This window comes from Prionailurus bengalensis, chromosome D4 (assembly GCF_016509475.1).
Source record: "Prionailurus bengalensis isolate Pbe53 chromosome D4, Fcat_Pben_1.1_paternal_pri, whole genome shotgun sequence".
NCBI lineage: Eukaryota > Metazoa > Chordata > Mammalia > Carnivora > Felidae > Prionailurus > Prionailurus bengalensis.
This window is the reverse complement of record NC_057359.1, coordinates 8,549,789-8,621,877: the sequence shown is the minus strand read 5'-3', so window position 1 is coordinate 8,621,877 and position 72,089 is coordinate 8,549,789. Positions and strand designations below refer to the sequence as shown.

At 44.5% G+C, this 72,089-nt stretch overlaps 1 protein-coding gene across 1 annotated transcript; it reads left to right on the top strand.

Annotated features, from left to right (window-relative positions):
* The first annotated feature begins 40,688 nt into the window (after positions 1–40,688).
* On the top strand, positions 40,689–53,905 carry KCNV2 (potassium voltage-gated channel modifier subfamily V member 2). Its single transcript, XM_043565410.1, has 2 exons — positions 40,689–42,285; positions 53,025–53,905. Exons 1-2 carry the CDS (start codon positions 40,885–40,887, stop codon positions 53,304–53,306), a joined length of 1,683 nt encoding a protein of 560 aa, XP_043421345.1. The 5' UTR covers positions 40,689–40,884; the 3' UTR covers positions 53,307–53,905.
* Positions 53,906–72,089: the final 18,184 nt, after the last annotated feature.

Below are 72,089 nucleotides of genomic sequence, written 5' to 3'. Positions count from 1 at the left end.
ATTTATTGTCAAATTGGTTTCCATACAACACCCAGTGCTCATCCCAAAAGGTGCCCTCCTCAATACCCATCACCCACCCTCCCACCCCCCATCAACCCTCAGTTTGTTCTCAGTTTATAAAAGTCTCTTATGCTTTGGCTCTCTCCCACTCTAACCTTTTTTTTTTCCTTCCCCTCCCCCATGGGTTTCTGTTAAGTTTCTCAGGATCCACATAAGAATGAAAACATATGGTATCTGTCTTTCTCTGTATGGCTTATTTCACTTAGCATCACACTCTCCAGTTCCATCCACGTTGCTACAAAAGGCCATATTTCATTCTTTCTCATTGCCACGTAGTATTCCATTGTGTATATAAACCACAATTTCTTTATCCATTCATCAGCTGATGGACATTTAGGCTCTTTCCATAATTTGGCTATTGTTGAGAGTGCTGCTATAAACATTGGGGTACAAGTGCCCCTATGCATCAGTACTCCTGTATCCCTTGGGTAAATTCCTAGCAGTGCTACTGCTGGGTCATAGGGTAGGTCTATTTTTAATTTTCTGAGGAACCTCCATGCTGTTTTCCAGAGTGGCTGCACCAGTTTGCATTCCCACCAATAGTGCAAGAGGGTTCCCGTTTCTCCACATCCTCGCCAGCATCTATAGTCTCCTGATTTGTTCATTTTGGCCACTCTGACTGGTGTGAGGTGATATTTGAGTGTGGTTTTGATTTGTATTTCCCTGATAAGGAGCGACGTTGAGCATCTTTTCATGTGCCTGTTGGCCATCCGGATGTCTTCTTTAGAGAAGTGTCTATTCGTGTGTTCTGCCCATTTCTTCACTGGATTATTTGTTTTTTGGGTGTGGAGTTTGGTGAGCTCTTTATAGATTTTGGATAGTAGCCCTTTGTCCCATATGTCATTAGAAAATACCTTTTCCCATTCCATTGGTTGCCTTTTAGTTTTGTTGGTTGTTTCCTTTGCCGTGCAGAAGCTTTTTATCTTCATAAGGTCCAATAGTTCGTTTTTGCTTTTAATTCCCTTGCCTTTAGGGATGTGTCAAGTAAGAGATTGCTACGGCTGAGGTCAGAGAGGTCTTTTCCTGCTTTCTCCTCTAGGGTTTTGATGGTTTCCTGTCTCACATTCAGGTCCTTTATCCATTTTGAGTTTATTTTGGGGAATGGTGTAAGAAAGTGGTCTAGTTTCAACCTTCTGCATGTTGCTGTCCAGTTCTCCCAGCATCATTTGTTAAAGAGACTGTCTTTTTTCCATTGGATGTTCTTTCCTGCTTTGTCAAAGATTAGTTGACCATACGTTTGTGGGTCTAGTTCTGGGGTTTATATTCTATTCCATTGGTTTATGTGTCTGTTTTTGTGCCAATACCATGCTGTCTGGATGATGACAGCTTTGTAGTAGAGGCTAACGTCTGGGATTGTGATGCCTCCTGCTTTGGTCTTCTTCAAAATTGCTTTGGCTATTCGGGGCCTTATGTGGTTCCATACAAATTTTAGGATTGCTTGTTCTAGCTTCGAGAAGAATGCTGGTGCAATTTTGATTGGGATTGCATTGAATGTGTAGAGAGCTTTGGGTAGTATTGACATTTTGACAATATTTATTCTTCCAACCCATGAGCGCGGAATGTTTTTCCATTTCTTTATATCTTCTTCAATTTCCTTCATAAGCTTTCTATAGTTTTGAGCATACAGTTCTTTTACATCTTTGGTTAGATTTATTCCCAGGTATTTTATGCTTCTTGGTGCAATTGTGAATGGGATCAGTTTCTTTATTTGTTTTTCTGTTGCTTCCTTATTAGTGTATAAGAATGCAACTGATTTCTGTACATTGATTTTGTATCCTGCGACTTTGCTAAATTCATGTATCAGTTCTAGCAGACTTCTGGTGGAGTCTATCGGATTTTCCATGTATAATATCATGTCATCTGCAAAAAGTGAAAGTTTGACTTCATCTTTGCCAATTTTGATGCCTTTGATTTCCTTTTGTTGTCTGATTGCTGATGCTAGAACTTCCAACACTATGTTAAACAACAGCGGTGAGAGTGGGCATCCCTGCGTGTTCCTGATCTCAGGGAAAAAGCTCTCAGTTTTTCCCCATTGAGGATGATATTAGCTGTGAGCTTTTCATAAATGGCTTTTATGATGTTTAAGTATGTTCCTTCTATCCCGGAACTCTTTCACTTTTAAAACTATGCCTACATAATTGCTTAATAAAAATAACTATGAAATGGAGAGTGAAGCAAGTGCCTTAATGCCATCCACGCATAGGGTCGAGGAAGGTCCTTTACGCTTTGGTGTAAGGAATAGAAGATGTTGTTCTAATAAACAGGTTGGACCCCGAATTCCATGATGCAGTGCGCCATTTGTAGGCTGGGCTGGCAACGCCAAGGCACAAGGAAAGGAATGTGTGCTCCAGTTGAAGTGGTGGTTCATAAAGTTTTCAGAACACACACACACACACACACACACACACACACACACACACACACACACCTGGATTAAGAAGTGCTTTCTCTCTAGGAATGCTTCCCTGAGCCCAGCCCAGGGAGAATACCATCTGATAGAAATCTAGGCCCCAGGTCAGGGAACCCGATTTTGCAAAATGGAAGAAATCAAAGTGATGGAGAATGATGCCGGGCAGGCTGGTAAGGATATAGAAATAGGGGAGAGAGTGGAAGAGAGATGAATTGACCATTTGTTGCCTGCCTACCTTGTGTCAGCTACTGTGCTAAAGCATTTTATACATATGATGTTTATTCTCACATCATAATTCCGTATTTCTATGATCTCCACTTTACCAATGAGAAGGCTGGAATTCTGTGAGGTCAACTAGTTTGACCAAAGCCCCCCATCCTTAAATGGTGGGGTTTAGATTTGAGCTGATTCTGTCTGATGTCAAAGTCATTGGTACCAGAAAGAGGAACAGAGAAAAAAAAAAGGAGTTTCATTTGTTTCCTGGGCATATCAAAATATCAGTTTTTGTGACTGATTGATTTTTAAATGTTTATTTACTTTTGAGTAAGAGGGAGAGGGAGAGGGAGACAATCCCAAGCAGGCTCCACAATTTCAACCAGAGCCAACTGGCGACTCAAACCCATGAACCATGAGATTTTGACCTGAGCCAAAATCAAGAGTCAGTCACTCAACGGACTGAGCCACCCAGGTGCCCCTGTGATTTATTTTTTTTAATCAAGCCAAAATATACATAAAACTTACTTTGTTAACCATCTCTAAGTATACAACTTAGTGGCATTAAGCATCTTCACACTAATACCTATTTCCAGAACTTTTTCATCATCCCCAACACAAACTGTGTACTCATTCAACACCACTACCCTCTTTCCCCTTCCCTAGCAACCTCTAGTTTTGTTGTGTCTATGAATTTGTCTGCTTTACCTCATCAAAGTGAAATCATACAATACATTCCTTTGTTTATAGCTTATTTCATTCAGCATAATGCTTTCAAGGTTCATACATGTTTGGAATATATCAGAAATTCATTTTTTAAAGGCTCAATAATTGTTCACTGTATGCATAGGACATATTTTGTTTATCCATCACCTGTTGGTCAACAATTTGAGTTGCATCCATCATTTGGCTATTGTAAAAATGCTATTATGAACACTGATGTACTAATTTCTGCTCACGTCTGTATTTTCAATTCTTCAGGGTATAACTCTTTGCTCATTTTTAAGCCTTTTCTTCTCCTTTGACTTTTTTCTCTAAAAGTTACAAATTTTCTTGAGCTTCCCCTAAAATCATTCTCCACTCCTACCCCATGCTTCAAACCTCTTCAGCCCATGAAGAAAGAATAAAGGAATGTCGGCTTTTCCAATAGCTCCTAGAACTCTCTGGACCTGCTGAATTAATGACCAACATACCTGCATCCTTATTCATTCGTTCTTTTACTATTCAACAAATATTTTGAGCACTTATTCCATGCTTGACACTGTTCTAAGTGCTTGGGATATTTCAATTAACAAAACAAAGCTCTCTGCCCACTGTGAAACTTTCATTCTACCTGTTGGTTTTCTGACCCAAGTTTATCAGACCATTTCCAAATCACAGGAATGGATTTCATAGGACAGGAGAAGATAGGGAGTATTGGTCATTCAAGAACGCAACTCTCAAATATGAGTGAATTGATGCAAGACATGGTCCTTCTGAAAAGCTTCGGACCTGTTCAGGAGGAATATGATTATTTCACCAACACCACCCCCATCCCCTTTCACCATCCTAAGGCATTGACGAAAGCAGAAAAGAGGGAGAAGGAAAAAGAAGATGATGAATCAAGAGTCTTTATTCTATATCTTACTTTGATAAGTCACATTTCCAAGAGCAAGCTATGAGTGTGTTTGTATCCATTAACCATGACATTTGGAAGGTTAAAGTTTATTTGTTTATATGTGTGTGTATGTATGTATGTATGTAATCTCTACACCCAATGTGGAGCTGAAACTCCTGACACCGAGATCAAGAGTCACATCCTTTTCCAAATGAGCCAGCCAGGCACCCCAGCCCTTGAAAGTTTAGAGACCCCAGTGGTTTTACTGGATCATCTAGTAGATGACAGGCAGTATTTTTAATTCAGGACTCCAAGCCCATGAGGATTCTAAAAGAAGTTTCCAGTCTCCAACAAGTTAGAAAAGATAACTTTTGCAACTCTGTTCCATATAAAGGCATAGCCTTGTACATTTATTTTAGATTTTTAAAGAATTTCTGGTGCCCTTGTCTGTAGTCCACTGCTGAATTCATAAACTGTTTTAGAAAGAGCTGTGTCTCTTCCTAGCTCTCAACTAACTTCAAAAGCATCAGCACCATTGCCAACTGGAGCATTAGGTTTTTCTCGAGAGGGCATGGGTTTAAGGTTCAGTAACTGTCATCAACCCAAAAGCAAGTCTTGGATGAATGCAGCCCTATTTGCTCTGTGGGCAATGCAGTGCAGTGGTTCCTTGATCATTTTAGGGCACCAGCGAGAATTCAGTGTGCATTAGCATCTACAGGTTGAAACGAAGACGTACTGTCACTGAAAAAGGACATTGAAGAAATAAGCTTCTCTAGGTTGGGCAAGGGGAGCCGGACGAATAACGAACTGTTCAGTGACACATACGAACACTAATCCCTCTACTAAAAGCAAGCCAAGGTTATCAAAGTCTGAGCACTCTAATACCCAGACAACTTGACTGGAAATTAATCCTAGAGCACAGCACAAAGAAACAGGTTTAGCAGTATGACCTGCTTGAAAAACATGCAACGGATTTGCTTTTGAGCCCAGGAAGGACCTGGAGTGGGGTTTTCACAGGTCATTCTATCTCCTTCCTTCCGCCATCTTTCTTGTCTCTAAATGCAAATTCTGTCTGGCCTGATTTTTCTGGGACAATGATGTTCCTTAAGATACCACAGTGGTACGATGTTCTCAGGGACGTTTCAACAAACGAGTATTTAAATTGATTTTAAAGACTGAGTTATCCTCGAGTGAATGTTTAGCAGGTAAATATTCAGTGGCACCCTCCCTGTGGAGGGCCTAAGGACATTATAACAAAAAACACATGCTAAGATACCAAGAGAAGGAGGTAGGAAGCACCCTCACTGGGGCATTAAAATTATGTACTGTAAATGTGATCTCAGTTACAATGGATGGGCTCAATTACAACGCACTCTGTGCCAATTCTGTGCATTTCACAAGAGTGACTAGCTCCTCCACACTCTCTGGAGCCAGAGGTTTAAAAAACCTAACATACAACAAAGGGCTGTGAGCCTCCCAGCTCAAAATGAAGAGAGAGTCCTGAAGCCTCTTCCCTCCTTGCAATCTTTACCCCTATTCTCCTACTCTGTACCTATGTTCACCTGTTGCTTGACCCATGGGGATCATCCTCAATTCCCAGCCCTTATTTTGGATGAGCTTCACACCTTCTATTGTTCTTGTCTGGCAACTAACCTTAGACTCCCTCTGCTTTAGAAGCCATAGACTACCTACCTTGTCTAAGCCTGCCATTGACCCTTCAGCCAACACCCTCAGTGGATCTGCCTATGCCTCGCCAACCCAAGGAAGGACTTGGGCTATTATACCTTCCACCTTCTCAAATCCAGACTATTCCATTATGGATGACCCCTGCAGGCACTGAGGTTAAGGTCATGTGTTGAGGTCACGCACTGAAGGAGAGAACAAGCCACAATGGAGAACATCCTAGCCCTGGGTTTAGGTAATCTGGCTTCCACCCTACATCTACCCAACACTCAAGGGTATGTGACCAAGTGACTTGAGTAAGCCCAAACTTTACATCTTAGCACACAAAGCCCTTTTCCACGGGATTCCTGACAAATTCCCTGGCCTCATCTCCTATGACTACCACCATCACTCACTTCCATCCAGCCCCAGTGGTAATTCCTCACACCTTCTATCTGTGGAAAGCTGAGAGACTACTTTTGTGCTCTCGGAAGGTGAAATTTTCGCCCTATCAACAATACAAGAAAGAATAAGTGTGGGTAACTGAGTGGGGTTAGAAGACATGGTGAGGGGGCAGGGGGCAGAAAGCAAAACAAAGCAAGTAATAGTGGGTATAAGGTCATGAAAGTTAGGACAGCTCATGACTAAGAATCTCATGATCACGTAACTTAATGGAAAGGCTCCTTTGCTGGAACTGGTAAAACCTGTCAATCAAGGTTTCAAGGTTTCTTTTAGCACAATCATCCAGTTGCTGATTTTCTGTAACAACTTCATTTGTGTGGCTTTGGAAGTCTATGCTTAGAGCTCTATGGTACCTTCTGTAAGTAAAGTGATCTCCAGAATAAGAGCATAAGAACAGGGTTTTGGACACTTATCACCAGAATCTTAGAAAAATGCATTTTAACCAAAAGTTAAACGGTCTTTAAGGGCAGCGTACAATCAACTGTTGTGGTTCAAAGTATACGTGTGGGGGGTGGGGTGTATGCTCAAAAGAGGGAGAGATTCTGTGTTGAGGAAGAGAGGAGATGTATATATCATCCAGCAATTAACAAATATTGACAGGTCTAATAATAGTTTATCCTCAGCTAATCCTATGATTTGCTCCCATAATACTATAGCTAATCACGTAGAGGCTTGAACTTCTACCAAGCTTGCCTCAGCACCCAATTCCCTGCTAGGCTGGGACCCCAAGTAAACACTGAACTGACATTTCTCTGTTTTAAAGATACTGACACAGCTGTGGGTGCTTTGCCTGTGTTTTATCAATTGGGTTATTAATGCCAGCATCTTGTTCTTGCCATGAATTTCACATAAAATATGGAACAGATTGCTTTTGCGTACAACCTTAAAAAAAAATCAAAGCCCTCCCCCCCCCAAAAAAATCTGTGTAAATGTTAAACCATTTTAAATTGGAAATATTCTACTACATCTTTCCCAACAAATAATTGTGAAAACTGCTCATTTCTGTAACATGTTTACAAGGTTTATAAAATTTGCAACGGGTATTTTTTTTTAATTTTTTTTTTCAACGTTTATTTATTTTTGGGACAGAGAGAGACAGAGCATAAACGGGGGAGGGGCAGAGAGAGAGGGAGACACAGAATCAGAAACAGGCTCCAGGCTCTGAGCCATCAGCCCAGAGCCTGACACGGGGCTCGAACTCACGGACCGCAAGATCGTGACCTGGCTGAAGTCGGACGCTTAACCGACTGCGCCACCCAGGAGCCCCTGCAATGGGTATTTTTTTTAAAAAGACTAGACTTTTCTCTATTTTAACAGTTTTTGCTTCCTCCAATTTTCTATAGCAGAAGAAACAATGAGAAAAACCTACCTTTATGTTCTTCCTATTAAACTTTAATTTATGAGCAATGAAGACTCTAATTTTCACCCAAGTTATCTGCATAATAACTAGCAAAGTGACATGATTTGGATGATTTTGGCCTCGAGTGATAAAAATACTTGACGGTCCAAATTACCAAGACTTCATCATTCCACTTAATAAAAAATCCAGAAACAGGGATCCTCCACAGTTGGTCTCTTCAAGGTTTCAACACCATCATCACGAACTCAAAACCTTTCCATATTCCTGCGCTGTCACTCTGGGCTTCTCACCCATCCTCAGCGGGCCCACCCCTGATTATAAGCTGACTGCAATAGTTCCAGGAGTCAAGTAGGCATGGCAATAACTAGGAGGGTGTCTTATCCAAGGAATCTCTTCTCATCATTAAGGAAACTGTCCTAGAGTCCTGCACTGATTTTCCCCTGACTTACCATTGGCCACAATACTTAATCACATGACCATGCTTAACCCAATCACAGGCAAAATAAATGAAATCACTATTTTCCTGAAACTTATGGCAATGTGGAGGAGGGTAGATATTTAAACCACAGCAGATGTCTAGAGGTACCTGGGTGGCTCAGTGGATTGGGCGTCTGACTTTGGCTCAGGCCATGATCTCATGCATTGGACTCTGTGAGTTGATGGTGTAGAGCTTGCTTGGGATTCTCTCTCCTTCTCTCTGCCCCTCCCCCACTCACTCCTACTCTCTCTCTCTCAAAATAAATAAACTTTAAAAAAAAAAGAAAGGAAGAAAAAGAATAGGGACACCTAGGTGGCTCAGTCAGTTAAGCATCTGACCTTGGCTCAGGTCATCTCACGGTTTATAGGTTTGAGCCCCATGTTGGACTCTGTGCTGACAGCTCAGAGCATGAAGCCTGCTTCAGATTCTGTGTCTCCCTCTCTCTCTGCCCCTCCCCTGCTCATACTTTCTTTCTCAAAATTAAACATTAAAAACAAATTTAAAAATAAAATTAAAAAAAGAAAAAAAAATAAACAACAAAAGATTTCTATCACAGAGCTGGAAAGAGGAATGGCAGTTGGGGAAGACAATAAGAATCATCTACAAATGCAAAAGCACAAGTTTCTGCAATACGGGCATTTAGTATATTCATTTTTCATTCATTTAACAAATGTTTCCAGGGGCTCACTATATACCATGCCCTATCCTAAGTAGCAGGAGGGCACCATAGTAAGAAAAAAAATACACACAAGTCCCTGCTTTCCTGGACCAAATGATCTACTGGGCATTTCTTGATTGTCCCCATTTTGTATAGTCATGAAGCTAGAAGGAACCACAGAGAACAAATACCCCAACCTTCTGGTTTTAGAGGTGAAAGAAGAGAAGCCCAGAGTGACTAAGTCATTTGCTGGACCAAGGATGCATCTGACTTTGGATTACAGGCTACTTGTATTTTCTAAGGTACCAATTATCTTGGGTGCAAAAGCTTTTTGTATGTGTAAATACCACTTGCCATGTTAATCCAAAATAGGATTTATGATAAATTAAATCACTTCAGAGGAAACAGTTTCCTTTGTGAAATGATTCCCACGGGATTCATTTAGAGGATGTCTATGTGCCATTAAAATAAAATTTAACTTATAAAATTAGTTCATAATCTTTTCTGGAGATGACCTCTTTGCAAAATTCAAATTTCTTCCTCTTGTATCCTACCCCAAACCCCATCATACCATCCTCTCCAGCTCTGGGAAGTGCTAGTCAGCCCCTGTGGGTGGTAAAGGACCCTCTAACCTATACCCCTCAAAGGTCATTTGGAGCCTTCCAGGTACTCTGAGGGGCGGGTCCTCTGTGTACCACTTCCTCCTCTATTCTGCACAGTGGCAGTTAAGACACACCTACACCTACAAACTCAGGCCACGTTCTCTGGGACCCATATTTAAAAAGGTCTCCTGAAAAGATTCAGAACCACCCAGGGTCTTGGCCTGGTCTGGACATGACCTGTAATGAACTCTAATGAAAGTGGCCAAGACTCTGCTCAGAAACGTTGCTTCTGTTCTTTATGTTGAATCGTTAGCTCTGATTCCCCCTTCGTGTATTTATTGAGACAGAATCCCACAGGGACACAAGTGTGCAAGGATATTCACTGCCACATTACTTGTCGAAGGCAAAGATCAGAAAGAATCTTAATGCCCCTCAAACCACCATAGCATAGGCCTGAACATCCTTGATTGATAAAAGGAGGTTTTGACTGATAAAATGGAGGTATCTCTATGAATGGATATGGAATGGCCACCAGGAAACTTTAACAGGAAACGGTGAGTGCAGGAAATTAGGTATAGCATGGAGCCTGTTTTTAAGTAAATATTCAAAGAAACAGGAGTATGTTATTGAATATGCTTGGAATGCCTCTAGAACAAGGATGATTTTGGACTGTGGCCCAAAGGCCAAATCCAGCCCACCATCTGTTTCGGTATGTCGTGCATTGGTTTATATACCTTTTAGTAGTGAAAAAAACCAAAACAAAACAAGAGAATATCATTTCATGAAAATGACATGAATTTCAAATAAGCCTTATGGGAACACAGACACGCCCTCTGTATTGTCTGTGGCTGATTGTAGACTACAACAATACGGCTGAATGGTTGTGGTAGAAAAGCAATTGCCCACAAAGAGTACAGTATTCATGGATTAGCCCTTAACTCCTGCTTCGAAGAATAATTATAGTTTCCTCTTGGGAAAGGTACTGGGATGTAAAGGCAAGGACAGGAAGAAATGGTTTTACTCTCTACAATTCCGTACATTTCTTAATTTTATGTAATGAACAAGCATGACCTAATTCAAGAAAATAAATGATTTTATTAATAATTTTCCTAAGCTATTTAACCAATAACCCAGTAAGTTTTTGAAATTGTCTGTTCTTGATCATCATCATGTCTTCCTTGAGGCATTCTGTCACTGGCCCAATGACTCCCCAGGATGGTCCATGTGAGTGTCAGGGAGACTAGGGAACTGGAGATATACAGTTTTATTACTGGATATGTGCGAGATGTGTCCTGTACTATTTTACCACTCTATTTAAAATAACCACTTCGGGGGGCGCCTGGGTGGTGCAGTCGGTTAAGCGTCCGACTTCAGCCAGGTCACGATCTCACGGTCCGTGAGTTCGAGCCCCGCGTCGGGCTCTGGGCTGATGGCTCAGAGCCTGGAGCCTGTTTCTGATTCTGTGTCTCCCTCTCTCTCTGCCCCTCCCCCGTTCATGCTATGTCTCTCTCTGTCCCAAAAATAAAAATAAACGTTGAAAGAAAAAAAAAATTTTTTTTAAATAAAAAAAATAAAAATAAAATAAAATAAAATAAAATAACCACTTCGGGGTGCCTGGGTGACTCAGTTGGTTAAGCACCTGACTTCAACTCAGGTCATGATCTCACGGTGAGTTCAAGCCCCTTATCAGGCTCTGTGCTGACAGTTCGGAGCCTGGAGCCTGCTTCAGATTCTGTGTCTGCCTCTCTCTCTGCCCCTCCCCTGCTCATGCTCTCTCTGCCTCTCTTTCTCTCTCAAAAATAAACAAACATTAAAAAAAAAATTTAAAAATCAAACTCTGCTATGAGGGGAAAAGAAAGGAAGAAATGTTCAATTTCCTCTTTTCTCATGGAGTATACAGAAAGCAGTTTTCTGTTTCATGCAATGTCACAGTACTTCATGATCCCTTTCTCTGGAGCTACACTGAAAAAAGTACATTAAAATCTTGCTAGTGATTGGCCAGACCAGGCTACACAGGCACAGAGGTAACTCCCATCTCCACTGACAGAGGAAGAGAAGGCATTCAAGAACCCAGAAATGACCATCTGGGCATCTCTGAACCTTAAGTGGGTCTGGAAATTCAGAAGAAACCCCAGGAAGGTCCCCTGTAGAGTGTCAATAGAAGAAATAGTGAGGGCTGTTAACATGCCCTATATTGTTTCTCAGGTGAGCTTTTGTTTTTTTAAAGAATATTCCAGGGGTGCTGGGTGGCTTAGTCCGGTAAGCAACCAACTCTTGATCTCAGCTCAGGTCATGATGTCATTGTTCATGAGACAGCCCTGCATAGGGCTCTGCCCTGACAGCACAGAGCCTGCTTGGGATTCTCTCTCTCTGTCTCTGTCCCTTCCCGCTCAAGCTGTCTCTGTTTCTCAAAATAAGTAAATTTAAAGGAAAAATAATATTCTAAAATAAAGGTTTGAACTTGACTATGAATGCTGGGGATAGCGCTCCTCAAATGAGTCTAGGCTCCATCCAGGGTTAGGAACTCTTACTGTGAAAGCGCATCTTGAAAATTAATGTTAGTATAATTCCAAAAAAATTACAATGAGAAAATTATCATAATCAAGTATCTGAAAGCAACTTTCATGAGAAAAGTATGTGACCTCATACCAAGAAAATAATGAAGCTTAAGGAAGGCTTGAATGAGTATAGAGCCCTAGCTTCCATGACTCAGTATTTAAAAGATGCCAGTTTGTTTCTTCAAACAAAAACCCACAGAATGTTTTCAACTTGACTAAGTGATTCTATATTAATAGGAAAGAATAACTGGGCTGAAATACCAAAAATAATTGTGGAACATATGACATCAGAAGATTCTGGAAAGACAGCCCATGAACACAACCTGCCTTCCCTACATACACTACCGCACACCCAGCTTCACCTCACTTTTCCAGGCAGCAGATAGGTAAACTGACTCTAGTGGTGTGCTTTAAACCTCCGAGCCAGGTGGGAGCCTGGGGGGCAAGGAGCAGTGGAATGTAATCCTAGGGCAAGGATCCAAAGGAGTCAGCTTTTGGGGAGAGCTTGACCCACAGAGATCCCTGGACCCCATGGGGGAAACTGACACTGGCCAACCTGAGTGTTCCAGACACTGGCAGGTCTCCAAAGGCTACAGAGACCTGAGGAGGAGCTCAATAGGTAGGCCAACGGTTCCCTGCACCTGTCCCTGAGACAGCCAGCGGAGAGACTCTCCTCCACCCCTCCCCCCCACCCCCCCCACCCCCGTGCCTTGATAGGGAGCTGATAGCTTCCTGCTGCAGCCTTGCCAGCTTTCGGGGTGAGATTGGCACACCCTCCATCGCCCCCACCACCCCATCCATCTCCAGTCAGGCGTCCCAGCAGCTGAACCCCACTAAGCAGCACAGACAAAAAAAAAACAACACTAAAAAAGCACAGCAGCCTGAAAGACAAAAAATAAACAAGGCCCTGGTGGAATAAAGCTGATTGGAGAAAGAGGGCAACCTTTTAAAAAACCTTCAAAGAGTAAGGACAACGCTAACCAGACCACTTAAAGAGATTCGTGTTCAGCACGTGATAGAAGACTTCCCAGGAACACACGCTTTCATTTCTTAAAATATCAGCAGATGAGTTTAAGGAGATCATCAACTGTGGATACTCACCTCCAGGGGCCAGGAAGATCAAAAGGATAAAGTGAGTAGAACCAGAAGCAAAAATACGAAGATCTAGTAATCCTGTGGGAAAAGGAAAGAGGCTTGTACGAGAGATCCAGCAAACTCACTTGTGGATAGTAGAGTTCTGGAAGAAAAAGAAGGAAAAAGAAACAGGAAACAAAAAAGCTTCCCTGAAAACAAAAAGTTTCACATTGAGAGAATCTAATGAATTGAGGCAAAATCACTGGAAGAAGAGAAGCATGTATCCATAGTCTGGGAAAACTCCCAAATTCCCAGGGCAAAGAGAAAATCTTAGAAACATCCAGGTAGAAAGCACAGTTTTCTTGAAAGTACAGAAAATACCTATGTGCTTGAAAAATCTTTATTCCGGCACTGTTTAAAATGGAAAATGCAAAGAAAAAGCAAAAAAGGAAGAAAAAATTACACATTTCCATGCAGAGAGGTAGAACTAAGAAAGTGATGTTATGTAAAATTTTATACAGCCATTAACAACAATCATTAAAGTGGCTGAAGGAGGTCACAGGCCTCCAATTATATACTAAGTCAGTCCCGGGGATGTAATAGACAGCATGCTGACTACAGTGAATGATACTCTATTACAGATTTCAAAGTTGCTAAGGGAGTAGATCTTAAAATTTCTCATCACAAGAAAAAAAACTTTGTGACTGTATGTGGTAATGGACAATGAATAGACGTACCACGACAATCTCACAATCTATACAAAGATCGAGTTAATTCTCTTCCAGTTGGGAAAAAAAAATGTCAAACAGATACTATAGTCACATGGCAAAGAACAGATAAAGCGCAAGGTGGCCCATTATAAAATAGACGATTATGATAGTCTGTGTGTGATATGATTAAAAACTTCTTAAATGCACAGGAAGAGATCAAAGGAACTGAAAGAGGATGGTCGGTGGGTTGAAGTAATTAACAGGAGGACGGGTTCTTTCTCTGTTTCATAAACTTTTTACAACAGCTTCTGAAGTGATAGTCCTGTGAAACTTTTTTTTTTTTCAAGGAGTTACATTTTTAGTAAGTAACATGAAAAAAATCATGGTCATCACCCATAGATGCTGAAGCAAATTTCACAAACAGCACAAGCCTGGCAGCCAGACCAGATGATTTAGGGCTCCAGGATCGATATGCTGGTATTAATCTTTAAGACTGTTAGTTCCAGGGGCAAGAGTTTTCCCTACAACTTGTGGGGGGTTAAAATAATTTTCGTGTTATATGGAATAGAAGAGGCCTTGATGCCCTGATTTGCCTTGATTGGAGCAGAGGTACACCCAAGTCTGAAGGAAACCTCCCGTCCCTCTTTGAAGGCATTCCCTCTGCCCGCTTGTCCAGTGGGCACTGATTCCGATCAGGTTTCTCCAACTATCTGGGGTGACAAAGACAAAGGCAGCCTGACAGCTGGGAGCTGGCCGGGAAGTAGGGACTTTATCGTTGCCAGAAGGCAATGTCAGACAAAGTCATTCCATTACTGTGATAAAGTGAGACAAAAATAAACCGACTCTGTAACCATGTCTGAGCACAAAAACAAGGTGTGAACACCACCAAAATAACAAATTATCTCTCCCTCTAGGCTGGGAAGGGGGACTGTCCCTGCTTGCCAAGGCTGGTTTTAGCCATGTTCCGTTTCCCCTGCATTCCACATAAAAACGAAGACACCCCTAGACTGGCTCCCAAACTCCCGATGAGCACACGACCCAGAGCGAAACCCCTGCTTCCTTGGCCACTCCCCAAAATCACCTCACATAAGCTCCTGTCCTGAAACGTCAACCTTCTGGTATCTTCCAGACGAGACGCTCAACAGTTGTCGTGAAGAAGACTGTGGCGTCCCTCGATCAAACAAATCAAAAACTCCAACTCAGTTCCACTCCAGGTACGTTCCTGGTACTGTTTGGCTTTAGGGCACTGACAAATGGGGTAGCATCTTTTTCCAGGGTTGGGTCAACTTTAGGGCAAGCGATCAAAATTGAGCGGGCAACCCAGAAGGTGCACAAAAAGTGAATTCCACGCTCATTGTTACCCGCCATTTGGCAAAGGTCGCTCGAAAGGAACAATACCGTTGTGTGCTTGAGGCATACCTAACTCCCCTCTTTCTCAAAAGCCTGGGACAGGACACCTTTCTCTCAGCTCCAGGAACCTGGCAAAGAGCTCTGTGCCTGAATCCCACTGCTCGGCATCCCTAGAACCGACTGAACTTCAGCTTTGATGGAACACCGTGGGGGCATGCATGAAGCTTCACTCAGTCACCATCTGGATGTCGAAGACACCAGCCACCACATAAGACAATTGGATAATTCTCTGGAGAAACGCAGTGCTTTTGGTAAGAGCAGGAACAGCTTTACATGTCCCAAGCGATCTGTTTCCTCTGTGTGAGTGGTAAAATTGCACCTTTCCATTTGCACGTTGGTTTCTCGATAAGCGAGCCAAGCCTGTAGCAAGTCTGCTTTCTGATGGTGGCCCCATTCCTGGCTCCTTCATTGGAGGCTAGAGGTCCAAGACCACAGTGTTGGCAAGATTGATTTCTTTTTTTTCTTTTTTAGTAATATTCATTTATTTTTGAAAGAGAGGGGAGGGGCAGAGAGAGAGAGAGAGAGGAACAGAATCGGAAGCAGGATCCAGGCTCTGAGCTGTCAGCACAGAGCCTGACGTGGGTCTTGAACCCATGAACCATGAGATCATGACCTGAGCCAAAGTCGGATGCTTAACCGACTGAGCCACCCAACCACACCAAGACTGGCCATTTTCTGGTCCTGCTGACACTGTGTTCCACAGACACCACACTGCCTGAGAGGGCTAACTCTCTCTTCTCCGTTCTCATCCCTGAGCAGAGGAAGTTTGAGGTTGTGCTAACACACCCTCTCGAGGTCTGTTATTGTGAATGCATTGATTGAGTTCTGAGAGCTTAAGGCTTTGGTTAGTCTATTCCTGTAAGAAAACCAACAAGCTTTCTGCTTGATCCCAACAACCCCGGGCTGGCCTGTGTGACGTGGGGTCTCCCTGCTGCTCTAGTCTGAGCTGGAGGTTGTGTCTAGCACCTGAATGGATGTCACAGAAAACAGCAGGCTCTCTGTGGAAACACCATCATTTCTGGCAACATCGCCAAACCCCCGCCCACTATGTGAATGGGGAGGAAATGTCACATCCTTTTAAAAAGGTTGAATTACTTCCAGTGTGGTCTCGTTCAAACACCAAATCCTCCATTAGGAAAAAAAAAAAAAAAAAAAACATAGAGCCCATGACATTTTCTCTGCTACCTACTGAACATCCTCTTTCCAATAACAACTCCTGACATTATAATTTAATCACTTCAATAACAGGTCTGTTAGATGAGCAAGAAAATTCTCTTCTTGCCTCGATTATAATCCCTTCGGGTTGGTTTCTACCTTCTGTGCAACCCCAGCGACACGAGGCTGCACAAACGGGCAGACGGCCATCCCTGAAGATTATACCCATTCTCTGCGTGGTTGACTGAGGTCGCCCTCAATTTTCATTCCGTAGATCTTTTTCTTGAGATATAATCATTAAATGGGTAGGGGCGCCTGGGTGGCGCAGTCGGTTAAGCGTCCGACTTCAGCCAGGTCACGATCTCGCGGCCCGTGAGTTCGAGCCCCGCGTCAGGCTCTGGGCTGATGGCTCAGAGCCTGGAGCCTGTTTCCGATTCTGTGTCTCCCTCTCTCTCTGCCCCTCCCCCGTTCATGCTCTGTCTCTCTCTGTCCCAAAAATAAATAAACGTTGAAAAAAAAAATTTATAAATGGGTAAAGATGGGCCTCAGATCCAACTTGAAAAGCCTTAAGCTGGAAAAATGGAGACTAATTAGAAGTTTTTGAATAAGAGGCGGACAATAAGAAAATTCTGAAGGTTAGAATTCACGGTTAGAATTCTGCAGCATTCAAGGCAGAAAAGACTAGAGAAGGGCCAAAGAGGAGGAGTCCGGGCTATGTGGCACTTACAGCACCCCAAACCTGAGGTGAGACTTCAAGTTCTTGACCTCCCCAAAGCTGTGTGAAAACAGTGGACCACAGGAACAAGGAGGAATCTTCAGAAATACCCAGAGTTAAGGCCAAAAAAAAAAAAAAAAAAAAAAAAAAAAGCCAGCCTAGGAGGGTAGTATGACAAGGATGTTAGGACAAGGGATCGGATGAACACCAGGGCTTTGAAGGTGGACTCTGTTGTCCCAACGTCGTGCCAGACCCTGTCCACACGTCCTTCTAGAAGAAACAGCAGCACACACGACAGGGGAATGTACAAACAACTCGTGGGCGAGAAGACACCTCCAAGAGAAGCCCGGGGCCTCCCAGCCCCTCTGTGATCTACTCTCTGCCCGACTAGCCTGCCAGCCTGTCCTCGTTTGGATACTGATGGGGTGAACAACCGTGATTGATGCTGGGGTTCAGACTACTCAGCATCATCAGCTGGCTCCCTCCCCCGATGGGGTGGTGCTGATTTAGTGAGATTATCCCTGTTGGTGGGAACAAACTGCCCAAGTCTGAAGAAGTCAAAGTCAAAGGCCTCGCCCGTCCAGAGAAGAATGGATGAAGTCAGGACATACAAGTCCCTTGGCCTACGTTCTCCTCCACCCCTAACAAATCACTATCTTGCCTTTGGGAGGATGGTGTTTTTTAAGGTCCACAGCGTGAGGCCAGAACTGGCATCGGAGGAGGGAAAGGCAAAGGGAGGTGGGTGGGTGGGCACAGGAAGGGTGTGCTCAAATTCTAGTCCTGTCGTTTACCGGCTGTGACCGTGGCCGTCCCTGAACTTCTGAGATTCAGTTTCCTCCTCCGTGATAAATCAGGGTCATGGTGCTTCCTTTGCACATTGTAGAGAAGAAAACGTCTGACAATTATCTCAACATGGGGAAGGCTTAAAAAAGGAAGGGGGCGCCTGGGTGGCTCAGTTGGTTAAGCGTCAGACTCTTGATTCAGCTCAGGTCAAGATCTCGCAGTTCGTGGGTTCAAGTCCTGCAATGGACTCTGCTGACAGTGTGGAGCCTGCTTGGGATTCTCTCTCTCCCTCTCTCTCTACCCCTCCCCTGCTCTCTTTCTCGCTCTCAAAAAAGAAACTAAAAATTTTTTTTAATTGTAGCTTAAAAACAAAAAAAGACAGCTATTTCTGTCATTCAGAGAGTGACATTTCCTGACTGTATTCTTTGCACCAAGCAGTGGCCCCGTATTGTTGACATAAATTACCTCACTTAATCCACATATTTGTCTTATGCAGGAGTTACTGCCATCCTGGTTCTGAGACGTATGATTATTAGCCCAAGGTCACTTGGCTGGTAAGGAGTGGCCCCAGCTGTCACCCCCAGATCAACTTCTCTCCGGGGGTGCTTCCAGTGGACCACAGGTTTAGCCAGGTTTCAATGGGCTGGGCCAGGACATTTGGCAGGAATGTTGCTATTTCCCTGGACTCTCACAGCCTCCTGTTAACTAGCTGGTCCTGGAGCTGTCACTCTGGAGACGCCTGGGCCACCGTACCCCTTCAGTGGCACCTTGAAGAGGCTTGGATACACGTGCGCATGAGGTTCTGTTCTCCTTACCTCCTGTCCACCAAAATTCTACTTTTAAGTCATTCCACGGACCACAGCTCCTTCCCCTTGGACTGGTGCACGATCAGTCCTGATACCTCAAGCTATGCCTTTGTCCTGCACAGACACACACACCCACACACACGTGCGCGCACAGGGAAGGAGCGGATCGAGTTCTGTGTGCGTATGTGAATGTCCGCAGCTTAACTTGATCCCTTTAGACACCAGATTCGTGACCTACATTTCGGGATCCTTTCCCAGAGTGAGGAGACCCCCTCACCCCTCATGATGCCTGTGCGTAACTGATGTGCATCTTTGTAACTTGCTACCAGAATGGTCCTCCTGTGTTCTTCTCAGTAGCAGACAACTATTCATTTTCTACATAGTAATTTATCTAGTTTTTCTGACTTTCAAAATCCACTGAAACCACGCACCTTTATATATATATATATATATATATATATATATATATATATATAGCATATATATTGCATAATATATAATATATATATTTATGTACTTATATTTGTACTTATTTATATGTCTATATATTTATGTTTGTGTGTATATATATATATATGTGCATGTATTTTAAAACTTAGATACTCAATTTACAATGAGTATCCAACTCTTGATTTCAGCTCAGGTGGTGACCTCACAGTTCGTGAGACTGAGCCCCACACTGGGCTCTGCACTGACGGTGTGGAGCCTACTTGGGATTCTCTCTCTGCCCCTCCACCACTCGCACACTCCCAACGCTCTCTCCCTCAAAATAAACTTAAAAGAAAATAGCACTTAAGACAGTTTTATGTCCTATATATCTTTCCATAATGAAAAAAAAAAAAAGTCAAACAAAACAAAACAAAACAAATGGTGAGGATGAGTTTTATCGCAACTCAACTATTCCAAGCCTCGGTTTCCCCCACAGTTTCATGGGGACAGTAACACCTTCCTCAGAATATTGCTGTGATAATGAAGTTCTGTCACCGAGAATGCACCCAGCCCCATGTGTGGCACACGGTGAAATTCAGCCCATGTCATTCCCTTCCCTTTGTCCACCACCGATATCTTTCTTCATTTACTCCTCAGGCCCAGCTCAAGGGGTCAGAGAACGTGGACCCTAAATGCGAAGCGTGCCTGCTATTTACAAGTGGTAGGACACTGCAAATCTCCGGCACTGCATACGTACCAATCAATATTTATCCAACTAAATTAGATTGAATAGGTAAACCACAAGGGAACGGTAGAAGACAGCTGGTGTCCTATTCTGAGGTGGTTCCATGGGTCATGGACTCAATCCACAGGAGACAGGAACAATATTTGTTGTTGGTGAGGCAACTCTGTGGTTCCCTTGATCTCATTCCCGATTTAGACTATTTTTTTAAAAGCTGCCTTTTTATGTGCAGTTTTACTATCTCGAACAACTGGAACCCATGGAAATGAGCGTTTGGGGAACCATCTATAATAAAGGAAATGACAGTAATAGGTGCAAGAAGCAAATTCACAGGGCATCAGCTACTTAATCCCCAGTTGGGGATGTACACCGAAATCTGACAAACGAAAATAGGCATTAATTGCATCCACCTTTCATTTTTAAGGTTGCAAAGCGTCTATATGGGAATGATCATCATAATTAGGTCATTTTGGTTATACCGCTTTTAAATTCAGAGCAAGGAGCATAAAATGTTATGCCACAAGTTTACAACTTCTCACTGTATACAGGCATTGCATTTCCCACACTGTTCGGTTAAGGGAAGAGCAGAGTGAGTGGAAACAGGAGAGGAAGGAATAGAGCCGAGGAGGGGAGAGGAAGCACAGAGGATTCCCAGGCTTTGAGCTTAGGACTCGTGGCCCCATCCATCTCACCTAGTTCCCAGCTTGGGGATTTAAAGGAAAAGCCTGATCAACCACCAGTAAATAAAAAGCTACTTTTTCTTGGTCATTGTTCTTTGTCGCAAGGGCCACGCACCTACCCCATCCGGAGGGTAGAAGTCAGTACTCTGGATCTCCTGGCCTCCATCCCATCACCATATTAGCCAAATCTAACCCCCATTCCTTACAGGGCACATCTCAGAGCCTGGTGGAAAAGCTGGGGCCCAGAGTCCAGTAGTCAAGGGTCTCCTCCTGGCCCAGTCTTCTAATGGCTCTGTGCCTTCTTTTTTCCATGGGGACTTCAAGCACGCCTCACGGGGTGCTTGAGAGGCTCAAGTGAGAAAAACTTTCCAAGTGTTTTGACAAGTATGAGACCTCAGTCACCTGTGCTAAGAGTCCCTTCTTTTCAAGAAGCACCGAGTCTAAGCGCTTACCACAAAGCACACAGTCCGGGGGCTCCTTCTGGGTCAAGCATCTATCCTGATCCTGACGTCCTTCTTCCAAGGGTAGAATGTCATATCTGGAACCCAGTGATTTCAGTCTGTGTTCAGATTATTTGGCTCACAGCAAAACATTAGCTGTTTGTTTTATCTTCAACCACAAACGTAAAACAGGACTGGTCTGTGCCTGCTTAGTCCAAAATGTATGAATCAAGGATCCCTGCCTTCTGGACTCTTACGTGGCAAGGATTCACCCATGATGGTATCATGTTCCCAACTATGTGGCGAGACCTCCAACAGCTGACTCGTCAGCATTAACTATACCCTGGGGTGGACCAGTAGTCATACCACTGAAACATTTTCTTGGATTCACAGCTATTTCAACAACCTATGTTGCCTCGTCTTTTCTGGTAATGCCTAAACTGCTACTTTCTGTGTTGTTGCACAGTACTTTATGGGGTTACATGCACAGACACACATCCTACTTTTCTACAAAGGGACATTGATACACATCAGTTCAGCTGAACAGAGTTTCCTAACAGGATGGACCCAGCTTGCAGCAGCCTCCACAAAGAACTCCTGTACGAGGTGAAAAGGCGGAACAACAGTGGGCTCCGAACTGGACAGAAACTAGCTTTTGTTCTATACTGGACACTGACGGGCCGTGTCTTATCTCTATTTCCAAACCACCATCCAATTTGGGCAATGCTGGCTCTTTTTATCAGATGAGGAAATACAAGACATCGAGGTTAGGCAACTTCAAGCCAATTGGTCACAGGGTCGGAAAGTGGAAGTCAAATAGAAAGATTTGATCGATCGCAAAGCCATTTGTCAAGATAGGAGTACAGAGGCATCCTTTGTTGTGTGTTTAACCACAACAGCAAAAACAGCCAACACACCTACCTGCATCCCTAAGTCACAGGTTTGCCTGTCCGCCCCGTCTGTCTGTCAGCTTCCACAGAAACACTGTGAATTCTAAGCCTTCACACCTTCCCTTATGTCCTACCACCTCCAAAGTTCTTGAAAATAGAACATATTGAACATCTCGTCGTCTACTCTTTCTTTCTTGGAAACGGGCAGGGACTCCTCCTTGGGCACAATGACCCAGCAGTATGTGCCATTCACAGCATTCAAAAAGTGGAGGAGTAGAGAAGTGAGCATTGAGATTTTATCATGAAACGGTGTTACTGAACATCAATTAAGGAGCCGTGGCTGGGAGATGGAGGTGGGGGGCGGGGGGGGGGGGGGCATGAGTTGAAAGGATAATGCATATAAGCTTTTAAAAACGATTCATCCATATTGTCATGAAATAGCTTTAAAACAGCGTGGATGGGGGGATGGGGTAAATGCGTGATGGGCATTAAGGAGGACACTTGTGATGAGCACTGGGTGTTCTATGCAAGTGATGAACTCTATTCCTGAAACTAACACTACACTCCATGTGTTTTTTATAAAGGCATAAACAAAATAAATATTTATTTTGAGAGGGAGGGGAGGGACAGAAAGAGGGGAAAGAGAATCCCAAGCAGCTTCCATGCTGTGTGTGCTTTTTTTTTAATCAAGGCATAAACAAAATAAGTGTTTATTTATTTATTTTGAGAGAGAGTTGGGGAAGGGCACAGGGTGAGGGAAAGGGACAATCTCAAGCAGGCTCCACACTGTCAGCACAGAGCCTGATGTGGGGCTTGATCTCATCAACTGCAAAATCATGACCTGAGCCAAAATCAAGAGTTGGACGCTTAACCGACTGAGCCACCCAGGTGCCATGCTATACTATATGTTAACTTACTTGAATTTAGGTAAAATCTTGAAATAATGTAAAATGACTTAAAACTGGGAGGCTGCCAGTGTCCAGAAAACTATTCGAAAAACGTGAAAAGAAAAAGGTCATGGATGATGGGAGTGAACAGAGCATTCCCAACATCAGCTTAGTCCCGGAAACTCCTCCGTCCCACTGCTGGGCACACCCTCATCTTCCAGCCATGCTTCCCCTATCTAGTTATGAATGGGCATCTACCCCAGAGCTCTTAGAAACACAGATTCTCAGGTCTGGGTTCAGATCTAAAGAATCCTTGCAAAGCAGGGGTAGAAAGTGGTATTTATTGGACTTTCACATATGTATTATTAGTTGAGTGTAATTCAGATAGTCACTCCAGGAACCAGCTGTTTGGACAGACACCGGCAAACAAAACAACTTTCTGGAAGAAGAAAGAAGTCCTCTGCAACTGACATCAGGCTTCCTTGCTGTTTGAAATGGTTCTGGGAGATCTGAAGACGTGTTCTGCGGTGACAGCATGAGCTCCTTGGTACAGTTCACCTCTGCTACCAAGTCCCATGAGCCACTTGCTTATTTTTTTAACAGCTTTTCTGTGTAAGGAAATGCTAATAGTTTTGTAGCGTAATATTTCAATTTGTATTCTGGATCGCAAAGGATGCCACGCTCTGCTGACAAACCTATCACATTCCCATGGAGATACTTATATGAAGGCAAAGTGGGATCCCTGCGCCAGCTTTCCTCAAAGCTTCTCTCGTCACATACAGGTGCCACAGCTAAAGCTTAAACCCTGGCTAAGATCAGCAATCAAAGGACAGTGAGCAATTTAATGCACTTCCTATTCCCAAAGCCAGGTTTTTGCTTAAGTAAGCAAAGGCTTCTGGCTGGCTCCTCTTTGTGGGATAGTTCTATCAAATAATATTTGCATAGCGCTTTAGTTTCCAAATCACTTTCCCTTTCAACACGAACTTAGCTAATGAAAGGAATAACCCAGAGAAGTGGGTATTATTGCCTCCATTTAAGCTAAAGGGGCGGAGGCCCAGATGAGCCTACTCAAGGTCACAGAGCTCAGAAATCGACAAACAGGATGTGGAACTAGTCTTGTGCTTTCAAGGGTGATCATGCATTTGTCCCGCCCTCCAGGCCTAAGAAATATTGTTGAATGAGGAAATGAAATGATGGGATGGGCCGATGGATGGAAGATCCTCTGTGAGACAAACAAAATAGCAGAGATCCAACTTAACCTTAGCAAACGTTGTTAAGGTTGCACCAAAGCAGTCATCAGCACTTAAATAATAACTGCACCAGAAATGCATTGCCAAGAAGAAACCTAAGGTGTGAATGTGTGAGTAGGTCTTCTCTCCCTAAGAGATTTGTCAGGAATTTCTCTTCAGAGCTGTCACAGAGGTAGAACAATATGGTGATTAAGACTGCAACCAGGAGCACCTGGGTGGCTCAGTTGGTTAAGTGTCCAACTCTGGATGTTCTTAATGTTGGCTCGGGTCACCATCTCACAGCTCATGGGTTCGAGCCCCACATTGGACTCCACGCCGACAGTGCAGAGCCTTCTTAGGATTCTCTCCCCACCCCCCTGCTCCTTCCCCACCTGTGCTTTTTCTCACTTTCAAAATAAACAAACTTCAAAAAAAAAAAAAAAAAAAAAAAAAGACTGCAACCAGATAGCCTGAGTGCGAATCCCAGCTCTGCTATTTGCTAGCTGTGTGACCAAGGGCAAGTGCCTTCTTCGTAACTCAGTTTCTTTATCCACAAAATGGGAATCATCATCATACATACCCTATGGGGTTTGTGGAGGATTTTAAAAATTAGATCTATATAATATATTGTGAATTATACCTGGCTCACGGGAAGTTTTCATGCACTTCTTCTACATTAGTAAAACTATCTGCTCACACGTTATCAACTCTCAGCTGTCTGGGTGTGGATGGATTACTCCCTAAATTTTAGGTCTCGGTTTGGGGCTAGTTTTATACTCTCGCACGTCGAGATGTGTGACCCTGACACACAGCTGCCCTCGGGGAGGAAGAAAGGACTTTGCACTTATAGAACAAGTACTGCATACCAGGCACCAACCACACACTCTACACACGTCATCTTACTTAATTCTCTTACCACCACCACAAAGCAACTACCCTTGTCCCTGTTTCACAGATGAGAAAATCCAAGGCTCTGAGATTTCAATAAACCTAACCTGGTAAGCGGAACAGAAAAGGAGACCCCAGTCCTTCTCATTCCCGAGCCCTTACTTTTTCAGACCGTCTCTTGCTCAATACAGATATGAGTGCTCAAACCACAACCACATGCCTTCTCCCAAATCATGCAATAAATCTCAGTTTAGCTCTAGTCCTGGGGCAGCTCTCCATGGCCTGGAGGAGCCACCAGCTAGGAGATTAAATTGCATAGGGACATCAACCATCCAGCCAAGACACCATCGAATCAATACTTTCAGTCAACAGCAAAGGGGTGTCATGTGTTATGACAGGCAACCTACTGAGGATGATAACAGTTCTTGCTGAGATGGTGACGACTGAGTTACCACAGCTCTGACCACAGGGCCAACACTCACTAGCTGCCAGCTGTAAAAGGCTGTGTCGCATAACGTTTAAGAGCATGAACTCGAGGGCTGGTTGTTTGGGTTCAAATCTTGGCCGTGTCACTCACTAGCGGTGGGACTTTGGGCAAGTTATCGAAACTCTCTGTGCCACAGATGTTCACCTGTGAACTGGGGTTAATGAAAGCACCTTTTTAATGGTGAGCTAATATAAAGGAAGCCAGAGAACAGTGCCTAGAACACAGTAACTGCTCTACAACTGGACGTTTTCATTATTACTTGAAGAGAACGGGGAGGTTATCACTGGAGACGAAAATGGTTGAGGACACATGGAGAATGTGCACATACTATGTAATAGTAAATGTACATGCACATATACTATCAATGGAGTTTTCTCATGATGCAACATGCTGGGAGGTGATTTGGCAATATCCAACAGCATTTTTAGTGTTTGTGTCTTTGTGTCTTCTCATTTATCGTTTCCGTGCAAAGAATGTGAACTGCGTCTGTAACTACAGACACACTAGCACAAGTTCGCGTGTATTCGTGCGTTGAGGGCGTCTGAGAGTGAGACGTGAGAGTGAGCAAGAACTCTCTTACCCAATAAGGATATTCTACCAGTGGGAAAATGTCAGAAAACTCCCTTAAAAACAGGAACAGAACAAGGACACCCACTATCAATGTTTCTAGTCATCGTCACACTGAAGACCAAGCCACCTGCATTAAGGGGGGTGGAAAATAAGGAATGGAAGGAAAGAAAGCTGCCGGAAGTGCATATGAAATGTCTACACACATCTCACCATCTACAGACAACTTATTATTAATGAAATTAGTAAGAGAACTTAGCAAGGTAGCCGGCTAAAAACAAAAAATAACGTAAAAAAACAATGTGGCTTCCATACAGCAGCCAACAAAAAGAGCGTTTTTAACAAGGCGTATTTGTTATATATTATTCTGTAATGAAGTATTCTAAAACCTAGTGGCTGAAAACAATAAACCCTTTTTTTGCCTCTTACCTCTCGTGGTATTGAGGGTTAGGAATCTATGAGTGGCTCAGCTGGATGGTTCTGGCTCAAGGTCTCTAATGAGGTTGCCGTCACATGGTAGAAGGCATGTCGTCACCTGAATGGCCTGACTGCAGCTAGACGATTCGGTTCCAAGATGGCCACTCATGTGGTTGGAGGCGGCAGGGCTCCACCAGGTCTCAGTTCTCTGCGTTTGGACCTCTCTCTACGACTGCAGGAGTATTCTCATGACATTACAGCTGCATTCCTGCACAGAGAACGATCTGAAAAAGAGCAAGGAGGAAGCCTTTATGCTGTCGTTTCTGAATTTCTTGTGCTTTATTTTTTTTCTTAGTCCGAAGTCTCTCAATCTGTCTCGCACCTAATAGGAGGAGAATTAAGCTTCACCGTTTAAAGGGAGCCATTTCAAAGAAGGCGTGAACCTATTTTAAAATCACCAGAGGCGGCATACATAATAGCAGAAAAAATCCAAGTCAGGAGTAAATCCATTGAACGATGTTCAAAACCTTAAGGAGAAAATTTTAAAACTCATTTTACGTTTTTATTTAAATTCCGGTTAGTTAACATAGAGCTCAATATTAGTTTTAGGTATATAATATAGTGACTCACCAGTGCCCTCCTTAATCCCCATCACCTGTTTCACCCCTACCCCCCCCCCCCATCCACCTCCCCTCTGGTAACCATCAGTTTGTTCTCTATAGTTAAGAGTCAGTTTCTTGGTTTGCCTACTTCCCCTTTGCTCCTTTGTTTCCCAAATACCACATATGAGTGAAATCATATAGTATTTGTCTTTCTCTGACTTATTTCACTTAGCATTATACTCTAGCTCCATCCATGCCGTTGCAAATGGCAAATTCCATTCTTTCCTATAGTGGAGTAATATTCCATTGTAGAGATCTATACCACGTCTTCTTTATCCATTCATCAGTCGATGGACACTTGGGCTATTTCCATAGTTTGGCTGCTATAATGCTGCTATAAACATCGGGGTGCACATATCCCTTTAAGTTTGTATTTTTGTATTCTTTGGGTAAGGAGCGCAATTGCTGAACAAGAGGGTGGTTCTATTTTTAATTTTTTGAGGATCCTTCATACTGTTTTCCAGAGTGGCTGCACCAGTTTGCATCCTCACCAACAGTACAAGAGGATTCCCTTTTTTCTTACCTCCTCACCAACACCTTTTGTTTCTTGGGTTAATTTTAGCCATTCTGACAGGTGTGAGGTGATAGGTCACTGTAGTTTTGATTTGCATCTCCCTGATAAGTGATGTTGAGGTGAAAGACATTTTTAAAAACCTGAATCAATGCAGAGATATAGATTAGCTATTCTAAATAGCAACTCTTTCACAATGACATATCAAATGAATTCATTTCTAATCCAAGCCCCCAACGTTTTTTTGTTTGTTTGTTTGTTTTTTGAACTTGAAAAGTAGATTCTGAAACTCATATGGAAATTCCAAGGCCCAAGAATAGCAAACACGCTCTAGAAAAAGAAAAGTTCAGATTGAGGAACATACCCCACATATGTAACAACTATTTATAAAGCTTGATATCAATACCAATTAAAACAGGGGATCTAGGTGGCTCAGTCGGTTAACTGGCTGACTTTAGCTCAGGTCATGATCTTACAGTTTGTGAGTTCAAGCCCCACGTCGGGCTCTGTGCTGACAGCTCAGAGCCTGGAGCCTGCTTCAGATTCTGTGTCTCCCACTCTCTCTGCCCCTCCCCAGCTTGCGTGCTCTCTCTAAATAAACTTTACAATCGTCCTAAAGAACAACAACAACAAAGGATTTGCCCCAGCAACAATAACTGTTGTTATTTTTTATTTTATTTTTATTTTTTTCACTTTATTTTTTGTCACTTTAATATGTAACAATGAAACTGAGTATTTTTCATTCATTATGGTATGTTTTATCTTACTAGAGTGGGAGTTGGCATCCTTTTCATGTGCTTGGTTCAACCGAGGTATCTGCAGCATATATTAATTGGGTATTTCTCATGCTACTTTGTAAATTTTCAATTCTTATTCTTTTCTGTAACTTTTCAATATTGCCTGGGAGCTATGAGCAAATTCAAAGAATATATTTTGGATACGTGTTAAAAAGCAGAGGTAACTCTCTTGATTTATTGATACAATTTTGTTTCTAGAAACACTAGTTTTTTTTTACAAAATTGCTAGAATAAGATCATTTGGTGAGATGGCTCAATGTAACATAAATATACAAAGTTCAATAACTTTTTTTCTCTACTAGCAATGAGTACCTAGAAATGGCAACATAGACAATATCTCATTGACAACGGCTGGTCAAGTGAATAAAGCATTCAGGAAAAATTGAACAAGGTGGGCTTGGAATTTTTGTAAATAGATCTACAAAACCTTACCAAGAATCATAAAACAAGATATATCCAAATGGAAAGACAACCTACTGTAGACAATTCCTTTACATTCATGTTTGGCTAAAAGCAAGATGGCGAGGGGGTGGGGCGGGGAAACGGGTCCTGGTGTAATTGAATAATTCAGAAAGCAGCTAAGACAGCACTTCCAGTCACTCGGCAAATTTTTACACAATCCTGTATATATATATAATTATTTATAAAAATAGGAGTGGGAAATAACACAATATGTGTATACAATTACATATGTGTGGCTATATATGCATGTGTACACATACATATGTATATATAGACGTACAGAAATGTAACAATTTCTGGATGAAGTTTCATCGTGATGTTAGTAGTTATTTGGGGCTGTAAAATATGAGGTGGATTTTATTTTCTTCTTTGTACATTTCTCTGATTTTTTTGGACATGATCTGGGATCTTTTTAAAGCAATACAATTACAAGGTAGATTGTTCTGAGTAACTCCAGGTATCAGGATCATGACCAGAGGTTTGGAACACAAGTTCATGTTGGAACATGGACACTGGATAGAAAGATCACAGCAGAACCTACTCATCCAGAAAAAAAAAAAAAGAATGACAAAACCAGTGTGTATTTGGAACCAAATGATGCACCTTTCTACAGTTTACAAATAATCATGAGGAGTCTTCGTCCTTGGTGACACCCTTACCTTCCACCAACCCTGGACTGCCAATCTTGGTCACAGGGGCAAAGTAATGTCTACGTGTAAATTCTTAAGTTAGCTTTCTGTTCCACGAAACTGAATATAATCATAACCTATGCAAGAAACACAGCCCCTTAAAATGATTTCATTTAGTCATAGTTTGTGATGTTCTCACATAACAGAAGCTAAGATTGACTTTTGCCAAAATAATTTTAAATCAAGAGTGAAATTACGGGGCCAAGGAAAATCATTACCCTTCTTGAAAGAATAAGCTACTTATTAATCACCAGCCTTTTAGCAGCACCATGCACAGGGTTACATACAAATAGCTGCTCTGTCGATTAAAGTAATTTTTATCTCTTCTCTAACTCTTTTTGGCAATGCCTTGCTAATCAAGTTCCAAACTGACGTTCAGTCCAGAATACTGACTTTTCTCATGGAGTTCACTAAGGTCAGTTGCACTGCCTTAGAATTTCTTCTACATCAATAGAAGAACAATACGGCTGCAAATATACTCACTTAAATCTATTGTTTATGCTCTTCAGTGAGTCTAACTCCCACACACTCATTCATGACCCAAGGTCTAACTCTTCTGTTCTGATTTTGTGAATAACCTTTGTAATGTGGAGACATGACATTCTAGAAAGCTGGGTGGAAAGTATTTACCTGCACTATGTAATTTGGCCTGACTGGTAACTTTGATCCGTACCCAAAAAACCAAACCAACAACAAAAACCAGAAACGAAACCGTCTTTGGAGGGCAACTACATAGGCAATTTTAACAATATAACAGAGTCGTTATTAATCATATATAATCCCTTCCCCTGGCCACATTTATTCATCTTTAAGGGTTCCCCGAGAATTGTTCTAGTCCAGAGTTCTTCACGTACCATCCATTCAGGCACATTCTTTGTATTTTTACTAGGTTTTCACAGATGCCACGTTTCAAACGGGCAAATCACCTCAGGACCATCCACTGGCTCATCTTCACCCCGACTCCAGGGAGCCCCAATCATCACAATAATACCAGCATGGAGCAGATGTTCCATGGTCTCTGGTTTATTTCCCTCCCTTGGCAGAATTCTCGAACACAAATTTCTCTCTAAATCAAACGCAGGGCTCAGTAGCCTCATTTCTGGTCTTCTGGAGACTTGGTCAGAGAGAGTTTCTCCTCTCAGGGTATGTGGAGGAGAAAGAGACACCCAGAGGCAGAGACCAGGGGACAACACTAGAAACCAGAAGAACGGAGATGCGAAGCTGTGTCAAATTATACAAGGCTCAACTTTTTAAAGATCAATGGAGTCTACTCTACCACAGAAAATAGGCAAGGTTCTGGTCTGAGCCAAAGAGAGGATGTTGGTTTTGGATGTTATGCGAAGTCCAACTGTGACTATACCTCGTCCAACACACAATGAAGGACTGAGACATTTGCTGTGGAATCAGACCAGCCAAAGCAATTCGTCTGCGGTCACCGACCTTAGCTCTCTATTAAATGTCAGGATCTGATATTTAAGTTACTCAAAAGCACGCTTTCCAGATGGCTAATTTTCTTGTTTCACATGGACACAAGTCCAAAGTGAAAAACGAGATGCAGTGATGCTAGAGCAATGTCAAGTTAGGGGGAATGAGAATAGGGTTCCAAGGTCAGGCAGGTACCAGCTCAACTGTCTACGGGACGCTGGGTAAGTCACCTGATTTATCGGACACTTCAGTTTCCTTATCTCTGAAGTGAATGGTGGGAGCAGACGACCACTGGGTCCCTCCCAGCTCAGAAGTAGCACAGGGTCTTAGACACAGCATGTTTACACTTTACATTGAATTGGATGGCATCCACTTCCAAAATGGCGGAATAAGTGGCAAGATCAGCCGTGGCAGTGGGGGCAAAGTGAACAAAAAAGAACCATGTTGGGGTGCCTGGGTGGCTCAGTCAGTTAAGAGGCTGACTTAGGCTCAGGTCATGACGTCACAGTTTGTGAGTTTGAGCCCCGTGGGAGGGCTCTGGCCTGGCAGCTCAGAGTCTAGAGCCCACTTCGGATTCTGTGTCTCCTCCTCTTTCTCTGCCCCTCCCATGCTCATGTCTCTCAATAATAAACATTAAAAATAAAATTAAAAACAAAAAAGAACCATGTTGGAAGACTGTCTATGTATGTTTAGAGGAAATGAAAAATGAAGATCAGAAATCAAAGGGGAGGTTTTCTTTTTAAAATTTTTTTTTTTCAACGTTTATTTATTTTTGGGACAGAGAGAGACAGAGCATGAACGGGGGAGGGGCAGAGAGAGAGGGAGACACAGAATCGGAAACAGGCTCCAGGCTCCGAGCCATCAGCCCAGAGCCCGACGCGGGGCTCGAACTCCCGGACCGCGAGATCGTGACCTGGCTGAAGTCGGACGCTTAACCGACTGCGCCACCCAGGCGCCCCCCCCAAAATTTTTTTTTAACATTTATTTTTGAGACAGAGAGAGACAGAGCATGAACGGGGGAGGGTCAGAGAGAGAGGGAGACACAGAATCGGAAACAGGTTCCAGGCTCCGAGCCATCAGCCCAGAGCCCGACGCGGGGCTCGAACTCACGGACCGCGAGATCGTGACCTGGCTGAAGTCGGACGCCCAACCGACTGCGCCACCCAGGCGCCCCAAAGGGGAGGTTTTCTAAGGAAGGGACACACCATTAGAGGTCGCACAGAGGACCTGAAGGTGCCCAAGTGGCAGACAGAGGAGTCCGAGATTCCGGACCCGGGTCTACCAGCCACTTTCAGAGCAACATCAGGCAAGAAACCACACTTCTTAGTCACAGGCTCTTCATCTTTAAAAGAGTTCATTAAGAAGGACAGATGAGGGATGCCTGGGTGGCTCAGTCACTTAAGTGGCCGACTTCAGCTCAGGTCATGATCTCATGGTTTGTAAGTTCGAGCCCCCTATTGGTCTCCATGTGGACAGCTCAGAGCCTGGAGTCTGCTTCTGATTCTGTGTCTCCCTCTCTCTCTCTGCCCCTCCCCTGCTTGCATGCGCACGCACTTTCTCTCTCTCTCTCTTTCTCAAAAATGAACAAACATCAAAAAAAAAATTTTTAAAGGATGGATGGGCTTACAGAAGGGGGAGCACCCCCCACCACCAGATGAAGCCTGATTACAGGACATTGGCAACAAAAGTGTTTTGTTACAAGCAGCCGCCCACACCCCTCACTCTATTTTCCCAAACCCACAGACAATTTTCACTGGGTCAGTGACGATTCCAAACAACTGAGACACTGCAATCTTTTGCCGTTTCCATTCATTGCACACTTTACCTAGGCCGAGACAGGCAAATTTCAAGAGAAGGAGGTGAGCAAATACTTAAATAATTCAGTTAGTGGAAGAAATTCACCAGGCTTAACAGATGCTTCTCCTCTCAAAAAGCTACTCTTTTTCCTTTATTGAAAGCTGGGAAGATTGTTGGGTTTTGTTTTGTTTTTTGATAATTTCTTTGTTCTGGCTTGAGTATTAATCATCCAGCTCTTCATCTGAAGGTCCCAGTTTACAGTTACAACCCTAATCATTTACTGATGGGGACGTCAAAGATCTTGAAGGAAATACAGTTTCTCGAGTGAATACTAAATCTCTCTCTCTCTGCCTTTCTCAGGACTAGGTCTGGGCAAAATTGCAAAGGTGTTTGCATTCAGCAACCGTGGTCTTCTTACAACTTGCCTTAGTTACTCCCTTTGCGCTCTAGGCTCTTCCTGAGCCACCGCCCCCCACCCCCACCCCGCCCAGGATCTGAATCTGTTCTGAAATGCCCCACCCCCAAGTCTACCCCCCCCCCATTCAGACTTCTCTGCCCCATCCCGCAGCTCTATTCATTGTCATATCCAAATTACTTTTCCTCTGTCTCACTCCCTTTTAGTCCTAGAAGTAGTAGGCCAGTTTATGCTGGCAACCTCATGTGACTGAGGGGTCAATGTCTTAAAAGGGCATTGCTCCTGGGGGCCAGTGCCTATTTTAAAAGGGACAATCCAGGCACAAGTTATCTTAATACTGTCCTGTACAACATGGTAGCCACTAGCCACACAGGACTATTAAATATAAATTAATTAAGATTAAATACAATTTTAAGTTCTGTTCCTCAGTGGCACTACTCATGTTTTAAGCTGTAAAAATATGTCTATCAACATATGAAGTTCTATTAGTCAGCACTGCATTAACATAAAGGAATTCATTTTAATGGTGCGCTGCGAATGGGACGGTTATTTGCCGAGAAACACTCCAGGAGCTAAAAATGAAACCTATTTGTGTCGTAGGTATATAATCAGGAATGGGGTTAGACTTGGCCGGATGCAGAAGAGATGGCTATCTTTCCTATGTGCTAGGATATGGCACAGGGAAGCCAACTGAAGATAAAGTAGAGGGGTGTTCTCTTTTTATATTAACAAGAAATCCCCCAGCACCCCCTTTCACAGATGAGGAAACAGAGATGATCAAGGTCGAGGCAATTTTCCCAAAGCTTTGAACCAGAAAGCAGAAAGCAAAATCCCATGTGCTTTAGTTTCAGTGTCCTTTGTACTGTACCACGCTGCCTATCAATCTGTGTCACCAAAGACAAGCAGGTAGGACCCCCCCACCACTCTCCTCAGAGCTCGCTAGTTTTCTTCCCCTCCCCAGTGGGGCTTCGGGCTACGTCAGTGCAGAGCAGTCAATCTGTTGTTGTTGTTTCTAACATTTTAAAGATGATTACAGATTTACATGCAGTTGTAAGAACTAATACAGAGAGGTCTTCAACCGCACTTGGTGTTGGGGCCAAAGAGACAAGACGGTCTTCATCCTTGAAGACGTGAGAGGCTAGTGGGGAACCTAGAAGTGAATCAACAGTATAGACTTGGGTAAAACAAAAGGGTCATGTCATTTTCACTTCTTATTGAGCAAATAACAAGGAGCAAAGCCGTTCTGACTAAGCCGCTGTGCAAGACACTCCCTGTCTTCGGGGCTAAGAGTGGACCGTGAGGCAAACTGCAAAACAAGCTGGCCATAGACATCAAATACTTCACTCTCTCAGCCAGCAGTTCTGAGTGCCAGCTATCGGCCAAGCACTGGACTGGAACCGGGGGATCAAACGGTGAACAAAGCAGCCACTGTCGGGCCCTTCTGGAACTCGCAGTCCTGTCTTGTTTGCAAGCAGACAGCATTTGTGCTAAGGGCTCTGCTAGGCCAAATGAAGCTGTTGGGGCAGAACAGGTAGGGGGAAGGGGCTGAATGCTGGGAGGCCGTCCTGGAAGACAGGCTAGAAGGGTTAGCCTTCCGCCTACCCAAGGCGAACAGGAGTTGGCCGGAGGAAAAGAGGACAGGCTGGAGTGGAGAAAGGCTGTCCTCAGAAGAACAAACATCAGGCCCAGGAGCACATGGGAAGCCTCCATATTGAAAGAGAATGGTGTAAAAAAAAATCTAGCCAAATGGTCTCAAAGAATTACTCAGAATACAAAAAACAAAAACAAAAAAAAACCTTAAGAACAACAACAAAAAGCTCTCAAACCTATTTTTATCGTTACTTATAATAGAATACTAAAACATATTTATTTCCATAAGAGAGATTTGGCTTAGTTACAGATGGCACAGCCAAAATACAGAGCATTTTGTAGCCTTTAAAATAATGCTTACAAAGGCTTTTTTCTTTTTCATCAAAAATGCTTCTGGGGCGCCTGGCTGGCTCAGTTGGTGAAGCATCCGACTTCGGCTCTGGTCATGATCTCAGCCCCGCGTCTGGGTCTGTGCTAACAGCTCGGAGCCTGGAACCTGCTTCAGATTCTGTCTCCCTCGCTCCTGCTCCTCCCCCGCTCGTCTGCTATCTCTCTGTCTCTCAAATATAAATAAAACATTTTAAAAATTGCTTAAAATTGCTCCTGTGAAAATGCTGAATGAAGACAGTAGGATATATAATTTTATGTTCAATATGACCACGACCAGGTACCAGGTTAAATATATATATATATATATATATATATATATATATATATATATATATATCCGTGTGTGTGCGCACGCGTATAATTGAATGGAAAGACACAGGTTAAAATATTAACAGTAATTGTCTTTGGTTGATGACACTGTAGGTGGCGTTTATGTATATGCTATTTTGCAACCTGTTGGTTAGCCTGGTTAGTCTGGAACAAAACCCAGCTCTACCATGTACTTGCTGTGCACTCGCAAGGACGTCATTTAACTTCCCCGTTTCCTTACCTATAAAACAGGAATAGCACAACAGGTTGTTGTAAGTGTTAACACAGTTCAGAATCTGGGCATGCTATTATTGTTGTAGTGGTGATTAGCGCTCTACTCAATTTTTAAAACTTTTCTCTAACGCCCTTCTAAAACTTCCTAATGGGAAAATGTTTAAGTCTCTCTTCATTGAAATAAGTGCCTCACATTCTATGCTAGTGATGTGTGTTCCCTTAAATGCCAACACCGAAAAGGAGCAGCTAACCTACCTTGAGGAAACAGAGAGAGGTGTCAGAGAAGGACTGCTCCAAGAGGAGGGTGATGTCTGAGCTCACTTCTGAAGGGCAAGGATTGCAGGAGAAGAAAGGCAGAAGGGAATTCAGGGCAAATGAATCCTCGAGCAAAGAGTTGGAATATGAGTCATTTCAAGGCAGAAGCCAGCCTGAAGATCATACAGGTTTCCCTCTGCCCTGCAGCTTCTTGAACGCATTCAAGGAGGAGGAACTCATCACTTTAGGAACACACACGTTCTTTTTTTGGACAGTTCTCTTTGGTAGAAAGCATTTGCAGGTATGGTGACCGTCGCCCTTGCAAAGGTAAAATCCAAGGGTAAAGTCCAAGCTACACGCCCACACCGAGAGACGCATTTGGGGGGTAAGAGACCATTCCGGGGGGCCCAACAAGGGCATCCACCTCCGTCCACGACAGGGTTATGTTGTGTTTAGCTTTGAGAGGTGCTACAAACATGACCACCTCTCCTGCTTTTCAGTACTAAAGCCACGACGATGTTGAGAGCTTGGGCAAGAAGCGGTCGATGACCACAATGGAAAGAGAGGAAATGAGAACTATGAAAACAGTGGTAATTTTTTCTAATAGTACGATCAATTCGGAAGAGAAAAGGTACTTGTTGACAGAACGGAGCACAATATAAAGAAGAGATAAAACCGGAAAGCAGTTTGTGGTGCTAATGGAGAGACAACACTAATACTCTATGTCAGAAAGGGGTGCCTGGGAGGCTTGGCGGTTAAGTGTCTGACTTCGGCTCAGGTCATGAGCTCAGAGTTCCTGAGTTCGAGCCCCATGGTGGGCTTTGTGCTGACAGCTCAGAGCCTGGATCCTGCTTTGGATTCTGTGTCTCCCTCTCTCTCTGACCTTCCCCCATATGTGCTTTGTCTCTCTCTCAAAAATAAACATGAAAAAAAATTTAACTTAAAAAAATATATCGTATGCTAGTAAGAGAACACTAGAAGTGCATTTATGAACTTAAAAGCTAGGCCTGCTTAGGTGTTATCTTAAGCTTGTAGATTTGTGGCCTATTGAAAGGTTAACAGCGACAGCAGGTGCAGACCCTGTAGAAACTGCTACCTGGCCCAACAACCACAAGGCGTAATCAAAACTGAACTACGTGATGAAGATAGCATTATACACCAGTGAGGAAAAGAGAAATCATTCAGTTAATGTGTTGGGACATGTGGATAAAATCTGGAAAACAGAGTTGGGTCCATATCTCACTCTTTACATCAAAATTAATTCTTGACGGGGGCGCCTGGGTGGCGCAGTCGGTTAAGCGTCCGACTTCAGCCAGGTCACGATCTCGCGGTCCGTGAGTTCGAGCCCCGCGTCAGGCTCTGGGCTGATGGCTCAGAGCCTGGAGACTGTTTCCGATTCTGTGTCTCCCTCTCTCTCTGCCCCTCCCCCGTTCATGCTCTGTCTCTCTCTGTCCCAAAAATAAATAAACGTTGGAAAAAAAAAAATTAATTCTTGACGGATCAAATCCTTAATTGTGAGAAGTAAAACCCTAAGAAGAAAATTCTTAGAAATTACAGAGTGGCAAAGACTTTCCTAATAGGACACGACACTGAGAAGTCCTCAAATAAACAATTTACACGGGGGAAAAAAACCCACCGAAGGATAAAATTGCAAACCATAAAGCCCCCACCAAAGGGTCTATTCTCAGAATGTAGAAAACTCTCCCACAAATCAGTAAGAAACGCACCAAAAAAATATGGCTAATGACATGAAGAGGTGCCAAACTGCATTCACAGTAAGAGAAATACAAATTAAAATTATCCCCCGTGTCAGGGGTGCTTGGGTGGCTCAGTCAGTTAAGCGGCCGACTTTGACGCGAGTCACGATTAGGTTTGTGGGTTCCAGCCCCATGTTGGGCTCCCTGCTATCAGTGCAGAGCCTCCTTTGGATCCTCTCACCCCCTCTCTTTCTGCCCCTCCCCGGCTCTGTATCTCAAAAATAAACAAACATTTACAAATTTTAAAAAAATGATCCCACATGTCATTGTTCACCTATAAAATGGGCAGAGCTGAAGAAGTGTGATGATGAGTTTTAAATTAGTAATATTGTTAGCAGGGACATTGGCATCATCGACCAGAATTGCAAACGTGGGGTCTTGGACCTGCCAATTCCACCTCTAACAATGTATCCTTTATGTGTCTTTTTAAAACCTGATTAGGAAGAAATTCAAACACATTCAAAAGGAGAGCAGTATAAGGAAGCTCTATATTCCCAACACTCAGCAGTTACTGACTCACAGCCAGTTTTTTGTTAAGTTTTGAAAGAGAGAGTGTGAGCAAGCACATACACATGTAGGGGAGGGGCAGAGAGAGAGAGAGAGAGAGAGAGAGAGAGAGAGAGACAGAGAATCCCAAGCAGGCTCTCTGCTGTCAGTGCAAAGCCCCATGTCGGGCTCGAACTCACTAACCCGTGAGATCATGACCAGAACTGAAATCAAGAGTTGGACACTTAACTGACTAAACCACCCAGGTGCCCCGACTCAACGCAATGCCCACCCACTTTCTCTCTCCTGTATTATCTTGAAGCGAATCTCAGGTATCCAATCACTCCATCCATACATACCTCAGTATGTTTGTATAAAAGATACACAGCCTTGGGGCACCTGGGTGGCGCAGTCGGTTAAGCGTCCGACTTCAGCCAGGTCACGATCTCGCAGTCTGTGAGTTCGAGCCCCGCGTCAGGCTCTGGGCTGATGGCTCAGAGCCTGGAGCCTGTTTCCAATTCTGTGTCTCCCTCTCTCTCTGCCCCTCCCCCATTCATGCTCTGTCTCTCTCTGTCCCAAAAATAAATAAACGTTGAAAAAAAAAATTTAAAAGATACACAGCCTTTCGCTTCTACATGACAAGACCATTATCATAAAAGCATTCCTTATTCTTTTTTTTTTTAATGTTTATTTATTTTTGAGACAGAGCACCACCAGGGGAGGGACAGACACAGAGGGAGATACAGAATCTGAAGCAGGCTCCAGGCTCTGAGCTGCCAGCAGGGAGCCTAATGCAAGGCTCAAACTCACCAGCAGTAAGATCATGCCCTCAGCTGAAGTCAGACGCTCAACTGACTGAGCCACCCAGGTGCGCCCGCATAAAGCATTCTAACAGTTCCTAAATATCATCAAATCAAATTTCCAGTGGTCTCAAAAATGTTTTAAGCTTTTTGTTTGAATCAGAAATTCCAAATAAGGCCCACACATTCCTATTGGACAGAATATTATTTTAAACAACCCTGATCGTTCCATGTATGTGTAAGATGATGTCATTTTCAATCTTTCCCCAAGGTATCTGTCCAATTTGTTCTGCCCCCGTCCGATCAGATTTCTTTGTGATCCTTCCTACACATCGTAAAATCATATAAAGTAACGCCCATGACAGGGTTATTTGCTGCTCCATTGTTCCTAAGAGCAAATATATAAAACCATCTGAATGTTTATCACTATTGTCAGACTATTTTCAAAATTAGGCAGACATCTATGTTCACACATAAAAACACCTCTAAGACACATGGTTAATTGGAAAAAGCAATATGTAGAGAGTACTATGATTTGTGTTGATAATAGAGAGATTTTCAGATGACAGATGGAGATAGAATTTTGCGTGTATTTGTTTAGAATAGTTCTGAAAGAACAACCAAAAAGTATTCTGGATGAGTAACAGTGGTTGCTTCTTCAGTGGCACATGTAGTAACTGAAAATTTGGTTTGGGAAAGAGAAACTGTCCACCGTAATGCACCTTTGTATCTTTTGCATTTTTTTTAAGGTACACTTCATGCCCAGTGTGGAGCCCCCCCAGGGAGCTTGAACTCAGAACCCTGAGATCAACAACCAAGCTGAGATCAAGAGATGCTCAACTGACTGAGCCACCCAGGTACCCTGTGTCTTTTGAATTTTTTTTTTTTAACCATAACCATGAGCTAGTCAACATAAATTGAATTTAAAAACAAATTCCCCGCTCAAAACCAGTCTCTTCCTTTTCTCTGCCACCCACTCTTTAGCTGGGCTCGCCTGTTTCTATCACCTACAAAACCGTGAGCAACCGTGTCTCCATCGGGTTTCCATCCCCAGCCTTTAGCACGTTACTTGATCCCTGGAAAGAAACCTAAAAAAAATTTTTAACTGACGTTTGGGAAAACGATCAAGACCTTTTCCTTGGAATAAAGTCTGGCCACCTTTACATATGGCCTAACACAGCAGCTAAGCAGGGCTGCAAGAACATGTACCCACCAGTCCTGGATTCTTTCTGGAAATATGTTCTTACCCTTCAAGAGAAGGAAGGGAAAGAGACAGGCAGAGAAACAGGCCAACGGAAATCCAGGAGGGCAAGGCTGCTAAGCGGAATTCATTGGGAAACACGACTGTGATCGTGTGACAGAAAGAGCCTGGGAAACATTCGAGGTCTTAGGTGATCTAAACAAGGGGCTACACGGAGTAGAAGACAGACTTGTGACCAACTCGCTTTGAGCATTCTGCTGCCGTCTCTTTCCTTGATCACAGGGGCTCCAATTCCATCAGTTAGACCAAAACACAGCCATCCATGCAACTACAGCTAATTCACCGATTCCCCCGGGGTCCAAACTCGCTGAGCACTTCCTGAGGGCGGGCCTGAGGATTGGAGACATTTTTATTAGCAATAACCTCTGCCGCCTTCTGATTATCTACAGATTTAAGACCACGTAGTCAACCCCTACGTCAGGCAGGGCAGGGAGAGGGGGGGCGGAAAGTGGCTAAGAGGCTCTAAATCCCTCCTAACACTTGCTGCTTCCCTATCAGCAAGATTAGAGCAGCAGTCATCAGCCATCTGCCTGCGTCTGGTGAGTTCCCCCAGGGCTGGGCTGGGCTGGGCAGCTCGGTCATCTGGTGCAGGCCCCTCTCAGACAGAGCAGGGGTTAGGATCCGTCCTCCCGGTGGCAGTCCCCAGCCAGAGCAGCGGGTGCACCTGCCGCAGCCATGCTGAAGCAGAGCGAGAGGCGACGGTCGTGGGGCTACAGGCCCTGGAATACTACAGAGAGCGGGGACGCGCCCCAGGCCGGGAGCAGCCAGCACCGCAGGAGCGTCTGCTCGGTGGGGGCCCGCTCCGGCTCCCTGGCCAGCATCCCGCCGTGGACCGAGGGCAACTATAACTACTACATCGAGGAGGACGACGATGGGAGGGAGGAGGACGAGCTGAAGGACGACCCAGGCGAGGAGAACGGGCGGCCGGAGGCCGCCCCCGGCGCGCAGCCCGACAGCCGCGCCGCCCCTCCCGCCGCGTCGTCCACCCTGAACGTGAACGTGGGCGGCCAGAGCTACCGGCTGGACTGCTGCGAGCTGGCCTGCTACCCCAAGACGCGCCTGGGCCGCCTGGCCACGTCCACCAGCCGCAGCCGCCAGCTCGGCCTGTGCGACGACTACGAGGAGCAGACGGACGAGTACTTCTTCGACCGCGACCCGGCCGTCTTCCAGCTCGTCTACAACTTCTACGCGTCGGGCGTGCTGCTGGTGCGCGACGAGCTGTGCCCGCGCTGCTTCCTGGAGGAGCTGGGCTACTGGGGCGTGCGGCTCAAGTACACGCCGCGCTGCTGCCGCATCTGCTTCGAGGAGCGGCGCGACGAGCTCAGCGACCAGCTCAAGATCCAGCGCGAGCTGCGCGCGCAGGCGCAGGCCGAGGAGGCCGAGGAGCTCTTCCGCGACATGCGCTTCTACGGGCCGCAGCGCCGCCGCCTCTGGAACCTCCTGGAGAAGCCCTTCTCGTCCGTGGCCGCCAAGGCCATCGGGGTGGCCTCCAGCCTCTTCGTGCTCGTGTCCGTCGTGGCGCTGGCGCTCAACACGGTGGAGGAGATGCAGCACCGGGCGGCGCAGGGCGCGGGCGGCGGCGACCCGCGGCCCATCCTGGAGCACGTGGAGATGCTGTGCATCGCCTTCTTCACGCTCGAGTTCCTGCTGCGCCTCGCCTCCACGCCCGACCTGCGGCGCTTCGCGCGCAGCGCCCTCAACCTGGTGGACCTGGTGGCCATCCTGCCGCTCTACCTGCAGCTGCTGCTCGAGTGCCTCACGGGCGAGGACCAGGCGCGCAGCAAGGGTGCGCCGCGGGAGCACGAGCTGGAGACGGTGGGCCGCGTGGGCAAGGTGGGCCAGGTGCTGCGCGTCATGCGCCTGATGCGCGTCCTGCGCATCCTCAAGCTGGCCCGCCACTCCACGGGCCTGCGCGCCTTCGGTTTCACGCTGCGCCAGTGCTACCAGCAGGTGGGCTGCCTCATGCTTTTCATCACCATGGGCATCTTCACCTTCTCGGCGGCCGTCTACTCGGTGGAGCACGACGTGCCCAACACCAACTTCACCAGCATCCCGCACGCCTGGTGGTGGGCCGCGGTGAGTAGCAGGACACCCCCCCCCCTCCTCCTGGGTCATCAGCCGCCAGCCTGCCTTCAGCCTCGTGCCCTGACCTGTCCCCTGCCTTGCTTAAGGGCTGCTGCTCCCCTCCCCACCCCCATCCGTGCCTTCACCGCCTCCAACTAACAAAAACCGGAGGTGGCTGTCGCGGAGTTGGAAAGGCACAGTCTTTCAGTAAGTCACGGAATTTGACTTTCGTCCCGGGCACCTCCACATCTAGGTTTCATCTTGAGTCCCTGGACAGGCTGATTTTACGAAGGTTTCCTTGTTGCCCCCCTAAGGGGGACCATTCGTCATCGTCATTCTTGTTACTCGCCACTTACAAAACACCTGTGGTCCTAAGCGGTTTGCAGAGTTTATCTTATTTCAATATTGCAACCCTGTCAAGTGGCTACGATCGCTGGGTTTTTTGTTTGTTTCTTTAAGAGGACATGTTGGAAGTGGCTTCAGATTTGAAGCAAAAAGCAAACTGTACGTTTGTGCCAGGGAAAGGGGAGACCCAGCCGGCCAGCGTCCACCCTAACTAACTGAAATCCCCCTGGTTTGGGCCCAATCAGAATGTGGAAAGAAGCATCTAACAACTGAAATTTGCTCCAGTAGCACTCAAGTTCCTTTAGGACCTAGCATTCTTGCCCCGCTCTACAGCTAGAGGAACTGAGAGGGTTTGGGTGTAGACGTACAGCTGAACGTAGCAGAGTGAGGACTGAAACCCACGCCCCTCCCACAATAAATTCATTCCTTTCCTGCACCCAGCATTCTCCCTTTCAACCGTTACATCTGCCCCAGGCCTGGCCTAATTAGTAGTCTTTTATTTTTGCTGTTTTCTTTAGTATTTGCCTTTTGCTAGTCTCTTAGGCCATTTACTCAAGTATCTGTATTTCTGGTGTGCTAGGCTAAATCCCCAGAAAATCCCTACGTCACTGGAAATGCTGATTGACAAGTTGACATTTGTACAGAGAGGGAAGAACTGGGTGTGTGATTTCCTTATTTTAAAGAGTAGGTGGTTTGTAATGCCCTTAAAAACATTAGGCAAATGTCACCAGGTTTTTCCATGTGAGGAACTAGGTATTTTCAACACTAATGTTGGGTATGGTAGAACCCACAGTCTGGGGCGGATTTCTGAGATGAACCAACCCAGGGCTGCTAATATTGTAGTTCAGCAAGATGGGAGATTTGGATCCTAGTCCCCGATCTGCTAGTAATAAACTGTGTCCCTAAGTAATTATGAAACCTCACTCCCTTACTCCCCATCCTCAGTTTTCTGGTCTCTAAAACGGGGTGGCTACCGAGCTCTACAACTCAGTGAGTCTTCCGTCACTGAAAAACAGAGCACTCACGTGTCCAACAGGATTTGGGGGGCTTCTTTTGTAACGGGGATGGCGTGAGGCTCTTGCCCATGAGCTAGCCCAGTGCCGCACCTGTGATGATATTCCAAGTGACAAAAGGTCGTCACCATAGTAGATAAACCATGTGTACAGATAGAGCTGAGGGAAGATGATTGGTCCCCAGCAAATGACATTTACTTTGGAGCTGAGAAAAGCAGGAAGAGGAAAGAGCAAATCCACATGCTGATGATATGCTACTAAGTCTGAGAGTCTAGGTCTCCATCCATCCAAGTATCTTAGAAGACTCCCATATATACAGGTGAGGCCTCGGGGATGCTTTGATACTTTACCTTTAACCCACAAAACTTTTTAGGACTTTGTATATTAATCTAAAAACTGATAAAAATTCAATTGCTTATGATTTCTCTAAAAAATTCCCCGAAGTGCATGCCTATTGATTGCATCTAATTTCTTGATCTGTTTAATGTACAACGACACTCAAACCCTTCAAATTATCCCTTTTATGTTAACTCAAATTATGTTAGTCAAAATTAGTGTTTTCCCTTAGTTTTTTTTTTAATTTTTTTTTCAACGTTTTTAATTTATTTTTGGGACAGAGAGAGACAGAGCATGAACAGGGGAGGGGCAGAGAGAGAGAGAGACACAGAATCGGAAACAGGCTCCAGGCTCCGAGCCATCAGCCCAGAGCCCGACGCGGGGCTCGAACTCAGGGACTGCGAGATCGTGACCTGGCTGAAGTCGGACGCTTTAACCGACTGTGCCACCCAGGTGCCCCTCCCTTAGTTTTACAGTAAAAATTGTATCATCATTTGGTTTTTATCTGTAACACATTTTACCAATTATTGCTTTGGCCAATGTGAGTTTTATTTGTGGCCATTATCTCCATCCGGCACTGTTTTCACAGGCCAAAATTTGCACGTTTTCCCAATGGCCTTTGTGCATTTCTTCTCTGAGAATTTGGTAGATTAGTAAAAACCCTTATGACTAATGCATTTGTTTGCACACTAACCTATGAAAACATTAAGAACAATCCCCCTTGAACATTTAAAGACTGCTCTGTGCCCCCGGACAATACAGATCAAGCAGGTGCTTCCCTGTACTTGTGGTGGCACTCCGTATTGTGTATCAAGGGCACATATTCTCCATAGAACAAAGAGAAAAGAACGCTGTCAAAATTATATAGACAAAACCTCTTGTTTCCTGATGTAAAAGCCCAGTAGAGAGAGAGACAACATGTAGATGAATTCTTTGTGAGATTCACAAAATCCATCTTATTCATTCACTGAACCAACTAGTAATGTAAACACTGGAGATCTTGAGTGACAGAACAACATTAACACAATAGGAACTTCTTTCCCTCATGGAGTTTATATTCCAAAGGAGAAAGAGAATGTATCGTTTCAGATACTGATGTGTCTTGCATAATAGGATAGAGAGAGACCTGGCCGGGGGGGGGGGGGGGGGGCATGCACAGCAGAATCTACCTTTGATAGAGAAGCCCCACTGGAGAAGAATGACATTCAGCTGAAATTTGAACAATGAGAAGAAACCCGTCTCTATAGACATGACTCAACAGAGAAGAGAGTAAAAAATGGAATCCCCAAAGTAGCTCTGATCCAGTTGTCTCCAAGCCTCTTATTGATCATACATCTCATGATTTAAAATTTTTTCAGCATACGCCCATGATAAATGTGTATTCCAGCTATGCCCAAATTAGGTTATTTATTGATGCACAAATTAGGTTACTCATGGCTATAATAATGATGCATCACAAACTACCCAAACTTAATGGTTTCAAATGTCAAACATCTATTTGTCTTAGGAGTTTGCCTGTCAGCAATTTAGGCTGGATTCAACCAGAAGGTTTTTCTCATTTGGGCTGGTGCCAGTCACTCACAGGTCTTATGATCAACTGGCTGACAGCTGAGATCAAAGAGGAGAGGAGATCATATCTCCTCGATCCTCCAGCAGGCATGGACTCATGGTCATGGCCCTGTGCAAGAGGGAGAATGTAGACTCAATCATGTGAGCACTGTCCTTTGCTCAACCCACTGGTCAAGGCCAGTCACAAAGCCAAACTCAGAGTCCAAGAGCAGACCAGGTTAGCCCACCCAGTGTAGGGAAGCATTGGTAAGTTCTGTGGCCAAGAGCTTAGACACAGGAAGCTATGAAGAATTAGGCCCACTGAATGGACATTTTTCCAAAGGAGACATCCAGATGGCCAACAGACACGTGAAAAAATGCTCAATATCACTTATCATCAGGGAAATGCAAATGAAAACCACCATGTGATATCACCTCACACCTGTTCAGAATGGCTAGAATCAAAAAGACAAGAAATAACAAGAGTTGGCAATGAGAAGAAAAAAGCCTCATGCACTGTTGGTAGGAATGTAAATTGGTACAGTCATTGTGGAACACAGTATGGAGGTTACTAATGAAATATAGGAATACTGTATAACCCAGGAAATTCACTATCCAAAAAAAATGAAAACACTGGGGTGCCTGGGTGCTCAGTTAGTTGAGCATCCAACTTTGACTCAGATCATGATCTCATAGTTTGTGGGTTTGAACCCCTGTCGGGCTCTGTGCTGATAGCTCAGAGCCTGGAGCATGCTTCAGATTCTGTGCCTCCCTCTTTCACCCTCTCCCCCACCCTTTCTCTCTCAAAAATAAACATTACATTTTTTTTTTATTTTAGAGAGATAGCATGCTTGCATGCAAGCAGGGGAAGAAGAGAGAGAGAGAGAGAGAGAGAGAGAGAGAGAGAGAGAGAGAGAGAGAGAATATCTTAAGCAGCCTCCAAGCTCAGCATAGAGCCTGATGTGGGGCTCAATACCACAACCCTGGGATCATGACCTGAGCCAAAATCAAAAGTCAGACGCTCAACCAACTGAGGCTCCCAAGCGCCCCCAGGTTCTCCAAAACACTAATTTGTGAAGATCTATGAACACCTTTGTTCATCACTGCATTATTTACAATAGCCAAATTACGGAAGCAGCACTAGTGTCCATCAATAGATGAATGGATAAATAAGATATGTGTGTCTACATACACACGCATACACACTCACACACAACGGGAATATTACTCAGTCATAAAAAAACCAATGAGATCTTGCCATTTGCAACAACACCAACGGACTTAGAGGGCAATATGCTAAGGGAAATAAATCAGATGCAGACCACAAATGCCACCTGATTTCACTTATATGTGGGATCCTAAAAACTGAAACGAATGAACAAACCGAAAAAGCAGCAACAGATCCATCAGTAGAACAAACTAATGGTTGCCAGAGGGCAGGGTGGTAGGGGAAGGGGTAAAATGGGTGAAAGGGAGTAGGAGACCCAGGTTTCCAGTTACGGAATCCTTAAATGACAAGGATGAAGGGCACAGCACAGGGAGGGACTGTCATCAGTAGTATTGTAATTCGGTTGTATGCTGACAGATGGTGAGCAGGGCATAACGTATAGACTTATCAAATCGCTGTGTTGTTCACCTGAAAGTAATGTAACATTATGCATCAACTATACTGTAATTAAAAACAAATTAGGTCAGTAATACGATCATTCTCCTGTAGGAAGATTTTACTGCTCAGACATATTATTACACATTGGAAAATACGCACTCACACGTGGAAGATTTAAAGATGAAGAAAAACATAATTGAGATTTTCTTCCAGAATGCAGTGCTGTGTTCCATGTATATTCAACCACACTGGAGACAGATTCTCTAAGCCGTTCATCCATGTGTTTTTAGTACTTTCAGACAGCCCCAGAATCTGACTTGCTGTTCATAATCTTCCCTCTCTCTATGCCAAGGATCCTACAACCTTCCTCTGTAATTCAACTCAAGGTTTTAAGAGGAATACAATAGTTTTCATGACTGTGAATACTTCTACAGCTGCAAAACAAATCCCTCATGGCCATTCATGTCTGCAAATGCTCATGCATTAGGATACAAGATAGTCCCCTCCCACTCGTCTGTCAAATGAAGATTATTTGTAAGCACTCGTGTAATAAGAAACATATGTAAAATGCTAACCCATAGCAAATCCACAAGAAATACAAGCTACTACATCTGTCTAGTTGATAGTCTTTATCATGTAGAAGCCATAACCTTTGCTTGCAGATTCTTTGGGGGGAAAATAAAACAGAAGTGATTCCCTCTCTACTGGAGAGAAGAGAAACCCTAACACATACGTAGGGGTCAATTGTTCTCTCCCGGGAGAGCTTCTGCATTTCCAGATAAAGGGATGCCCACCTCGAGCAGTTCCAGCCATGTCGGGGGCTCTCTGGGCTGCCTGGCACACTCAGCAAGAACAATCAGCTCTCTGATGAAGCAGTCATCATTGCTTCCAATGTGGCCATGTTTTAAAGCAGAAGAGGGCACTGGACTGTTCAACAGGCCATTGCCTTCTGGGCTTCAAAAGTGAGTTAAAGCTAGAGATACCCAACAGGAAACCATGTCATGAACTCACTCCTTCATAAGCTAACAAAAACTCTTCAAAAAGAAAACGTATGTCTAGCTGAGGGAACAGATAATGGTGCCACAGAGACCTTGCTCCTATCTTTGTTTTCCCAAAGTACACTATCATTTCCTTGCAAATAGGTGGCCCTTACAAGGTCACTGAGATTTCCTTTTTTTTTTTTCTTATGGAGTGATGGCTGGCTTTTAAGAAGACCCCTTTGGAAGGTGCATCAGTCAAGTTACAATCAGGAAAACCAAGAAACCAAGAAAAGTAGATATTTTAAACAGAGGCAATTTGATACAGGGTTATAGATACACAGGTGTTTAGAAGTCTGGAAGAGCAACACGGGCAAACAAAGATAACCCAAAAAGTGGTTACTCCATCAACTAGCTGTCAGCCCTAGGACTGGGGGGCCAAATAGAAGGAACCGGAAGTACAGAGAAGGAGCTACTGAGGGACTCCTAGGATGACACCATGAGGTTAGTGTCCCATGTGCTAAAAGATGCATGAGCTACATCTGTCTGCTGTATTGAAGGATGAGGACAAAAACCAGAAGCAAGAGGGGAGACCCTTACCTCCTCATCCGCCTCCAGTGTGCCAACAGCCTCTCACTAGCAGACCACAACCAGAAAATAGCAAGCAAGGGAGTCTGGGAAATGCAGTTTGTGGACTCCCAAGCAGCAAGACTACAGGAAAGAGTACAGAGGGGTGTTGCGCTTGGGACTGAGAGACAGTGGGTACACGTCTGGCACAGGCAGCAGTAAAAGGAGGCGGCGGCGTTGTAGCTGCTTCAGAAATGGCCCAGGAGGGGCCATAGTCACTGGGGCCAAGGCTGTGAGGCACTTTTACGACTTCTGCTCCTATAGACTCCTGACCCTGGGGTGGCCCCCTCCTTAGAAGGTCTTTGACCTAGGATCCTCCTGAGGGCCAATAGGACTTGAGTGGGACACGATGGAGTTGTAGAGGGCAGGGAAAAGTAGCAGTAAACAGAAGATGTGGAGGACGCCAGCATCACTGTGTACCTTTCTATAGCGACATGCATAGATCCCACATTTGCCTTAGCTTTTTGCACACTTCCTCCTTACTGTGCAATTGACATACATGTCAGGACTTCAGTGGACAGATGAGGCTGGCTGTTCTCTCCAAGGTCCTCTCCTCACCCATGACCTCATTCTAACAATGCTTCCACCCATCAAAACATTCTTTGAATTCCACGGAGGCCTTATCTCCGGAGACTGAGACATATCCGTTTACTTCTTTGTAATGGTGCCAGCTCTTCACCTTTGGTATTTTAAAAGAGAGTTGAGACCCCTGAGTCTAAGATTGGCACCTAGCATTAACCCTCCAGGTGGCTAAGACCACTTATTTCAAGGTCATGCCACTGAATCCTCTGTGCAGATTATAATCCAAAGAGGAATTCCTAAGGTATTTGTGGCAACAGCAGCATGGTTAGGCTTCGTATGGCCTTTGAACTAAATCCTTTCAAGGACAACAAGCATTGAGGTATGTACTATTTTTAGCCAGGAACCATTAGTCCTTACTACCTCAGATTGCCTGGGAACGCTAAAAGGGGTGCTCATTATTTTGAAAAATCAGTTATGTTTCCTGGGATCATAATTCCTAGATGGATGGATTACCAGGTGCCGAGATTTCATCTATGCCTCCTTCGTTATGAAGGAAACATACATTGCTTGTTGAAGGAGAAATTCCCATGTAGCTCTTCTAAAGTTTCAGAGAAAAACTGGATGCTTGTCTTCCTTGTTGTGTTTAGGAGGCCAGTATTTGCTGATTAATAGGGGCATTTCTGGGGGAAGGTCACGTTCTGGCTTTTGGGACCTAAAGGCTAGGGAAAATATGTAAGCCTTCCACTGCTAAGTTTCCAGTTTACAGAGGGCTGAGCCAGCCAATGTTTTCAGGAATCTCAGATGGATTGCAGGAATGTTGGTCACATTTCCAAGCCCAACTCATGCTAATGTGAGAACTCACTGTGAGATGAAATGTATCAGTCTAGGGCCTTCAATTTTTAATATTCATTCAGGGAGAAACAGGTTTGGTCTGAGGAACAGGGAGACAAGTCCCCCAAAGCCAAGGAATTCTGCATTCCTCTTGGAGCCAAGGAGCACGAACCAGGTCATTGGTTGAGTCGAAGTATCCACAAAACAGACAATATAAAGATACGCTATCCATTTTGAACAAATTCTTTGGGACCAGTTATACAGAGCCTCCTAGCAGAAGAGATCTTTTCTCTAAACATAGAGATCCAAGATATACAAAAATATTTTTACCATATTCACATCAAATATTTAATCTTCCTTAAGCCAATTCTCTTTGCTTTTGACTCTTCACTCAAAGTTCAGCCAAAACAAAAAACTGAAGTTGAGGTTGGGAGTGCAAGAAAGCCAGGGTAGGGATTGATCAGAAGTTTAAAATAGGTGCCTGGGTGGCTCAGTCAGGCGTCCAACTCTCAATCTCAGCTCAGGTCTTGATCTTAGGGTTCATGAGTTTGAGCCCTGCATTGGGCTCCATACTGACAGCACACAGCCTGCTTGGGATTCTCTCTCACCCTCTTTCTCTACCCCTCCCCTGCTCACACATGCTCTCAAACTTTAAAAATATATAAATGAAAAAAAAATAGGCACTTTGTCTCAATTATCTCCCTCGGTATGCTCCTAGCCCTTTGCCCCCTGTCTTGCACCCTTGAGGAACCAGTTCACCTCAAAGCCTGTGCTCTCACCTTTCACGGATGCTTCCTGTCCTGAGCTACCCCTTAGTGTCACTCAGCCCTGCCCCCAGACTCCCTGTTAGCCTCCTCCAGGGCAAGTAGACTGAGTGACTCAACATTCTTACAGAGGTAGGAGCACTGCGGTTAATGACATATGAAAGCCAGGGTTCAGTTCATGTATCTGGACAGAGACCTGACTCAGATTCTTTTCCTTAGGGCGTGGCCAGTGACAGGACACACACATATAGACACACGCACACACACACCCACACACACTTCGAGATTCACCCACGCTCTCACTCTACCACTGCCTCTCATCACCCTTTGCTGCACAAAGCTGACAAAGGAGATTCTCTCCTGGAGCCAGAGTGCCCTCCACCCTTTGTCCCCTCCCCTTAGGCAGGTGTCAAGCCTGAGCCTGTTTCCACAGCCCATTGGTCTACACGCCACTGGGAGGTAGATTCAGAGCCACATAGCCTCATGCCATCTCTGTTTCCTTAAGGTAACCCACACCAGCCTGCCTCTCTTAGATGCTTGCTTGCATTCCATCCCCATGGGAAGGGGAGGCCCACCCTCAGCAGGTCTCCCACTGGAGATAGAGCAGTGAGAGGTTGTCTATCACCTACCCCAGAGAGGAAGTCAAGCTTTCACTGTGTATGGTCTGGAGGATGCTGTAGCTCTCATTAACGCCACCAGATTTGCCCAGCTGGCCCACTTCTTCATTCCCTTCTAACTCATCAGTCACACTTGTCCTAAGTTCAGGCCAACCCTTACATCATCAAAACAAAAATGCTTACATTTCTAAGCTAAACACTGTGCCAGCATGGGTCCATGGGCTGTCTTACTACCGTCTGCTAGAAAATCATGGCAACACCACAAATTGATGAAGCAAACAGTGCCCCCTGCAGTTGTGCAATGCACAGTTTTTTTTTGCAAGGACTCAACAGCCCTGCCTAAAAGGCTTCTAGTAATTTAGCCATCAGTCTGGGGACCAGAGACTCAGTACATGAGGCTTAAAACACAGGCCCCAAGAGATTTTCCCAGGTTTTCTCTGGCTACACTGACTGATAACTAGTCTCACGGGTATCTGCATTTTAAAACAGAAGCTTGTTAACCTAAATAAATCTCTAATTAGTGGAATTTAAAGCAGTGTGCAAGAGTGATGGGAAAGATTTCATGCAGGGTGAACATATTTTTGGTCTGTGATGTCTTACAAAAGCCCTTTTGCAAAATAATGAGAGTGTTTCTCCAGACATTTGCAATTAAAGCACCTTCATCTATAATATCTCATTTGAACGACATAATAACTGAGAAGTATTGTAATTGTCTCCAGAGAAGGTTGTCGAATGCCTTTTGTGTGCCTGACACTGTGTTAAGTGCTCTGTATTCCTCTTCTTTAGTCTTCAGGAGAATCCTTAGTGTTAGGGATTATCCTATTTTATTTTATTTTTTTTTAGTATTAGTTTTTGAGAGAGCACAAGCAGGGTAGAGGCAGAAAGAGACAAATACAGAGGATCCTATGCGGGCTCTACACTGGTAGCAGCAAGCCTGATGTGGGGCTTGAACTCAGGAACCACAAGATCATGACTTGAGCTGAAGTCCAACGCTCAACCAACCGAGCCATCCAGGCGTCTCTATCCTCCTGTTTTAGATGAAGAAACCAAGGCTTAGAGACTGAATGTTTTACCCACGGGTACTCAGTGGGGAAGGGTCAAAGTTAGGACTTGGACCCATGTCTGACAGGCTCTAAGCCTGAGCTCTTCCCGAACTGCCTATCACGTAGGCAAACCCAGGGTGCCCAGTCCCCAAGTTGGCACCTCTGAGGGGAGGCAGAGACCAACATTTATTGAGCCCATGCTACACCAGGAACTTTACACAAGGTATCTTACGTGCTCTTTACAACCCTATAAAGCAGCTGTGATCTCCTCTATATTGTGTATAAGAATATTTATAGTAGCCAGAATTTAAGCCCAAGACTTCCAGCTCCACAGGTGGTCTTCTTTCCATGATTCAGGTCCTACAGGCAGACCTACTGCTACCTCCTAAAGCTGGCTCTGCAGGAGCTGTTACATGACCCACATGTACCTTCAGGGAGACAGAGGACATTTTCCTGACCGGTTCTCTGTCTTCTCCTCCATCATAGTGCTAACCATTCTCTCCCACTTTCCTTCCTATACAGGTGAGCATCTCCACTGTGGGCTATGGAGACATGTACCCAGAGACCATCCTGGGCAGGTTTTTTGCCTTCCTCTGCATTGCATTTGGGATTATCCTCAATGGGATGCCAATTTCCATCCTCTACAACAAATTCTCGGATTACTACAGTAAGCTCAAAGCCTATGAGTACACTGCCATGAGAAGGGAAAGGGGAAAAGTAGAGTTCCTGCAGAGAGCCAAAAAGAAGATGGCAGAGTGTCTGGCTCGAACCCACCCACAGCCCACCCCAAGGCAAGAGAGTTGATGTTTCCTAGGATGCGTGGCTGGTAGACCCTATGAACCTCAAGGCTTCAATTCTCCTTCTTTATAATGTCAGAATTGGCAGTACATGGACACATTTAACAGTCATACACGAAAGGCATCCAGTTCAGAGTTCTGGCTCTAGAAGTATTCATTTTGGCCCCAAGTGGGACCCTGTCATTTTTTTTCTTTCACTGTGGTGTAGGAACCATGACCACCCCCCTCCGGTGACATCGGTCCTCAACACTCCTAGACAGGAGCACCATCTTGGGTTTCTCTTGCAAATTCTCATGGTATCTCAATAAATATTTTTGGATTTGAGTTGATGTGAGAAGAGTTTCCTTGAATAAAAAAAATCCTTAATTTTCTAGTCAGAGAGAATGTCGCAGCCATGAACTAGGTAAGCTTTGGAGTTAGACCAACCTCAATCACAAGCCCTGAACTACTGGCTGTGGGGTTTAGGGCCATAGCTTTAAATATCTGAGCCTCAAAATATCTGAGCCTCAGTTTCATCAACTGTAAAATGTAGGTAGTAAGACCTACCTTGTGATATCAGCATGGGGGTTGGAAATAATAAATGCTCAATAAATGGTAGGTGTTAAATTGTTTGAGTGAGTGTTCTTAAATATATTCTCTAGACTGGTGGTTCTCAGCCCAGGGACATTTGTCACCCCAAGTCCCTTTTGTCCCTAGGACATTTGGCAAAGTCTGGACACACTTTTGACTGTCACCACTGTGAGGGAGTGTGAGAGTGGCTGCTGGCATCTCATAGGTAGAGGTTTGGGGATGCTGTTCCACATGCACAAGAGAGCCCCACAACAAAGCAGTATCTGATGCAAAAAGTCAGTAGAGCCAAAGCAGAGAAACCCTGGTCTAGACTGATCATGGGAGGCCCCAGACTTGCCCTTTGAAACATACTCAAATGTGCTAAAGGCCCTCCCTCTGTAGCTCTCCCCATGTGTCATCCCCTCAGGACCTCCTCCCCCTTACCTTTCTACACAAAATACAAAAACAATTTTGTAAAAACCCTGCCTTTTGGACAACTGTCCTCGACCGAGCACTGAAAGGGGAATTAAGTGAATGTGACCCTCCACGCTGTGTCTGTCCGTGGGTCAGAAACCAATGCCGGTCCTCCTGCCCTGCTCCCTCCCTTTCCTCCTAACTCCTTCCTCCCTCCACAGGACTCATGGAAACTGAATTCCTGAAAATGAAAGCCTTGTTTGGACTGAGCAAGCAGAGATCTTCCCTGTAATGAGGGCTTGCCCTACTGACCACTGAACTTATCTCAGGGCACGACTGGAGCTCCATTTGTAGGGTAAAAGCAAGAGTAATCGTTTCGTGCATTCTTACATAGACAAGCACCGTGGGTCATCTTTCTTAATATATAATTTAATCCTTATTATACCTTTTAATAAGGTATTCTAGTTCTATTTTGTTTCAGAAGAAACAGAGGCTCAGAGAGGTTGAGTAATTATGCCAGGTTGACCCAGCCAATAAATGGTGGGACTGGATTTCAAGCCCAGGTCTGCCTGATTGCTAAGGCTCTTGCTCAGGGGCTACACTTGTGGACCTCAAGCTGTGTCAGCACCACCCGGAGGTCTTGTCAGACACACACTGCTGACCCCACCACTGAGCGTCTGATTCCGAGGTCTGGGGCAAGACGTGCAATTTGCATTTGCATTTCTACCAAGTACCAGGTGATGCTGACAGTGCTGGTCCAGGGACCATGTTTTGAGAACCTGGAGTCTAAATCACTTCACAGGGAGCTACGACTATGACTCCAGGGAGCAGCTGGCAAAACTCGACACAGGTCTTCCCCCTACCCCCCCCCCCCCGCCCCCTTATTCCCAAGTGTCCTTAACATCATCATAAATGATCTAGCAGCCGAAGTGTAGACGGAAACCCAACTATTCTAAGGTTGCAAGATAACGCGCGGGATGTCCAGGTCGATTTAATTTCAGATAAACAGCAAAAATTTTTTACTGGAAATATGTCCCCAATATTGTATCCTATATACCCATCCTGAACAATTATCTAGTGCTTACCTGCAATTCAAATCTAACCAGGCGCCATTTTCATTATCCAGCCAATACTATACTACTGCTTTTGAGACACAAAATTTCCTCCTATGGATGGAAATTACTCCCAAGTCCTAAAGCCCCACCCAAAGAGCAGGGCACTCAGCCGGGGGGCACTTTGCCCCCCTCTTGCCAAATAAAATTGGGAGGAGTTTTGCACCTGGCTTCTTGCCAGAAACAATCAGGAGAACAGAGTTCCAGCAGGCAGGAGGTTAGGCAGAGCTTAGGTAACCACCTGACATACTCAGGGCAGCAGCAAGCCCCTCGGGCCCACCTCCAGCCTTCCAGTGACTTCTGAAGTCTCTAGGGGACGGGTCTGTTGATGAAGTGTATCTGCTAGGCTGCTAAGGGCACGGGGAACAGGAAGAGCCCATGTCCATCACCCTCCCCTGGGATTGAGGCAGGAGAGATGCCCTGATGCAGACACGTGGGAAGAGGTGGGCATGGGCAGGCTTGGTGAGGAAGAGAAGCGGTTCCAGGTCCCTGGGAAGAGATCTGGTAAATGGCAATGTGCCATCCCTTCCCCATCACACTGGTCACATCTGCTCAGACAGCTGCGTTCTACCTTCCTAGAGACTGAGACTAACAGAAGGAAGTCAAGACCAAAAACAACGAACTTTCCATGAGCCCCACTGGGTACCAGGCACAGAACCAACATTATTTCACTGAATCCTTTAGAGCCTGATGATGTAGGTCTCAATGTGGTCCCTTACAGAGGCTCAGCCACACTGAACTTGCATAGTCTTTGGATCTCGATTTGAACCCTGGCTCTGCCATTCACTAGGAGGTTGAATCAAAAATGGCTTAAGGTTGGCAATTTCGCATGATAGGCTAGTAGTTGTACGGTCAATTTCTCTGGACCTCAGTTTCTGTACCGTTAAAATGAAGATAATAATAGTGTCTTTGTCCGGGCTGTGTGGCAATTAAATGACAATGCACACTGTTTTACACATGTCAAGGACTAAATAAACACAGGCTGTAATTATCACTCTCTTGCTGGCTGCACAAGAAAACTGTACAAGCCCAGACAGGGTCACCTGTTATCAAGGAGAGGATTCCGCTGGTGAAGACAGCTTTTGAATCCTGTTGGCCATCCCTGCCCATCCAGGGCCATGACAAGGACCCAAGAGAACTCTCTAGTGTGATGGAAATGTTTTCTGGTGTCCTGCACAACATAGTTGGAGTGATTGAGCACTTGCAATGTATCTAGTGTGCTTCAGAAGTTAAATTTTTAATTTTCTTAATGTTTATTTTTGAGAGGGAGAGACAACACAAGCCAGGGAGGGGGAGAGAGAGAGAGAGAGAGAGAGAGAGAGAGAGAGAAAGAGAAAGAGAGACAGAATCCGAAGCAGATTCCAGATTCTGATCTATCAGCACAGAGCCCAATGCAGGGCTTGAACTCACGAACTATGAAGATCATAACCTGAGCTGAAGTTGGATGCTTCCCCGACTAAGCCACCCAGGCACCCTAAGGCCTCAATTTTTTAATTTAAATTCATTTAAAATTTAAACGACCACATGTGGCTCTAGCCTGCCCTACTGGGCAATGCAGTTGTAAGGCTTCTCTTCTGCCCTCATGAGGGCATCTAACCTGAGGTTGGAGGGGGCGTTTGGCTTTTGGGAGGGGAGTGGGTTCTGAGCAAAGAAGAAAACCTGACTGTCCCCGGTTCTGGCCCAGAAGCTGGGATGGGTTTCCGTGACAACAACAACAGCATTAGAAGCAGAGGCTATCTGACTGGTGGCCTGGAAGGGTCTCCTTTGTTAAAGAGCAGAGAAGATAAATCTTCCAAGGCATGGACAACAGAAAGAGAACTCTCAGAGGATTATCGCTGTCATTTATGCGGGTCCCAGGCTTCCCCTTGAGGGATTTTGGGGAGACTTTTGGGCTCCCTCACTTGGGCCAGTCCGAGACCACATACCATCTCTCCTTCAACTTCTAACCCAAACTTCTCTTCTTTTGCCTCAGTCTCAAGGATAGAGGCAGACATGTTCACAAGAAACCTTTCCTAAAATAAGGCAAAGTATTGGGGCGGCCTGGGTGTCTCAGCTGGTTAAGCATCAGACTTCGGCTTGGGTAATGATCTCACGGTTCGTGGGTTCAAGCCCCATGTTGGTCTCTGTGCTGACAGCTCAGAGCTTGCGGCCTGCTTCAGATTCTCTGTCTCCCTATCTCTCTCTCTGCCCCTCCCTGGCTTGCGCCGTCTCTCCCTCTTAAAAACAAACATTTAAAAAAAAAAAAAAGAGTAAGGGAAAATATTAAGTTATCACCTAAAAACAAACAGCCATCTTCCCCCAAGAGTTTAGGTCCAGGTTTAAGTTTTGCTGTGCTTCAAAATTGCTTCTCTCGGGCTGGTGCCCTAGCCCCGCAAACGAAGATACAGGTGGTTCCTTACATCTCAGGGCTCCCCATGCCTCCCTGGTCAACTCTGACATGACTCTCAGACTTGGGAGTATTCTCGCTCGTGTGTCTGTTCTTGTGTGCTGGGCCTTCACCGTTGGTCCTTTTCAAGCCGTAATTCACCCCTCTCTGCCCTGCTGCAGGGTCCAAGGGGTCTGTACCACCCTGGCTCCCTTGCCCTCTAACAGGATGTCAGCAGATGAGAGAACATTCTGGGCATTACCCCCACCCTCTCTCTGCCTGTGGGGCAGTCGTCTGGGCAGCAGCCGAGTTACAAGAGCCACGGAGAGTTGAACCGCCCTTCTGTTTGGCCTCGGCACTCAGACTCCAGGAATGCCTTCCCTTCTAGTTGTAGCTTCAGACCTGCCAGGGGCTGCTAATCACTGACGGTCTCCCTAGTCCCTGTTGGTCCCCTTAATCCTAAGGACGTCTCTGTAAATAGAATCTTCATTACAAGCTCTTTGAAAAAAAACCCTTGGTGTGTGCTAGCAATTTCCCACTGGGACCCTCATTAGTGTATCCTGTCTACCTTGAGAAAAATTATTGCTGTATTCTTCCCATCACTGCTGAAAAGATGAGGCATTTCTGTCTGAGGATTCAGGCCTCCCCAGCCTATCACTCCCAGACAGAGAAATACAGCCCTTGGAATTATAGACCAGGAGCATATATCCAGCTCACGGATGTTTGGTAGGGCAGTGATGATTGGCATCCTTAAGTGCCAATAAATGATTCATCCTTCCTACCAGAGGCCTCCAGCTCTGCTCTCCTTCGTTTTCAATGACAATCTGTTGCGTTCCCTTCCCCAACCCCAGCCCATACGTACTAATGGATTTTCGTGACTACAGGAGGAAACACTATGCATAAAGCAAGTGGGAATATACGCACCAGCAAGAGAAGCTTTGGTGCCTTCTCAAGACATCAAGAAGTTATCTGGGCCAGGCTCATATCTTTATTCCGATATGGTTTTATTAACCTTGTTTCATAAGTGAACGTAGCAGAAACCCAAAGACAAGAAAAATGCCCAGAGATGACAAACATCTGTTTGCCATGCTGCCACCCCCACTCCTGTGCCCAGAGAAGACATTCTTCATCAATCACATCACTCCTTCCCATTAGAGAGTCTTCTGATGACAGTTCTCTAGCAGCCAACTCGAATCTGTCAGAGCTGACCCTCAAACCCATCTGCCATTCTGGTACGTGCTCAGATTTCAAAAATTAAGAAGCAGAGCTAGAAATCAGTTCCATAGTGTCCTAGTGCAGTCCTCTTTTTGAAAGCTTTCCCTACAAATCGAGAACTGCAGACTTTGATCGTGTAGTACTTAATACTATTAAGTCTTTGTAAGTCAAACTCCCTGAGCCCTAGTTTCTACATTATAATATGGAGATTATTAAGACCTTCTTGGGAGGATTAATGGATATATGAATGGAAAGTACCTGGCACGGTAACTATCACGTAATAGGCACTCAGCTCATGGTGGCTCTTATTATCCCTTTTGTGTAAAAAGAACATTGATGATGTTCACCATCCAGAGCATGCCCTTCTGTGGTCATCATTAGGGTCCATGGCCATTGGGCTATCCACAAGTATTTTGGTTCTCCTTGAATATATGCATGGTAGATCGTATTCCTCCACCACATTTGACTTACATGTGGCCAAATGGCTTGCTTTGGCCAAACAAATGTGAGCCAAAGAGATATGGGTTACTTCTGCATAGTATTTAGCTACTGCTTCTCTATACCAGCCCCCCTTTTTCCTGTATTGGTAATTGTGGAAACAGAGGTCAAGATGGAGCATTCATCTGCCAAGGGCTGTGAGTGACAATGATGAACAGAACCCCAGGTAGACCCCGTTAGACTTGTAGGGTAAATGAGAAATATAACTTTGTTGGGTAAAACCACTGAGATTTTGGAGTTGTTTCTTTATGCAGCCATAAACTAAACTATTTGATGAATACTTCTTTTTCTATCGAGGTTCCAGGGAAGCTGAAACTTTTCCATTGCACAGTAGAGAAGGGACATGAAATATTCATATGTCTTCAAAGTTCATATCCCCTGTCATTTTCTTAGCCCTAGGCAGTGCTGGATAAAAATCAACTTAAAATGTATCAAATGCCCATTATGTGCCAAGCATCGTTCTGGGCACTTTTGTGAGCTAACGTGTACACTTAGCACAATGTCTGTCATCTAGTAAATACCCAAATTCATGCTAATCATCATGGTCATAATTACTATGCATCATCTCCAGTCCTTATGCAACCCAGTCAAGTAGGGACTGGGATCTCCATTTGACAGAAGAGGAAACTAAACCACAAAGCAGTTAAGCCCTATTTGCCAAGGTTTCCAAGATAGAAAGTAGTCCAGCAAGGATTTGAACTCAAGTACAGTACACTTGAAACCAAAGTTCCTTGTTCTTTCCACACTGTTCCATACATCTCCCACCAAAGACTGCCAGATTGTCTGCAGTGTCCTATCCTGACACATCTGCTTCCCACTGGTGGGGTGGGGGGTACTCTACCATCAGACCTGTCCCCTGGTTCTACCATTTGCAACTATTCTAGGTTAATTCATTGAGGAGAGAGAGAGAAACCAGCCTCCCCCCTAAGCCAATGCACACATCGAAATTAAAACTTGGCGTTCAGAAGAGAAGTGTTTCTCTACCAGCTTCAGGATTCACTATCAAGAGGGGTTTCTTCCTCCCTCTTCCTTCAAATTTCTTCAGAATCTCTAGGCTGTCATTTATTTCTATTTCAGAAGTAGCACAGGACAAGGGACCAGTGAGAAGTTTGCCCTGCTCTGCCCATCCCCCTAGAGCTGCTGAGGCCAAATCAGGAGGAAGAGAGGGAACCCAAGCACGGACAGCCCCACCAACCGACCTCTACTCACTACGTCTTCCTTCAGGCCATTTATTTCATTAAAGCACAGGATGCTCAAGGGAACCTCAGGAAAGGGGACAATTTCATTTTTCCCACACCTTGGAAATTAAAATTCTTTCCAAAAAATAATTTGCTTTGTTCTTTGAGAAAGCTAAGGAGAGGAGAAAAGGGGTCAAGGAGTAAGAGGTAAGAAAATGAGAGGCAAGGCAGGATGGAGGGAGGGAAAGTGGGAAGGAAAATAGTTACATAGAACAGGGGAAGAGAAGGGGATTACAATGGGAAAGAAGAGAAAGGAAAGAATAGCAATGAGCAAGAGTTTTGTGGTTTCAGGAGATCAGCAACCCATCTGATTTTTCATCTGTTTTCAAATTTTTAATTGGTACTATATTGCCAGTTACTCGTATCTGGGGTGTTTGGTCAGGTTCCTTTCCCGAGATCTCCCCCACACCCTCATAAAAGCCACTAACTCAACAGGTCTCACAACTGTGGTTTATCTTGAAAGGACACAGAATAATGGGAAGGAGGAACTTTCTAGTCTATCTGACCTGTGTCTAAAATGCAGCCCTAGCATATTTTTTTTTCAACCAACCAACGTTGATAACCATGCATGTGCCAAGCCCTGTTGGAGACAGTGGGTTTTAGTGAAGAAGATTCCCTGCCCACATACAGCTTCCATCCCAGAGGAATGAATAAAAAGGAAAATATGTACTATTTTAGTGATAAGTACCTTGAGACAAGTAATCCACAAGGAACAACAATGTCGGAGGAAGGGCACTTTTACATAATAGACCGTGGCAAAGGATGATGCTAGGGCAAAGCTTTGAGGAAACAGAGGAGTGAACCCTGTAGGTATTGGGTGGGTGAGAGCAAACCCCAAGTACAAATAGCCTGTGGCAAGAGCATACTTAGTGTGGGCACAAGGATCAGTGGATTGTAGGTCCCGGGGCTGTGGAAAAGTTTTTGTTCAGACGCCACAGTGAACTGGAAATATAGGAAGTAATGAATGAAAAATAGGACATTTGAAATAGACTTGCAGGACTTTAGTTCCCTTAGTGACATCTTCTACAGTAATAATATGTAAGTGAGGGTCTTAAGTAGAAGACAAAGCTATTAAAGGAACCAGGAGACCAGGACATTGGAAGTGTTACCTGTGTAGGTGTTAACGTTACCAAGAACTGGAGGAGAGTAGTGTTGCAGACAGTGATGGGGAGCTGGGTCCTACTCTTCAGTCAATTAGAGGGAGGGCCTGGAGATCACTAGAGGATTGCAATAAGAAGGGAGAGGGGTCTGATGATTAGCAATTCAAATTTGGTTTAGAGCAGAATGATCTGGAAGCAGTCATACTGATCAAGGAGGACACCCATCTTATGCTAGCCTAGTAGGTAAGGGCTATTGGAATGGAAACCACCACCACTTGAGAGAAATGCCAAGAACAGGGTCCTCCAAAGAGAGTCAATTACCTCTAAGTATCATCATTTCACTGGAGAACACAACAGGAACTTACTGTGCTGGTAGACCAAGTTATGTGGCTCAGTTACACGTATCTGAGTTGAGATCTGCCTGTCACTAAGGGTATGACCTGGGGCTAGTTATTTAACCAAACAAGCAACATGGCATAGAAGAGTCCCATAGCTGATCGGCCCACCCAATGGTGCTGCCCTTACAAAACATGTAATAGAGTTAGGGAGTACATTCAAAATGCAAAGGAGAGGTGAAGGGTAGAAGGAGAATTATTGATGATTGATGCTAGTTCCAAAGTCCCCAGTAGAAGAGTTGTAGAAATTAGCAAAGGTAAGAGTTGGGGTTAGAATAGGGGGTGTCCAAATACAAATCCAGGTGCTGATCCTGGACATCCAGGCTTCATACAGTAACTCTCAAACACAGACTAAGAGGTGGTGAGATAGTCCTGCTGGTCTCAGGGCAGGTGGTGGTGGTGAAGCTGTGGGCATGGAAGGTGGGAGGGACAGACTCCTGGATCCACCATGCATACGTTCTGATGGAAGCACGGAGTGGGGGCAAAACAGCATGTAATCTGGGGCCCCCAGTGCTTAGAATTCCCTCTTGGCCCTGGAGACTGGGGGAAGGCAGGACTGACATTCCAAACTCATCTTGATTTCTGCCATGTCTAAACTCTGTGTCCTTGGGCAAGTTATTTAACCTTACTGAGCCAGTTTTATAATCCATCAAGTGGCCCAGTAATACCTATCTCACATGGTCGTTGCAGAGCTTCAAATTAGATAACATCCAGAAAGCATCTAGAAGATAGAGCCCAACATGTGATGGGTGCTTCCTGCTATCAGGCCCATGGCCTGTGGCTCAGTTACACACATCTGAGTTGAGATCTGCTGGTCACTAAGGGTATGACCTGGGGCTAGTTATTTAACCTACCTGAACTTCAGTGTCTTGCATGTGACATTGGTAGAACACTACCAAGTGCAATGGTCTCCTAGAAAGAATAAATGGAAGCATAATGTGATGAGCTGAGAAGTTTTGCCTTCTCTTGGCTGGAAGAGGGGCCAAAGCATAAGAAATCAATTTCCTCCTTCCTACCCCTAACAACTTCTTAGGTCAATCAGAAGGCCTCTGTATTCTAGACTCCCCTGTACCAGGGAGAATTAAGAAAAAATTTTTTAATGTTTATCTTTGACAGAGAGAGAGAGGGGGGGGGGGGGGGAGGGAGGGAGGGAGGGAGGGAGGGAGAGAGAGAGGGAGAGGGGCAGGCAGAGTGTGAGTGGGGGAGGGGCAGAGAGACAGAGTGAGACACAGCATGTGAAACAAGCTCTAGACTCTGAGCTGTCAGCACAGAGCCCAACATGGGACTCAAACCCACAAAGCGCAAGATTATGACCTGAGCTAAAGTCGGACGATTCCCAAGTACCACCCAAGGTGCCTTAGGAAATCCTTAAGGTACGATCAGAGATGCTACTCAGGCCTTTGGGAGGCTAGAGCCCACAAATGGGTAAGGTGGCATCATGCTGAACTGGATGGCTACAGAGACTGGAGTTTGGTGTTGACATTGGGCTAGGAGTAGCCCCAACCCAGGAAAAAGAGAGGTTGAATTCCCTGAGATGGAAGACAGAGGCGGCCCAGGGTCTGCAAGGAGAGGGCAGAGGCCCAGGTGGCTGCTAAGGCAGACCTAGGGACGTGAAAGAATGCCCCTGGGACAAAGCCTTCAGTCTTCATTTCTGTTTCCAGTCCTGCCAACTGGTGGCCTCCAAGTCCAGGATACCCTTGTCATATGTAGCACAAGCAGGGTACATTTTCCCCCCATCTTGTTCTTGGCTCAGAGTTTAGCAACCCGCCTGTTCCTGACGCTATTAGATAGCTATGACATCAAGGTCATTTTGCACACAGGTGTCCCTGGAGGTTGCTTCACCCTTTCCGCATGGGGTGGTGCAGCTGCCTGGCCAAACACTGTGGGTGGCTGTAATGAAGTCACCCTGCATCTGTGGTGTTGTAATTCACTTTGCCCTCATCCCAGCCTCCAAACCTCCAACTCTTGCCTTCGACTCATTCCTTGGTGCCTTAGAATCAACCATTCAGCTAGAACTGAATTTGTTTTAGGATTAGTTTTTTTCCCCTGTATAATGGGAATAGTTTCCATGGCATAGGATTGTTGTAACTCACAGGGATAACACAGAGCTTTGAAATGGTCATGGCAATTAGCGGATGCTAAATGAATGGCAGAGGTGGTTATGGATAGAACTGGTAAAACTATTATTAATGGAAACACTACTACAACAGATAAAGCTGTGGCTGGCCCAGATTTAACCAGCCCTACAGTCCTAAAAATGGTATTATGCCCCCAGCTTTGCCACAGACTGTCTGGTGACACTGAGTTAATGCCAGCACTCTCTGACTTTGTTTCCCTGTCTCTCAAATGGGGAGAGTTCCACCCATTTCAGAAAATGCCCTTGCATCTCTAAAGGTCCTTAGAGAACATCTGGTCCACTCTTTTCTCCTCTGTACCCCACTTTACAGAGGCAAAATCTGAGGCCCAGAATGTAAAGCAGCCTACCTAATTCATACAATGAATACTATTTCTAAATCCACATAGGCTTGGTTTAATCTTTGCTTTGTTTCCTGGTGTGGGTTGGGAGGACTGGGGTTGGGGAAAGGGCAAGTGACCTAGAAATGTAACACTCTCTTTACTGGAGAGGCTTTTGATTTACTGGGAAAACAAGATAAATTCATGTAAAAACACAACAAAAAGCCAAAGTTTAAAAATGAAAGAATGTATAACAAGTTCTCTGAAAAATATAAGATACTTGTACAGGCAAATTGTGGTAGCCTGCCTCCAAGATGGCCCCCAATGATCACACCTTTGCATAGCTTCCTCCCACGTGGTACCAGGACTCATCTGCGTGATCGATAGACTACACTGGAAGTAATGGTAGGTTGCACCAGACCTTTAGGTAACAGAAGACTGCAGCTTCCATCCTGGGATCTTTCTGTACCACTTGCCCTCAAGAAAGCCAACTGCTGTGTCACGAGGACATTCATGAAGTGATAGAGAAGCCTATATGGTGAGGTACCCAGTCAATAGCCAGAGAAGAACTGAGTCCTGATAATAACCACATCCTAGGAGTGAGCAGATGCACCAGCTCTGGACACAGGCCCAGGTGACAGCTTGAGAGCAACCTCATGAGAGATCCTGAGCCAGAACGCTAATCTTGCCTGGATTCTTGTCCCAACAGAAACAGTGAGATATTATGTATGTGTTGTTGCAAGGGGCTCAATTTGGGGTAATTTGTTACGCAGCAATAGATTGCTAACACATAAACACAGATCATCATCATTCTCCATAGAGTACTTACTGTGTGCCAGCCCTGTGCTCCCCAAAGAATAGGTAGCAAAGACACAGGACAGAAGCTCCAGCTAGGAATTTTGACAGCATTGGGCTGAGATTGGTACCTTGGGGAAAGGTAAGCCATACTGATGGCAAAAACGCAGAACCCTCAAGAGAGCTGACCAAAGTCAAGCCACGATTTCTTCCCCAAAGTGAGATCACAAGGCTCAGCTGTGTGACTATATGGACGTATGTGAGAACACTCGCACACTCACATGAATATCGTGAAGGGGGTAGGGCTCTAAGTCATGGCTGCCTTCCACGTGGCCTTTCGAAGGAGGCAGATTCTTAAAGGTTGCCAACAACTGGTAGGAATGAAATGCCTTCTGTGGAGTAGGACCTTCGGCTACTCCTATTTGGAAAAGTCTGGCTGCTTCTGTGAACCAGGTTTGAGTCCTACATCCTACCTACATCAATACGGTGTGAAGTCAAGTCAGTCTCTTATCCATTTCCAAAATGGGCAAGGCAGATTTTCTACATTCCCAAAAGGATGCAGTAAAGGTAAGACGAGAAAATGCTTTGCCAACTATAAAACAGTACGATAATGAGCAAAGTGAGATCCTGTATATGTGGGCCCAAGAGCGGCCTGGCTCAGCACATCAAGTTAACAAATGGTAGTGTTCTTTTCCTATGGACAGGCTGACCTCTGGAAACAAGAGGAAGAAGTAAAATCATGGCGGCAGGTGTTTCCGGACTTTTGGCTTGTGCCCACTTGTCACTTTCCTCCCAGGGAGCCATCTGTGCCCTGAAGCATCCCCATGTCCCCCACTCCTCCTCCACCCAGGACTCACCAAGTGGATAGAGGAGACCTCTCTGCAGCTCTGCTTTGTTCATAACAGGCAGGATATGGATCCCAAAGCAGGGGGCAACAGGGAGGGAAGGGTTTGACCTTGCTCTCGCTAGGATCTGAGGAAGCTCAACTGCCTGAGGGCTGGGAATGGAGTGATAACAACCAGCAACACTGAAGGGGTAGGGAAAACACATGCCTAGTTTCCTTTTATCCATCTGCCTAGGGCCTGGGCATTGATTTCCATTTCCAACTCTAGGATTAATGGGACAAGGCAATACACATCTGCACACAGGCATGATTGTCCCCAAGAAAAGGAGAGGAGGTCTGTTCCAGGCTGAATTGTGTCCCCCGCAAAAGATGTTGAAGTCTTTACCTCCAGAATCTGTCAATGTGGGAGAGAGAACAGAGTCTTCTGCTTGTATTTCAAGTCTTCCAAGAACGGACTGGATCGGGCGGAGGTCAAGTGTCCCTTTTAGCACCAGACATCCCTACAGGTCACAGAATTTCAGTTTTGTACACTTGCTTATGGTGTCCCTGGGTGTGAGCTGAGGATGCAAGTTAGTAGGTTCATTTCTACGGGGGCCAAAATACTGTGTTCCAGACACACAGCTCTCTTTGGGTAAGCGTGTCTAGCTCCAAAGCCCAAGTCTAGACTATCTGTCTGCAAGAAAAATGAAAGGAATGCATTTTTGTGTGTGTGTAAATAGGCCCGTGTACGTATATGGGGAGGGGGGAATTTCCCCTCATTTGCTAATTGGACAGTGGGAAGCTGATGAGGACTATATTCTCTGCCAAGGTCTTGGTGTACATAATTTTGCCTTGCAGGTTTTAAATCCATACAACTTAAATAGGTCAGGAAAAACAGTGAAAAAGTTTGTAATGGGCAAAAGGATGATTAAGTGTCCTTAGGAAAGAATGTTAGCTATTTAGATGAATTCTCCAGGGCTATCTGATTCTGAGGCCATCCTACCTTTCATTGTCTCTGACTATTTTGCAATTCTGTAGAGCTTGAAGCTAACTCCTGCACGTCTAACAGGATGCAAATGATGCTTGTTTATAGAAATGCAAAGATTGGGGAATGAAGATACAATGGATAGTCAACACTTGTAACTTTTAGCATATTCTGGTAACACTTCATTCTAGAAAGAAAAAAATAAGCCCCCCTTCCTTTTCTTTGAAAGAAAAGAAATTTAATTCCCTTCAAGGAATGGGAGGGGGTCCTTGAGGTAGCCAGCTAAGCAAGAGTCATAGTCATTGAGGAAGGGTGGAGGGGAGTCTTATTTCAGAGTAGGTGAGATGAAGGTGGTCCTTTACAGGGAGCCTCCTCCAGGAACACTGGGTTCATATAAATGTCAACACGGTCAATTTACAGCAGAATGAAACACTAAGGAAAACCTCTGTCTCTTGTATTTAAATTACAATAAATCCAGACTTTGGACCTAACATAGCTGGAATAGCATCCACCATAATACAAACTTAACCATTGTTGGAAGACAGGTAAAAGATTGAAAAATATCTATATCATGAATTTTGAGTCACTCATTGCTATTTTCCCATAAATTTGGAAGTCCTTTGATATAAAAGGTACCCAAAGTGTTAATTGACCAATAGCTTTAAAGCACATGACTTCTATAAAGCTTGGAGTTTTTCAAATTTTGAATTGAGTTTCCATGTTGATAAAAAAGCCTTGTGTTTTATGGGCAATTTTTGCTTAATTCAAGGTCTTTTACCTTTTGTAAAATATTTTTCAGCTTCTCCTAATTTATTTAGAGAGAAAGACAGAGGCAGACAGAGAATCCCAGGAAGGCTCCACATTGTCAGCACAGAGCCCAATGTGGGGGGGTCCATCTCGGAACGATGAGATCGTGACCTGAGCCCAGATCAACAATTGGATGCTTTAGCTGACTGAGCCCCCCAGGTAGACTTCATCCTCCCAATTTTTAAACAAAGTTTCCATAACTGAATTTTTTTTAACATTTCTCCATGTAAAAATATTTGTATAGACAACCCTAAACACTCTACCAAAAACTATTAGAATAAATGAATTTGGTGAAGTCACAGGATACAAAATTAATATACAGAAATTTGTTGCATTCTTTACACTAGTAACAAACTAGCAGAAGGAGCAATTAAGAAAAAAATCCTGGGGCGCAGGGGTGGCTCAGTTCATTAAACATCCAACTTGGCTCAGGGCATGGTCTCCTTGTTTTGTAAATTCAGGCCCCTCATCGGGCTCGGCTCTGCACTGCCATCACACAGCCTGCTTGGGATTCTCTCATCTGCTCCTTCTCCATTTGTGCATTTACGTGCAAGCCCTCTCTCTCAATAAATAAACTTAAAAAAAAAGAAAAGAGAGAACACCGTTTACAAATGCATCAAAAAGAGCAAAATACTTATGAATAAATTTAACCGAGAAAGTAAAAGATCTACATTCTGGAAACTATACAGCACCAATGAACAATAATTGAAGATGACACACACAAATGGAGAGATACTCTGTGCTCGTGGATTGGAAGGATTAATATTGTCAGAATAGGCCTACTACCCACAGCAGTCTATAGATTCAATATAATCCCTATCAAAATACCAATAGTATTTTTCACAGAACTAGAGTGATACTAAAATGTGTATAAAACCACAAAAGATAAAGAAACTTAAATTTTAAAAAAGGGGTAGGCGCCTGGATGGCTTAAGTCAGTTAAGACTCTGACTCCTGGTTTCAGCTCAGGTCATGATCTCAGGGTTTGTGAGTTTGAGTTCTATGTCAGGCTCTGTGCTGACAGTGTTGAGCCTGGTTGGGATTCTTTCTTTCTCTCTCCCTCTCTCTGCCCCTCCCCTGCTATGGCTCTCAAAATTAAAACATAAGCTTAAACACACACACACACACACACACACACACACACACACACACACGTAGCCAAAGCCATCTTGTAAAAAACAAAAAACAAAAAAACAAGCTGAAGCATGTTCTCTGATTTCAAATTATACTATAAAGTTGTAGAAATCCAAACAGTATGGTCGTGGCACAAAAATATATCAATGGAACAGAACAGAGAGCCCAGAAACAAACCGAGGCTACATGGGCAATTCATCTACAACAGAGGAGGCAAGAATAAAGAGTGGGGGAAAATGGTCTCTGCAATAAATGGTTGTGCTGGGAAAACTGAACAGCTACGTGCAAAAGAAGGAAACCTGGCCACAGAGTAACTGAGCTCAGCCTGGACAGGGCCACACACACAGTGCATTTGGGCCACAGTTTGAGGAAGTCACATGTTTTATCATGGGCTGCAAGGAAACCTGCTTGACTCTTACCCTCGAAGTAGATACTATTTCTATTATGCTACGTGACTAAAACATTTTCCTTGGACTTAGAGATGCTCTATTTTATAAGGCTGTCTGCTCGGCAAACATTAAGTTAGTTTGTTTGAAAAGTGGTTGATGTCAGGATGCCTGGGTGGCTTAATTGGTTAAGCATCTGACTTCAGGTCGGGTCAGATCTCATAGTTCCTGAGTTCAAGCCCCCTGTCAGGCTCTGTGCTGACAGCTCAGAGCCTGGAGCCTGCTTCAGATTCTTTGTCTCTCTCTCTCTCTGCCCCTCCCCTGCTTGTGTTCTGTCTCTCTCTCTCTCTCAAAAATAAACACAAAAAATTTTTAAAAAGAAAATAAAGGGACACCAGGGTGGCTCAGTTGGTTAAGCATCCCACTTTGACTCAGGTCATGATCTCACAGTTTCTAGGTTCAGGCCCCACATTGGGCTCCATGCTGACAGCTGTGAGCCTGGAGCCTGCTTCAGACTCTGTATCTCCCTCTCTCTCTCTCTGCCCCTTGCCCACTTGTGCTCTTTCTCTCTCAAAAATTAATAAACATTAAAAAAAAAAAGAAAAAAAGAAAAGTGGTTGATGTCCCTGCTCACATAATGTGCAGAAATCCAAAGATTTGGATGTGCAGAGACCCAAAGAATCGTCCCCTTAGACATGACCCCTTTAAATATTCTAGCACACGTACTCTCATGTACAGTTACCCTATCCTCCTCACAAGAAATTTGACACTGATTTCCTAATTTCTTAATTCCACCAATTCATTAATATCAAGTCCATGTTAAAATTTCTCCCATTACCCCAACCATCTATTTTGTGGATTAGAGAAAAAGCCAACCAGAATCATTTCAAGTTTAACTATATTTGGTTGTTTTGTCTCACTAGTATCTCTGTCCAGTACAGCCCATTCTCTTAAAAAAAAAAAAAAAAAAAAGAAAGCCTCGCATTCTGAATTTGTCTGATTGCCTCCCTGTAAGATCATTTAACCTGCCCCTCTCTCCTACATGTTTCTGGTAAGTTAGAAATTGAATCAATGGGCACCTGTCTGGCTCAGTAGGTAAAGCACATGACTCTTGATCTCAGGATTTTAAGTTTGAGCCCCACTTCGGGTGGAGATATTACTTAAAAAAATTAAATCTTAAAAAAAGAAATTGAGACTAAATAATATTCAGATTAATCCATGTTGGCAAAAGTACTTCCTCGGTGACATTTATTTTAAATGCAGTGAGAGTGCATCAGATCAATAGGCATATACTCTCAGGGGGTTTTGCTACTAGTAATATTGAGTTTGACTACTTGGGGGGCACCTGGGTGGCTCCAGTAGGTTAAGTGTCCAACTTTGGCTAAGGTCATGACCTCATGGTCTGTGGGCTGGAGCCCTGCATTGGGCTCTGTGCTAACAGCATGGAGCCCACTTTGGACCTTCTGTCTCCCTCTCGGTCTTTGCCTCTCTTGTGTTCTTCTCTCAAAAATAACCATTAAAAAAAAAAAAAGTTTGCCTACTTGGATAAACATGACAACTGCATGATCTCTCCTTCCAAGAGACCATCTTCCCTAAGAAGCTTGTAAGAAATCTGGGATGTAATCCTTTTGGCATCAAGAAAATCGGGGGCACCTGGGTGGCTCACTCAGTCAAGTGTCTGACTTTGGCTCAAGTCATGGTCTCTTAGTCTGTGGGTTCAAACACTGTGTTGGGTCTGTGCTGACAGTTGAGAGCCTGAAGCCTGTTTCAGATTCCGTGTGTGTGTGTGTGTGTGTGTGTGTGTGTGTGTGTGTGTGTGTGTATGTGTGCATGCGCGCACGCCCCTCCCCAGTTCACACTCATCTCTCTCAAACATTTCAAAAAATTAAAAAAACAAAACACCCATCCCTGTAATAGGTTGGACATCTATTAATGATTCTTCCCTGAATGAATTATTGCACTGGGGCTAGGCTTCCCTACTAATCATCAAAGCCAAGCTTTTAAAATTAAAAAAAAAGGGGGGGGGGGAGAATGAGAAGAAGAGATTTAAGAATCAGCAACAAGTCTCTTCCTATAAAGATGCCAGCCTCTTAAAATTGATCATGATGGCTCTCAAGATTGCCTTTAGGAACACCAATCAAGAATTTTATTCTGTAATTAAAGGTCTCCAGGATCCATCCTTGGACACTAATGGAAAGATGACAGAACAAGGAGGAAGAAAAGGAAGAAAAAGAAGGAAAAGCACATCAGGGAATGTTTCAAATGTGAACAAGCTATATACTTAAAGAGCTATCCTTTTGTATGGGGGAGGTAAAAAATAATCAGCAGATACTCCAACTACTAAGCAAATGTTTGAGGACAAAGTATTTATATGGTCTCAGCGTGCATTCCAAGTTACTTATCAATTTAATATGAAAAGTGTAACTTAGAAGTTGAGCAGACAGACCATCCTTGACCAAGCCATCAAAGTTAACATGGCCAATAGGACAAAACAGCAGCAGGTGCCTCCTGCTGTGACCT

Bases quoted from the DNA above. Each gene is read 5' to 3' on its own strand.
- KCNV2 (XM_043565410.1), top strand. From the start codon at position 40,885: ATGCTGAAGCAGAGCGAGAGGCGACGGTCGTGGGGCTACAGGCCCTGG. The intron at 42,286-53,024 runs GTGAGTAGCAGG...CTTCCTATACAG, and splicing joins ACGCCTGGTGGTGGGCCGCG to GTGAGCATCTCCACTGTGGG.